Source organism: Neolamprologus brichardi, chromosome 7 (assembly GCF_056152115.1).
Source record: "Neolamprologus brichardi isolate AB-2024 chromosome 7, ASM5615211v1, whole genome shotgun sequence".
In the NCBI taxonomy this organism is placed as follows: domain Eukaryota; kingdom Metazoa; phylum Chordata; class Actinopteri; order Cichliformes; family Cichlidae; genus Neolamprologus; species Neolamprologus brichardi.
This window is the reverse complement of record NC_142110.1, coordinates 856601-915876: the sequence shown is the minus strand read 5'-3', so window position 1 is coordinate 915876 and position 59276 is coordinate 856601. Positions and strand designations below refer to the sequence as shown.

Sequence of the window (59276 nt, the reverse complement as noted above, 5' to 3'; positions counted from 1 at the left end):
GCTGTGGTCAGTGAGGGATAAAAAGGGTGTGTTTTACTGTTATTTTAGCATCAGCATTATTGCTGCATCAGAATCATATAACAAGCATTGCATTGAACATTTATTGAAGCTATTGACATATTAACATTTGTATTACAGTGATTGTTATAACCCCATGTTAATCTTCTATCTACAGGTGTCAAAAGTAGTCAACAAGTTCATGTTGAAGTGAAGTTCATAATAATACAGGTTTTGTTTGTAGACGATTGTGAAGACGCAGGCTCTGGGCGGAGCCAGGTGTTGAACAGATCTAACATGACAATTAAATTGATTTCATTCCCTAACACAGGATAACAAGACTGGAGCAACGATACTGGATAGGAGAAAGTCTGATACTTTCTAAGATATGAGGTCACTAACCTTTTCTTTTAATTTTCTAGCTTCATTGAATGGACACATGTTAGAATTAGAAATGGCTGATTTGTTTTTTATGTCTTTTATTAGAATGAGTGGTTTTAATCATTTTTATACATATCTTGCAAATGTGCTTATAATGAGTTGGCACTCGGTCTTTTGAAGGTCATAAGCTTCGTTCGGCGATAGTCCGGACTGATAAAGTGTAGGAAATGCCTTGAGTGCAGCGGGCTACATGCAAACACGCTTACACACACATACACTAAATTAGGATAAGTCCTTGGGACATTCTGAATATTCTAAACAAATTCTGAACCACCAAAAGATCAGTAGACAGCAACATTAGATTGTTAGAGCTAGGAAGAGAGGTGTTTTGGTTTTCTGTCTCTTACAGAGAAAGGAACAGACACCAGACGAGGTCACAGATATACGAGGATCCTTGGCAGCAGAGACAGACACGGTGACTGCGGAAACATCAACTGGGTTCAAGTGTCATGGCATTTTGGGCTCCAGTTAGTCACCTCAAAAGGATGGATCAAATAAACACAGCAATAACCACGAAGGGGTTGACGGAAATCCAGGAACACCACACCAACGAGGTTCGAGAGGCTCTTGGTCAAAAGGGGGACACGTTCCTGTTCCTTTTCCTGGGGAACACAGCTGTGACCCCAGAATACACAGATCATTGTTTGAAATCGGGGCAGAATAATCCCCTGATCTGTGCAACGACTGAAGGGTTGTCTAACCCCTGAGGTTGAAGGAAACAAGAGCAGAGGATCACCCGACTGGACGACACTGGTGCCTACAGCAATAAAATAAAGGTTAAAAGCTCCTCGGACAGAGGTTCTAGTCTGAGTACGTTTGGAGGGTATAAGGTAGCACCGAAATAAAGCTGTGGGAGAACTGGGGAGTGATGGGAGTATCATCTGTACCTACTATTGTTGTTGTAATAAAAGTTTTTCTTGCATCTGAACTGCGTAAACACAGAGGTCATCTCACATATGGTTCACCCAACAGGGGGACAAAAGGCCTGAGGAGTAAGGAGAAATGAACCCGGCAACACTGGATTGCAGGGTGTAAGTGAGCTCTTTATGTCTAAAGAGCTCAACAGGGGGAATTGTTGGATTATGATATTATTTTATGCCATGTTAGACCCCTAATTAAAGATTGTGAATTATTATGTAGTTTCAGTTTGCATTATGCTCCTGAACTAGAAGAAGGTGATAACTATTACATTTGGTAAACTGATTTGCATTACATTAGACTGTTGATTTATTGTGAATGAATGATATTGTTTTATGATGCATTATACTGCTGAGTTATAAGAAATACTGTTCACAGAAAGTCATCGTCTCATTTGTCTGATTAGAAGAGAACAGAGCATACTGCCCCATCTCATCAGGAGCAGATAAACAGGGAGCCAAGGTCGTAGCTTAGGCGCTGTGTGTGAGAAAGAATGTTTAGGCTCTGATGATTAGGTGGGGGCCACTAGAGGCTATAAGAGTTTGATCAAGGCTCCACCATTTTGAGATCTGATGCTGTCTGTGTATGGTGTCCATCTCCCACGCGTGTGTTCATTAAATCATCGTTTGACTTGACCCGGCCGGACCAGTGTTGTTATTTTGGTTTTCCTCTTGTATCCATTCCCAATATTTGAATCCGTAACACAGAGGAAATACAAGAGAAGGTGAAGATATAAAACGGTATAGAAGGAAAAGTCATCCTGCAGTGCAGCATTCAGACTCCCAACTGCATCTAAAGCTACGTGACCCACTGTTGACAGAATCGTGATGTTTTCTGTACACAGTCCGTGGCTTTGTTGGCCCGGGATGGGAGTGGGTATGTCTACTGTGACCGATCATCTTTGACCAGAGGGCGGGGCTTACGACACCATGTTTATTTATTCATGTTTTTGGAAACTTGCCTGTAAAGCAGACTAAATAATGTTGGAGCATTTGTCTAAACACATCAGTATTTAAAATGTTTACCTCTTTTGATTTGATATAAACGTCTCAAATCCATCTAGAAATGAACCCTCCCTTTATTGGTGCTGTGACAACAATCAGCCAAAAGTTATAAATGTTTAAAATGTAATTTAATAACAATTTTTCCACAAACACAAAGTTACATGTGCACTTTCTGAATACAGTCTACAAAAAGTAAACAAGTTAGACAGTTTTCTTTGGCTACAAATGCCACACGAACACGCAGCAGCTAAGAGCCGAGCGTGGAGGTCCACGCCACCGGTGACTTTACGGTCAGCTGAATGAAACCGGCGCACTCGTTGTCTCAGACCGTCTGCGACAGGTCACCGTGAAATTGGCGTCGTACTCGAGTCCTTCTGTTTGTCTTAACTTCTGACTAAAGTGAGTAAATGGCTGCTCACGCAGGTTAGTGATGCAGGGAAACTCCAGTGCACTCGCTGAAGCCCAATCAGCCCGACTAACGATGACAGTTTTGCACAAAGTCTGAGGTCACCATTATATTTGTGTTGGCTGGATTCCAATTTCAAGAAGCTGTTGCTTAAAACTGAGTCGTGGATTAAGGCCGCTTCAGTGTCTCTGTCTCCTGTTGTTCTTGCTCCAAACGCACTCGCCGGCCTCATTACAGTTATTACACGTGCTGACTGTAAACTCCTCTAGTCCGCTCCCGCGTCCCTCATCCTCCCGCTCTCAGGAGGATGCGGTGCCAGCCCTCATGATCCTGAAAAGCGCGTTGACGTTATTGCTTTTGATGGCGTCTCGACAGGCGGAGATCACTTGGTTCTTGGGCTTACCCACTGCAGAGAAGCACACGCAGAGGCAGATACGCTTAATATATCATCTTCTCCCCTGGTTCAACTGGAGGTAGTTAACAAACAGTGCTGCTATGTTAACTAACAGTGCTTGTCAGACTTACCTCGGAGCCTGCCGGCTCGCTGTATGGCTTGGTTGACAGACTTGAGACAAGCCAGGAGAGCATTGTGGTTGTTTGAGCGGATCTTGTACTCGTTGATTAGATCCCGGTTTAGATCGTACAGCTCTCTGTAGCGCTTCTTCATAGTTGTCCTACGATGGAAACGAACAAAGATGTGAGGAAACGAAGGAAGTCAACAGTTTTTGCAGTTTCATGAATGAAATGATACTGTAACAGGATTTATTCTTCTGCGTTAAATTTGTGCTGCAGGTATGTCAAGACTGCAACCCCCTGTGCAACCCTACGCCGTTATCTGACATGCACGTCCCTGGAAATGTAACGCTGCCTCAGTGCAGCGCTTGACTACCGCCATCGTCTCGCTCAGTGCCACCAGTCCTCTGATCCATTTATGGATTTCTGTTTGCCGCGCTTTTTGAACGCATCGCTGAGAGAATAATAACTATCACCTTAATAAAGGACTCGTATCATCAGTAAATTCCTGAAGCTAGATCACCAAAACTATTAGATATGTTTACCTGTAGGGGAATAAAAACATGAATAAATAATTCAAACTGTTCACAACAAAGAGAGAGAACCCAGGATTTTATTTCTACCACGGCTGGCAGTGAATAAAACACACGCCTTTCAGGGCACATACATCCATTTGCTTCCGCTTATCCTTTTAAGGGTCGCTGGAGCCTATCCCAGCTGTCATAGGGCGAGAAGCGGGGCACATCAAGCTAACATACAGAGACAGACAACCATTCACACTCACATTCACTTAAGTAAGCCGGAGTACCCGGAGAGAACATGCGAACTCCACACAGGTGGTGGAACTGAACTCAGGTGCAACAGTGCGAACCACTGCGCTGCACATACAAGTCCAGATAATTCAACAATAATGTAGCAACATGGCTGCAAGTATCATGAAGTAAAATCCTGAGATAACTCACATGTCACCCATTAGGCGCGCGTCCTCTGCTTGCACCAGCATGTTTCTGATGTAGTTGGAGTGGTCAGCCATAGCTGCAGTTAGTTTCTGGTGGACAGAATGGAACTCGTCCACCTAGCAAACACATTTAAACGTACAGGTCACCTTAACCCTTTAAGACCTACCATAGAACCAAGTCCGCCAGAGCTTATATTATATGTTTACATGCTGTGGAGCCATTTTTGGGAGCATTTCAAGTTGCTATACATCAATACAACCATTACAGCCCAGATTTTAATAATATGTATGAATTAAGTTCATAGTAATTACATAAATTGCAAAAAAGTGCAATAAACTACAAAAAAATTGAAAATCGTTTTTGTTTTTTTTAACATATATTTCTAGTTAGAGAAATTTAAGAGGCTTATCCCTCAAAACTGTAAATACAAAAAAGTTGCACAAAATAGTTTCCCACCACAGGAAATTTATTTTGAGTGTCTTCATAGTTTTATTTTTGAAATACACCAATTTTTATACACTACAGGAAAAACGAAAATAAATATTATGATGCAAATTTGCAAAAAAGCAGCATATGCATCAAAATAAACTATTTCCAGCAGTGCAATATGAGTCCTAAGCATCCCAGAAACCACACAGAAAGTCATAAAGTCAAAGATAACTTTTAAAATCACCAGTATAGGTTCATGAGGCCCTGATGGTAAAAAACTACATTTCCGCGAAAATGACGTCACTTCCGGTTTCGGGCAGGTCATGGCGGACATGCGATAGTTCACTCTGACGTCTATTCCAACATAGGAAGTGCTACAAACAGCTGATCGGATCGGCAAAACGTGTTTCTGGAATATTATGTTTTTGTTGCTGCAAGTGCTTTTTATGCAGTTTTTGCAAAGCTATATGTGGAAGGAAACTGTGACCGAGGACAAGCTGATGGCATAAGATGTAAGTACAACTCCTCCGGTTTCATATGCAAAAAAATTTATTGCGCTAGCTCACGTGGTTGCAGAGCTACCGGGATTTAAAAATAGTTACGCAAAACAGAGCGTGCAGCTCTGACGGTTTTAAAGGGTTAAATTCAGCTGACCTAATTTTGCCCTGTAGTGTATGACTTGCCCAGTTTAGGAGATAGACTACAGGGACTAAAGTTTTGGTCAGACCCAACGTCCTGAACGTTTGACACTGAGAGCAGATGAAACCTGAGCCAAACCTCAGTGAGCGTCGTGTGCAGCTCCTCAAAATATGTGGGGAAGTCTGCTTCTGCTGACAGGTCCTCAATTGCCAGGAAGGAGGCTAATGATTGGATCAGATCTCCTGCTAGGTCAATATCATCAGTTCTTATGGTGATCTGATTGGACACATGAATTATTATTGTTCTTAAAATACGTATAAACTAATGACAGAGCAAGAAACAAATGAGTGCTGTGGATATTTTTGATGTGTACCTGTCCATTGCTGGCCATGCTGAAGGACAACAGCCCCCCACCTCTGAGTGAACTAAAGGTAACATCGGGACTCTCCACTCCCTCTGGAAGCAGGAAATTCTGATTCAGCCACATCACCACCTACACAAGAACACAATGACACAGAGCCGAGGATGAGATTAAACAGAATTAGATTTCATAAATGCCGACGATCGTGTGACAGCCTACCCTCTGCTGTCGATCGTTGATGCTGAAGGCGACCCTCCCTGTGGGCTGTGCAGCCGACGAGTCGACGGCGAGGTCGTACATGGAGAAACGAGGCAGCTGACGAGTGATTTCAAACACGTGGAACTGAGTGCTGACGAGGACGAAAAGAACAGGACGACGTGAGAACGAGAGCGGCGTTGTTAACCGCATCAGAAAAAGACTCATTACTCTGATCTGACCTGGTTCTCCCTCCAACAAAGGCTTTGATGTGCAGATCCACTGGGATGTCCTTCGGGGGCACAATGGGGACTCTGACACAACCAGACAGGTTTTGAGCGCTGGGGTGGACGACGTGACTCTCACCCTCAAAGATGCCTTCTGCAAAGATGAGCACTGCACGGATAACCGTCTCTGTAAAAGATCAAGGAGAGACTCAGCGACTTGTACGCAAACACTCGATAAACGGTGACGCGCTAACCAACGCTACCATTTGGTGTTGAAATGCTGAGCTCCACATGAGCCTTCTGGGTCTCTGCAGCAGCTTTCACTGACAGCGCTGTCTGGAGCTGAGTGTTGGCTGGTATGACTCCCATCCCACTGTGCGTCTCTGACACACCCTGAAATAAGAGCAGAGTTTATGACTCCTCACACAGGCGGAGCCCAGAAATCCTCTCAGAACACACAGTTGTTTTATTAACGTGGATAAATCAATAACAAAAACTCTTTAACACAATCACAAACAGCTGCCTCAAAGGTGCAACTGTGATGGCGCCTGTCTGTAAAGCAGTGTGCTCCAGCTCCAGGGTTTTTATAAAGATCTGTCGTTAACATTTAAGAAGAGCTTTTTAAATTATTGGTATCATAAATGTAAAGCCACTGTGTGCCTGCTGAAATGTAGGACCCACAAACATCACCATCAGTTTATTGTGACTGAATAAATCACCTTGGCATTCTCCTCGTAGTTGCGAAGCTCAAGCAGCAGATTCTGTCTGCGCTGGCTGAGCTCTCGAACAAGGTCCTGCTCGGCGCTCGTGTCCATGAGATTCCCTTTTAGGTCTTTACTGGCTGGCAGATAACCACGAACTACAAACACATTGACAGGTATAGCAACATCCTCTGATGAGCTCACAGTCTTTGAAATGATACCTGGCTTGTCCGTGTTCACAGAAAACACACAAGGAAATGTACAAATGTCCATTTTCAACCAGTTCTCACACACTTACCTTCTCCTTCTGTGGAGGTGCAGATGAGCTGTTTCTGTCCATCCAGCCTGTAGTCTCCCTCCACTACTCCAGCCACAGAAGAAGAGAAGTTGTCTTTGAAGATGACCTCACCAGTGCGGTCGCTGCGAGCGTCAATCTGACATAAAGCACACAGAATCCTCGCCAGTCGTTGTCCCACAAAATCATTTTGAGAAAGTCCCACGTTAAGACAGTAAGAAGTCGTTTGTGGATAACAGCTGTGGACTCACCTTTCCATTGGACCAACCAGTGATGAGCTCCACGACCCCATCGGCATTCAAGTCAAATGCAAAGATGCTCATTGCATGATTCTTGGACTAAGTGAGGAGAAAAGAGCACATTAGAAAACTGAATTATTCACATTTAATCTCAGCCAAGACTGTCTTTACTCATCAGGTTCAAACTGCAGGTGAGCAACGCACGACTGTCCTCTTCATGCTGTGAAAGGTAACACTATCCACCGTCCATGAGCGTCCTACAAATGACTATTAGTCATGTTACAAGTAGTATTTGTTACTACTACACTAATCCCCGTCAGAGACATTTATACTGGCAGACGTGAGCGGAGAGTCAGCATCATCGTGGCGCTCTGGACCCCCCAGTAAAGGCTACAGGTCGATCAGGTCAAAGACAAACAGACTCAATAAAGGTTTTTACCCGCACGCTGTCAAACATGCGCCACCTCCACCCGGACTGAAGGCTAACTGTGCTGCTAACATTTATTTACATTTTCACTGTCGTTATAAATAACATTCCTGCCTCTTACTCAATGTGCACGACCACTGATTCCACCTTACAGCATATAACTTGGATACAACTGTATATATCTATATGTATATATCTGTGCATCTTTTATGCTAAAGTCACTTTAATGTAAAAAATCGACATATTGCTAATGAGAGATGCCAAACTGCCGTCCATTGTTCTTGTAACAGTGACAATAAAGATCTCATCTGAACCACATTCACAGAACAGATTCCGTTTGACATAATCTGGTTATAAATGAATTGAGAAAAAAATACATTTGGATTAATTAAATGTTTATTGCAGAATAATCTCATAGTTTTGAACTTTTAGGAAACATAAAAAGTACAAAAACAAAATGAAAAGAAGGAGAGACACCAAAGAAATGAGGAACGTATGAAGATGATGACGGTACCTTGATTCTCCAGTAGCGGGCAGCGCGGTCGTACACGCCGACGGTGCCATTAGCCAGAGCATAACCAAACCTGCTGCCGTGCATGTGGCACAAAGACGTGACTGTCTGTTGGAGGAAGACACACAGATAAGAAATTGAACAACACATTAGTGCTACAAGTGCAAAGTGTTTTATTATTGCTTCTTGTGCACAAAGCGCATTAAAAACATGTAACACAACATGATCAAGCTAGCAGTTACCAAGCTAGCAGTTACCAAGCTACGCGTTGCACCCTCATTTTACCTCATTCTCCGTCATCTCTGACACAAGTTCGTCCTCTTTGAACACTCTGATGTCAAAATCCTCAGACCCCACCAGGAGCTGTGAGTGCAACAGCAACAACAGCTTTATTTAGATGGCACCAAATGACAACAACAGTCACCTCAAGGCAGTTTGTTAAAGAGTTAAAGACCCTCCAGTCATATTTGCATGAATTAATGTCATACCTATATTTATAACAGAACTGTAAGATGCTCTGTTACTAACATTGTAGTGTGTTAAGTGGAAAGCTCCCCGACTACTGGGCAGTCAAGACTTACCTCGTTTTTTCCATCTCCAGTGAAGTCACAGAGCACCAGAGACCTGACATTATCTCCAGTGACCTAAGAAAATGTAGTTTAAGATCAAGTGGAGCACAATTTCTTTATAAATATGTGAAAAATATGTAAACATTCATGATTTTAGACCAAGAAAACCAGTTTGATGAGATCTGTTACTAGTTAACACATACAAACTAAAAACACTAGATACTGGGGGGGAAAAAATCTTGCTTTTTTCTTACCGTCCAAAAGTGGTCATTGCCCTGATAGTCAAAGCCTTGCAAGGCACAGTTCCCTCCAATGATAGCAAGAGGAGAGGGGATGTCCCCAAGTTTCCCCAACACGATGGCGTTAGCTCCATCTGTCACCTGCACAGAGAAGAAACACGTTTAAATATAAGCCAGCTTCACATCGTTTTGGGCAAAGCATTTATAATCGAGCCACTTTTCATTTTGTGACTTGAGCTATGAAGCAGAGATTTTTACTTGTCTCAACTGTATAATTAGCTGAGTCAGTCAGGTCGTGGCGTCAGCTGGTTAATCAGTAATTCTGTCACTTTTTAAACCAAACTACACATAAAAAAGCTGCAATCAACAGAACTAATTAAGAATTGTTTGAATCCTGATTTAAATATAGAATAACACAAGTCCAATGTGTTGATGCTCAATCATCCAGCAAAGTAAATCTCCAAAAGTTGATTCTGTTCTTCTGGACGTAGCGTTTTGTGGGAGAAACGTTTCGTCATCATCAGGTGACGTCTTCAGTCTCAGCTGACTGCAGGTTTCAATCTTATAAACAGGACATTTGCACCATCACCTGATGATGACGAAACGTTTCTCCCACAAAGCGCTACGTCCAGATGAACAGAATCAACTTTTGGAGACCCAGTTCCAATATTTTTCCTGACTTTACTCACCTCTCTGTAAAATATGTCAGCATTGTCATGGACATCATAAGCCAACAGGTTTGTCTGGGATCCCACCAACAGTGTGTCCCCAGTAGTATTTGGTCCCAGTCTTCCTGCAGCCAAACAGGTGACTGCCTGATTGATGTTGAGCAGAGAAATGTCAGAGTCTTGGGCACTCTGGCTCAGTCGGTGAGCCACAGGTCTCTGGCCACGGGTGTGGGGGTTGTGAATGAAAACCTTTTAATGAGAAAGACAACAAGAGAGTAGGGAACTGCCAAATGCTCCAGAGTCAGCAGTTCTTTTCCACACAGAGCCAGATAAGTTTGGGTAAATGAAATCATCATTTGAAAACTGCATTTTGTATTTACTTTAATTAACTGAGGTTAATTAAAATTAAAATTAGCTATTTTAATTTTAATTTTAGCTAAACAGGTAAATGTGACAAGTACGATCAAAAAAGAAATCAGGAAGAGGGCAAATACTTGGTTGTTTTCACTCTCATCGTGTCACAAAAACATGATAGTAATTTTCCTACAGCATGGATGATATTTACACATAACTGTGAGGATTTTGCAAACATTTATTTCCCTCACCTTTCCAGCCTGCGTGGCGGCAGTAAGGCATGGATGAACCCCATCAAACTGTCCAATAGTCACCATGCGAGGGTTAATCTTGTGGTTCAGCTTCAGAGTGAATATGGGGACCAGCATGATGCTTACTCGGGTCTTAATAGAGATGAGAACTTACTGAGAATCAAATATCTCACACACAAGACGAGAAGGTTGCCTAAAAATAAGCAAAAGGTGATGAGTAACTTTGCCACACTAATGTAATTACAGGCTTTAGCTCAGCCAGCCACAGGCGACTTCCGTTGCCTAGCAACAAGGAGTCGCAAGCTAAAGCTTTTCATCTGGCTAATCTCCCCGTCGTTTGCTCCAGAAGAATGGCTTTTAAACAACCATAAGACACCACACCGACACCTTCACACGTCGCAAGCCCTGCATAAACACCAAGTACGGCATGGTGCTTTCTGCTGAAAGAAATATTGGACTTAAATGCATGGAAAGCTAGCACAACTAGCTGACATTAACGTCGATGTCTTGGAACTCGCAGGAAACAAGTCCAAACTACTGACGGCCCAACAACAAAACACATCACTAATTTGTGACAGACGTACCAGGCCCACACGTTAGCAGCAAAACTTCGATTTTTGTTCCAAAGAATCCAGTCGCAAATGAGCTACCTGGATAAAATGATAACACGGCCACAGGAAGTCGAGTAGCTGCCAACATCCGGTCTGCTGTTTTCAAAATAAATTACACAACTCAGAGTTGCAGTGGGCTAATGTTGCTATACATGGAAGAAAAATGCATTTCTTCTTCTTCTTTCAACAGATCACCTTCCGTCATCTTAACCTCTTCCTAATATTGTGTCACCCCAACCCACTTCATGTCCTTCTTCAATATATCCACAACCAGCTTTGCTATCTTCCTCTATTCCTTCAGCTTGGGAGCTCCATCTTCAATATCCTTGTGCAGAGGCGGGACTGTGGATGTACTGGACCTCTAATATACTCATTTTTAACCTTGTCTTTTCACTCCCACTCAAAATCTTACTATGATGCCAGGTCTTTCTTGGAAATGAGATTTTTAATCTCAATGAGATTTTTTTTACCTGGATAAATAAAGGATTTAAAAAAAAAATTCTGCCACCTCCAACTCATCCGCCTGTCTTTTTTCATATTTCTACTGCCACATATCACAACAAGTCTCACTACCATTTTGCAAACGGTCTATTTCACTACTGTTACCAATCACCCCTGGCGCTCATCTTAACACACTCTACCTGCCTCACACACGTGTGTGTTCTGTTTCGTTTCTACTGACTTTGATTCCAGGGCACACTTCTACCCCTCCAGGCTCTCACTACAGATAACAATGTTGTCTGTGAACATCATGGTCCACAGACTTCTGCCTAACCTCTTCTACCAGCCTGTCAGTCAAAACTATCTCATCACCTGTCCAAATGGGGATCAGATCAGAATTCTGTGCTCCTAAGGACTACCACATAATTGGCCCACGGTGTCTCTACGTTTATTTTATTAGTAGTTTAAAAAATAAAATAAAATCCCACCACCAACAACAACAACAACAACAGGCGTTTTAGTAAATAAATAAATACATTCTGACAACTAAGGATTCAATTCAGTGGGACAATCTCAGATTTTCCATTGAAAAGGTGTAGGTGGAAACTTAAGCTTGTTACATCTGCACTTTTTACTTACATAATATCATAAATGAATTACACTAACACAACACAACCATAAAAAACATCAATAATAACTTTGCCACTTGGCTTTTGAACTTTAAAAATTGAAGAAAAACTTAATAACTCCTCATCAAATTTTCCACTCAAAATTTGTAAGCAATATACATATTTTTTAACCACTTACTTCTAAATTTCTATTTTCTAAATTTCTAATTTAGAAGTACTGATAAGTTCTGTGTGGTTAGAGAGTAATTAAATATGTTAAATAATTCTCTTCACAGTCACAAAAGTCGAGTCCAACTGCATGAGAAAAGTAATGATTTCTGTTGTTGTGTGTTTTCATAAAGTGATTATCAACAGTCTGTCTTTGTAAAAAAGAAAAAGAAAGGAAAAAAAAGCAAGGGCTCGTCCGGGATTTGAACCCGGGACCTCTCGCACCCAAAGCGAGAATCATACCCCTAGACCAACGAGCCAGTTGAGAACCATGCTTGCATCTGGAATTGTTGACCATAAAGACGTGCTGTTGAATACTTCAAAACTTGTGATGTGGCACTTTGGCCTCGTCATTTTAATCCGGTCAAACATCACCCTCTGGTGGTGGACAACAGTCTAGCTTCAACTTGTTCAAATCCCGTCCAACCATCCAGTTGGGGGGGGGGGGGGCACGTGAAACAGTGTCAGAGTCATCCGGTCGTTAAGTCTGACGTCACTAGCCGTGTCTGGGCCGCTGCAGGTCCATATATCAAACATCACTATGGCATTACTGAGAGTTGAAAAACTGTCTAATGTCTTTCATCTTTAATAAAATGATCAGCGTTCTGCTCTACCAGGTGTAACAATTGAGTTTAACATCCAGGCATCCATGAAAATGGAATTTATGACATTTAACGGAGTTAGAAGTTAGCAGGAAGTTAGCTCGAGCTTCTATCTAAATATTGCAGATATTTTATCATAACTCTGGTTTTACGTGGCCGATCAACACAATTTAAAAACTGGTATAAAGTCCACACTTTCTCCGTCAGTTGTTCCGTCTGTCCTGCTCACATCAACGTTGTACACGTTGTCATTAACGTGGCTTCACTAAAACACCGGTGTCGGCACATAAGGACGCAACGTTGATTAGCTGCGTATATACGAATGTGAATCGCATCATTGGCTGGACTATGGGATAAGGCGGCATCGTTCTGATCCCATACGGGAGCAGCCAGTCACTGACTAACACTGCAAAACAGAATTGTTAAAGTTTTAATGTTAATTTCAATTCAGGTTAGATTTATTTTCTGTGCGCAGAGACCGTGCCAGAAGTGCGCAATTGCGCACGCGCAGCTTAGAGGGAACATTGGTTGTAAGGTCTAGTTTCTTTCATCTGAGGCAGCTGACCATAATTAAGCACTTTCTTGCGTGACAGCAATTTGAAACAGTAATCCGTGCCTTTGTAACCGTTCGGCTGGATTACTGTAATTCTCTTTATTTTGGGGTGAGTCAATCTCCTGCTTTTTGACTGCAGCTAGCTCAGAATGCTGCTGCACGTCTTTTAACTGGCACTCGTAGATGCGAGCACATCACCCAGTTTTATATTCACTTCATTGGCCGCCCGTGCATTTTAGGATCATATTAAGCTGCTTTTATTTGTTTTTAAATGTTTGTCCAATGCTGCCCCTCTGTACCTCTCTGAGCTTCTTCATACAGACCAGCTCCTCCTGAGCGTGCCCAGGACTAACCGTGAGCTCAGAGGGGATCGGGCGTTTGCTGTGGCAGCACCAAAACGGTGGAATGCGTTGCCTTTACATGTTAGACAGGACCTTCCTTATCTGTTTTTAAATCACGTCTTAAAACATATTTGGCTTTTAGCACAGCAGGACTTGTTGATGTCTCTTAATATGTTTCTTATTAATTATATTATTTTTCAATTTTAAGATATTCTATATGTAATGTAAACTGCTTTCTCTTTGTTTTATATTTGTAGTACGTTGGCCAACATTGTTGGATGTAAAGTGCCTGATAAATAAAGATGCTATGCTATTCTAAGGAACAAATATGATATTGAAAATGTGATAAATAAAAATGAATAAAAATAAGACTGCAAGTTTTTGACAGCTGCAAAATTCACGGGCAGCAGCCTTTTGTGTGTCCGTGTGTGCCGCATGAAAAGAAATACATTATTCAGTTATCACACAATTAACTTTGACACAAGGGGATATAAAAAGCAAGGGCTCGTCCGGGATTTGAACCCGGGACCTCTCGCACCCTAAGCGAGAATCATACCCCTAGACCAACGAGCCACAGAAAACATCTGCTCACATCTGGACTTCTGACATATACTTGTGTGTGAATCCTGCAAAGTTGTGATGTGGCATTTGGTCCTCACTGCTTCATCCAGTGCAACACCGCCCTCTGCTGGTGGAAAACGTTATAAGTCTTCATCTTGTTAACAGACGCCCCCACTATATGCTAGAGCATTTTTATGGTATCTATGTACCTTTTTCACTAGAGATGTGTAAAAACAACATTTATTTATTCAATTGCACAAACATAATTATACAAAAAACATTAAAAAGCGTTTAAGGGACAGGAATACACCCCTGTGCCTCATCCCCGTGGTCTGCCAGGATGGCGCGCCGCTCCTCCGTGACCCCTGTCCTCCTCCACAATCTGAGGCCGCTGTGTCCCTGTGCCGCTGGGGCTTGTACCTCACCCCGGCTCCTGTCAGGATTGGGCTGGTAAACGCCAGATCGCTGGTGAACAAAAAGGATTTTAAAAAGGATTTTAAATGTAAACAGTGTTTTTTACAGCCCTCGTCTTCCAGTTTTGAGCTTGAACTCTGTGCTCTTTGTTGTTATTTATCGTCACCCTAAATACAATAAGAATTTCATAAATGACTTTTCAGAATTTCTAGCTGGGATTATACCCAACTACGCTCATGTTCTTATTGTGGGAGATTTTAATATCCAATTCTCATGTTTGTTTTTAAATGTTTAAACGGTCTTGCCCCCAATTTACCTCTCTGAGCTTCTTCATCCTTACTCACCCCCCAGGTCTCTCAGGTCAGCTGACAAGCTGCTCCTGGAGGTACCCAGGTCCAAGAGGAAGCTCAGAGGGGGCGGGGCTGCTCCTAATCTGTGGAACAATCACATTAGAGAGGCCCCCTCACTGTCCACTTTTAAAACACGTCTTAAAACCCATTTTTACTCCTTGGCTTATGACACAATCAGCACCTGATTTTATTGTTTTAATCTAATGCCATGATTTTTATTGTTTTAAATGTAATTCTAATTATCATTTTATTCTATTTTATTATTGTTTTTGCTATTTGCGCCAATTTTATTACTTTAAATGTTATTTTAATTGTCATCTTATTTTTTAAAAATATTTCTCTATTTTATATTATTTATTTTTTAAACTTGTGTAATGTATCATGTTTGGCATGTCAAGCAGGGACGTGCGGGGGGGGGGGGGGGGGGGGTAGAGGGGCTTGAGCACCCGCCCCTTTCCTGATGGGTGCCCAAAGTGCCCTTTTGTTGAGGCAACTTTTAAAAAAATATTTATTTATTTATTTTATTTTTGCGGAGTCCTGTCAGTGCTCCTCAACAATAATATTTAACTATTAATCACAGTTTTGCTAAATAAAAGGATCTGGCTTGCATCAGTCACATGATCACATTTAACCAATGATCGCCCTTGACGGCAGAACGCGCTGGTTACGAGCCGGGAACGAGCTCACAAAGAGCACGCGCATTTTTTGCGGTCCGGAGCTGCAGGAGAAACACAAGTTAACTCAGAGACACAGACTGATGCGACAAAACCAGTAAGTAGGTGTACAGCGTACACTGTAGTGTGTAGCACACAGGAGTGTTAGCTTATTACGGACACGTTGGTATGTTGAAACAAACGAGCGTGCTGTGTGTGCAACAGCGTGACAAACATTACCTGTCCTTTTATTAACTGCACATGTAGTGCTGGTCACAGCTGCTGGCTACCTGTGTAAGGCTGTCATGGGTCTGTAGCTCTGTCACCGTTTTAGGGAACATATTTAGTTTTAAAGTAAGTTTCCGGGCTTTTCCTGCCTTTCTGGGGAGATTATATTTCACTAAAAAAACGATCTAATATGCATGTCCACATAATTATGCATTATTATAATTATAATATATTAAAAAACACACGCTGTATTTTAAAGAACATACATTAAGAAGCAGATTATATTAGATTTATATTTTAAATAAGACAAAATTTGGATTTTACAGCAGTAAAATTATTGTATCTCTACAGTTTAAAAATGTAATAAGCTTTGCCCCTGCACAGAGTGGATAGTGAAACAAATGGAATCATCATAAATACATTATTTCATATTTATTACTTCCCCCTCCTCATTGCTTTATTATTGTAGCTCTAGTAATAAATAATAATGTAAGGATTCTGGATCAGCACCATGATGCCCATAGTGTATACAGTATTCTGAAGAAGGTCTAAAACGTCACTGTGTGTGCGTGCATGTGTGTGTTTTATTTAGATGGATTTTTAAAAAAAAATATTACTCATGATATAACATTGTCCAGACATGGCTGGTAAGGACATGAGGAGGAAACAGTAGAGCTGTGTGAGGCTACTAAAGGCAGTGGATCCCTCAGCAGCTGGATTACAAAGAGCACATGTACCAGTTGTACCAGCTATAACATTTTTCTGTCATCATTTTATTATAGATTAAGTGCTGGAGTTGTTAGGTGTGGATAATTAGATTATAGTTTATTGCAATAGCAAGTTGTGCCTTGTTCTCAGATAGACAGCAAGTGGAGAGTGATATATGAAAAGATGGGATGGAAGGAAGAAGAGAAGCAAAGAGTGATTCACAGGCAGAGCCGAGTTTATTTCTCACAGTTTTTGTTGCCTTATGGTTCCAAGCGCTGTCACCAATCTTTGCATTTTGTTATTATCTCATGACACTTGTTTAATCAGCTACCATCTCTCCTATGGACTTTTTACTGTCTACAGATCAACACAGCCCTGCCCTCCAGCACTATCAGCAGCAACCCCTCAACAGCAACATTGTAGCCATCAGGTCAAACATCGGCTACGTTTGCTTTGCCTTGTCGCCACCTTACAACAGTGATATAGTATGATGCAATTCCATATTAGATTCTTGATGAATGTGTGTTGTTGTTATTCAGCCTGGTTCGATGTGCCCCTTTTTAACTTTGAGCACCCGCCCCTTTAAACGACTCTGCTTCTATTCTCAAATAATCCATTTTAACTGAATTGATTAAAACTTTGGGCTCGTCCGGGATTTGAACCCGGGACCTCTCGCACCCTAAGCGAGAATCATACCCCTAGACCAACGAGCCACAGAAAGCAGCTGCTCACATCTGGACTTCTGACATATACTTGTGTGCAAAGTTGTGGCATTTGGTCCTCACTGCTTCATCCAGTACAACACCGCCCTCTGCTGGTGGAAAACGGTATAAGTCTTCATCTCGTTAACAGACGCCCCCACTATATGCTAGAGCATTTTTATGGTATGTACCTTTTTCACTGGAGATGTGTGAAAACAACATTTATTTAAACAAAAACACTTATTTACCGAGTAAAGAGAAATTTCTTGATGCATCTCAATCATCCAGGTAAGTAAATCTCCAAAAGTTGATTCTGTTCATCTGGACGTAGCGTTTTTCAGCAGGAGAAACGTTTTTGTTTGTGCAAATATTCTTGTGTTAAACAAATGTGCAGACTGCACATGCAGTCGCTAAGGTTCCTGCTTGTCTAACTAAATGAAAAGATGCTGATTAATGCACTGTCACAAGACAAGCTGTCAGTTTGATAGTAATTCTTGACTTGACAGTTCATGTGCAAAAGTCTTTGATAGCGTTTGTCTTCAAACATCTCATTTTGAGTACAGCTTTTTACAGGAGTTCAGTTCACATACTCTTGCACTCTTTTGTGTCTTTTGCCATTTGAAAAGTTGCAAGAAAGTCATGTTTCTATTCTCAAATAATCCATTTTAACTGAATTGATTAAAACTTAGGGCTCGTCCGGGATTTGAACCCGGGACCTCTCGCACCCTAAGCGAGAATCATACCCCTAGACCAACGAGCCACAGAAAGCAGCTGCTCACATCTGGACTTCTGACATATACTTGTGTGCAAAGTTGTGCATTTTGTCCTCACTGCTTCATCCAGTGCAGCAGCGCCCTCTGCTGGTGAGAAAATGTGATGTCTTCAACTTGAACTTTTAAACGTTCTTAACAAAAGAAGTCAAAGACTTTATCTTTGATGTGCATGGTATCCATTATTGCAGATCATATATTATATATCCTGTAGTGTTTGTTTTTTACAATAGTACACGTGGAAGTATTAGTAAAACTGACTATGATGTTAACAAAAGGTAGAAAGAATAAACAGGAAGTGGTCGACGTTCCTGCAAGACCATGGTGCTACATATTACATATAGCAGACAATCAAAACAGGACCACATGTGCGAAAAATGCAAAAATTGCATAAACAAAAATGGTGCAGCACCGGACAGAATAGAACGATACAGACACAAGACGGTGCAGGCACAACAGTACAATAGAAATGTGCAAAAGACTGCGTATTGTGCAAAAAGTCACATGTTGTATGAAGGTTTGTGTGTGAGAGAGAGAAGAGTGAAGAGGTGATGTCATGTTCTCGGCTTTTTGGGAAATAAACATTTGTCCCACATGACTTTTCCGGTCATTTGCGCCCCACCAGTGGGGCATGCCACACACTGAGAATTGCTGCCCTAGTCCAACAAGCAAAATGAAACCTTTATGGTGCTGTGACATGAGAATCTATTCCAACAGAATCTTCTGCTGGTAAAGATTTTCTATGTACACATGAAAAAAATCTGAAAATGGAAGCATTCAAAAGCATTAAGGGGTCAGCATTCATGGTCAACAGCCATCCTGTCATGATTGGGAGGGACATTTCAGTGTTGGAGAAAAAACCAACAGAAATATGAATGCACAAAAGTGCCATCAGATTTTGATCCACCATGAAAGAACATCTGGAAACCATTCACTTTCATTTTCCAGTATTAAAATCATCCCAAACGCAGCGGCAATGCAGTAAAAGCGTGCTATTAGCCTAATACTGAAGTCACTGAGCTTCAGTTTCGCAGTTATTACACTTAGATAAGATAAGATAACTCTTTATTGTCATTGCACAGTCATACATAGTACAGTAGTACAATGAAATTGGAAAACTGTCCTACGTCGGCACTACATATAACACAACACAACACGATACGACACATCACAACGCAACACAAACAACACAACACAGTATAATAACTTAGTAATAAAAAAGAAGAATAAGTGTATTTGTATTGCACACTGTTATTATTGCACATTAATCATTATTGCACCTTGTTATAAATAGAAATATTATTATTGTTATTGTTTTAAACATTGTTACCTCCCCCTAAAAAAGTCCAGGGAGGTAGCCAATCAGGTCAGCTGTTAGCATTGATCAGGGCTGTTGCCCTGTTGTAAAAGCTGTCCTTGAGTCTGTTTGTTCAGGACCTCAGCAGCCTGAACCTCCTGCCGGACGGCAGCAGCTTAAACACCCGGTGTCCTGGGTGTGTACCGTCCCGTAGGATGCTGCGTGCCCTCTTGAGACACCGAGTGCTGTACAGGTCCTTCAAGGAGGGAAGAAGATGTCCAATGATTTTTTGACCGTCCCATTTCACAAGCCTCGCACTTCCGGTCTTAGCGGTCTTTGTGTACGCGGTCCTTGTGGACCGTTAAGGCTGCAGACCCTGAATTGGGATACAGCCAGGTGCTGTGTCCCAATTCAGGGTCTGCACGCTTGAAGTACGCATTTCAAGTGCGATTACGTCACCGCCACGCGACGACGGCTGTCCCAATTCGAAGTGTACTTCAAATGCATACTCCAAATGCGCCGTCGATTTCCCCAAATATCAAGCGTGGTCCGGTGCACGCTTCGTGGTCCCATATATCCCACAATTCATAGCGCGGCGGTGGGTGTGGATAATTTTGCCGCAAAATACGGCAGAAGGGAGCGGCCAAAGAGTGAACTGTCAAAAGTAAGTACTGAATATGACGTCACTTATTCATGTGCGAATAATGAAGAACATTAAAACATTGCTGTTGACCACATGTCGGCAAAGTTGTGTGACATTAGTGATGTTTGTACTTTCAGCGTTAACTTGGTTTTAAAGCCTCTACTCCTAAATATATATATAGTCGACCTTAATCTTACAGAGAATCTGATGAGGTTATGGATAATTAAAGTCAGTCATATATCCACAAACACAACAAGCTGAAAGTCAGTGAGATATATGTGATATATATATATATATATATATATATATATATATATATATATATATATATATATATATATATATATATATATATATATATATATCTGACAATACTATAATATTGGCCATATTATATTTACATTACCACAGTGAGATGACTTTAGTCTCATGAACAACATTAACTAATTGTTATTTACTAGCTAATCTTAAATAACTGTTCAGTACAGAAATGAAGCCCTTGAATCATGTTTTACAGTCCTGTGGTCTCAGCCTCAGATACTCAACTAATCAAAGTGATGTCATGACAAAAATGAATGACCAACAAAACATTTTTCTCCTTCATTTCTGTCACACAAAGCTGTATGTAACGTGTCTCACGGTTAGTATCATGGTTGCTAGGCAACCTGAACAGCGCGACGAAGCATATACCGTCCCATTTCACAAGCCTCTCACTTCTCGTACTTATAGTACGCACAGTACGTAGTACGCGTAGTGCGCGTAGTGCGCGTAGTTCAAGCGTGCGGTCTCTTAATTGGGACACAGCCCTTGTGGACCGTTAAGGCTGCAGACCCTGGATTGGGACACAGCCAGGGTCTTTCCGCTTTCTACGAGTCACCGCGTGGGCCAAACTTAACCTGCACATGTTTCACAGTGCGCATGCTCGAGTTAGCTTCGAGTGTACTTCTTCGGGATGGCAGCAAGAGCGAAACGAGCCAAGGTAACAGTTTGATCCGGTTTGTTTTTAAGCAGCAAACACGACGCCGCGTGTTTCTGTGCACGTGTAACATGCTGTGGTGCACACGCTGGGTTTACGTAGCCGATCATGAACTCTGTGATCTGCTACTTAAAACGTGCCGCCATTCAGCTCACTTTATCACTTAGCATTGATGCAAGGAACACAGTTACCTTCTTCTAACTGTAACCACGTGGCTTCGTTTTAGAAGCGCGTGAAACCACGTGCACGATAGCGTTAGATAACACGTGCCTGTTGCTGATGTTTCTGCGCTGACAGGTGGAGGATGGCTCGGAGCTGAGCCCTCTGCAGAGCTTTTTGCAGTGGTGTGACGGAGTAGGCCTGGAGCTCAGCAGTAAGGTTTGTTACGGCGTCGTGCGACTGTATTTACAGCTTATTAGTCAGCACTAAGGTCCGGTTTAGGACTGACGTTTGTACCTGCAGGTGTGTGTGAGTAAAGAGGGGACCGTGGCCGAGTACGGGATGCTGGCCAAGGATGACATAGAGGACGGGGAGGTTTTGTTCACCATCCCCAGATCAGCTCTCCTCCATCAGGGAACAACAAAAGTTTCTACCTTGCTGGAAAAAGGTGACGTGTAACGCTGCAAAGATGCTGCAAAGATGCTGCAAAGATGCTGCAAAGACGCTGCCTGCCTGCATCCCTCAGTTTGTAACTTTCTCCCTTTTCCTTCTCAGAGCGGTCGACTCTGCAGAGCTCGTCGGGTTGGGTTCCCCTGCTGCTGGCTCTGCTGTATGAATACACATCCTCACAGTCCCACTGGAGAGCCTACCTCTCTTTGTGGACAGACTTCAAAACACTGGATCATCCCATGTTCTGGTGAGGAACACGCATCGGCTCCCATCCTATCCAGAGGTGTGGTGTTACTTCCCTGGTACGATGGCGCGTACATCGGCGTGCTCGCTGGAGTCGTGTTAGTTGTTTCCAGACCTGTTTAAACAGCTCACGTAATGAAAGAGCAGAGTCCCTTTCCTTTCTGTTCTAATATTTTGTTGAAACTGAGCAGAACTGAGCTTAGTCGCATTTCTGCACAGAGATCGGTGTAATTAAAACGTCTCAGCGTCAACTGTATCTTTGTTTAGTCTTTCTAGATTATACTACATGAAATAGTCTTAAATTAATATTTTATTTCCTCTCTTAAGAGGAGGAAAACATTTGAGCTGTCATCCTTTCAGGTCTAAAGAGGAGAGAGGCGGGCTCTTGAAGGGAACAGGTGTGCCGGAGGCAGTGGACAGGGACCTGGCTAACATCCAGCGGGAGTACACAGATGTGGTCCTGCCATTCATGAGCAGACATCCTGACCTCTGGAGCCCCGGCACACACACACTGGACTTGTACACACAGCTTGTGGCCTTTGTCATGGCCTACAGGTTAGCATAAATACAGACAGTTACAGCAGTGCACGAGTATGTGTTTGTTTCTTCTTCCCATCCATCTCTCCATTCGTCTGCAGTTTCCAAGAGCCACAAGATGAGGAGGATGACGATGAGGAGGAGGAGGAGGAGGAGAAGCCTCCCAACCCACCAATGATGGTTCCCATGGCTGACATGCTTAACCATGTGTCCAATCACAATGCTAATCTGGAGTTCACACAAGTGAGGAGACACATCTCAAGGCTCGCAAAATTTCAAAATCTCTGGTAGCCTTTTGGGCAGGCATTCTTCAGTTTTTGGTGGCCCAAAATAAATTTAAGTAGCCCGAATAAAAAAGAAAGTTATTTTTTTAATTGTTTCGTTTACAATATTATACATTAAAGTATAATATTGTAACGGAAACAAAAATTAATTAAAAAAATTACAACCATCAACTCAAATACTTGGTTCAAATTGAACAGAAATTTCTATGAACTTGTTAGAACTGTGTAGTTATAGTTATAGTCTGATTTGTCATAACTTTTCCGTTTTGCGGTAGGCTTTTCTTTGGCTGCCCCTTCTTCACCCTGGCCTGTCTTATTTGGCTGAACTAAAATACCAGCTTAAATCCTGCTGCTTTCACACACGCACTCACATAACGCTCAGCGATTCTCTGCGCGATCAACCTCTCACGTTTAAGCTGCGAGAGATTCACTTGTCGCGTTTGCATAGTAAGCTAACGATTGATAAGACGACGTCAGAGGAATTGGTGCGCAATTAATCGTCACTCACCAATCAGTGCTGTCGCTCTCTACACACCGTTCGTGCGATCGCAAAGTGAAAGTGAAAGCAAAAAACAAGCGCAAATTCAAACGCGATTTCAATATGTCACATATTGACAGTGGCTCATCGATGCCAATGACATAATTACTCAGCTACATTGGCGAAAGAATGCAAAAGCACTGACATATATTTTCCTTCCTACGATAGCCCGACGGGCAGGGCTGAGTTAGATTTTGGTAGCCTGACTGGAAAAATCGCTAGCCCCGGGACGTCGGGCTAGCGATTTTGCGAACCCTGTATCTGTTATGGCAGCTTTGCACCTTTGAAAATCATCTACTGTAGATAAAAGATGGGAGAAGCCAGCGTGATGCTGATGATTAGTTTTTGATGTCCAAGACAAGCAAGAGGTGGCGAAACACTCGTACAGCACCCGTCTGTGTATGCTTGGACAGTAATGTGGCCATGATGTATAAAATTAGCTTGACACGAGGGATTGTGGTCATGAACTCATCAAGTGTAGAATAGAGTCGCTGTGTTTCCACATTTTAGTTTTGAACAATGAGTTTGTGCAACATTTTTTCAGGATAGCTTGAAGATGGTCTGCGTGCGCCGTATTCCTAAAGGCCAGGAGGTGTTTAACACGTACGGGCAGATGGCCAACTGGCAGCTGCTTCACATGTACGGCTTCACCGAGCCGTGTTCCAGCAACAGCAACGACACCGCCGACATCCCCGTCGCTAAATTCTACGAAGCTGCCGCACGAGGTGAACGATGACAGCCGCGTTTGTTTCAAAGCGTTGTGACGGCGTGAACGACATCCCTCATTTTCCCTCCCAGGTGCTCAGTCGGATCTGGACCGGCAGCTGGTTGAGGAGCAGTGGGGGGTGTTGCGTCAGATGACGGAGGAGAAAGCAGCCTTCGTCTTTGATAAACAAGGCTGCCTTACAGACACAGAGCTCCATACGGCGCTCAAGGTGAGGGAGCACGTAAAAACAGCGCTCGTTATCGTCTGTTTTTACTTATCGGGACAAACACTTGAAGCAGCGCCCTGTTTGAGATACGAGTGTTTGCTGACTTTGTTTTCAGGTGCTGTGCATGTCAAAGGAAGAGCTTTCAGAGTTTAAAGACAACGAAGGATGGGAAGAAGATGACGAGGATGAGGAGAAGATATCCCTGGCGCTTTCCAACGAGGGTCTTTCCGAGTTAAAGGCTTCATGGAAACGGCTGATTTATGAGGCGGCCCATCTGACATTGAGGTCCTACGGAGACGGAGAGGACGAGGAAAACGTCATGGATGTCGACCGGGCGTTAATGGAGGATAAGGCGGCGCTCGCGGGACTGAGCTGCAGGCAGTGGAAGGCGCTGCAAGTACGCTATGGACAGAAGAGCATCCTGCATGGACTCATGGAGCTAACCAAGTCATGAGTCCGGCTCTGACGGGAACAGCAGCCGAGGTTTTTAATCGTACGTGTGCACCATCGTTTTTAGATGGTTAATAAAACAAATGTCTTACAAGATGGTTTTTGGACTGTTTTCTTCACTATTAATATTGAAATTTCACATTTCATCAGAACATCTTGCAAAAACAAAATCAAGTATTAATATACAGAACGTGAGCCGCTTTAACTCGGACTCTGACTTCACTGTCCAGTGAAGGCAAATGTAGTAAAACGATTACACTGAGAACTGACCATGAATGTGGTGTCATAGTACAGCATACATCTGGAATTAGTTTTTAAAAGTTATTTTGGATTTTCTCCAAACCACTGAGGCTCAAATGTCTTATCCTCATCAGAAAAATCTAAGAAACAGCCGGTCCTGGTATACCCTCCAGCCACCCGCAGGTCTGTTTCTGTTTGGTCATTTCTCCTCTCACCCTTCAGATGGTGCTGTGAGACACAGCAAACCTTCTGGCAACAGCATGTATTGATGTGCTGTCTTGGGTCCAGATGTCTCCTGTTAGTCATACTGATCTGAGCCAAATGTTGAACTAGTCAAAAAATAAATGTCAGAGGCCTCGACCTGTAAAATCAGTGGTGACGAACTCCAGGCATCGAGGGCCGGTGTCCTGGATCCAACAGCTGATTTAAACATCAACATGACGTTCTCCAGAGGCCTGGGAATGAACTCATCATGTGATTCAGGTGTGTTGACCCAGGCTGAGATCTAAAACCTGCAGGACACCGACCCCGAGGCCTGGAGTTCCCCACCGTTGTGTAAAATCATTCCTGTTTTGGGCGTTGGCTCATTGTTACCTCTGGACTAAGGGCTGTTCGATATAACGATATAAAAACATCTATCGTTTCCTATTACGCTATCGTTTGTTTCGTGGTGTCGTAAAATAAACTGTTTACGGCAATAGTTTTTCATGGTTTTGATGGTCACTGTAGTGCAGGGGTGGGCAACACCAGGCCTCGAGGGTCGGTGTCCTGCAGGTTTTAGATCTCACCCTGGGTCAACACACCTGAATCACCACACCTGAATCACATGATTAGTTCATTACCAGGCCTCTGGAGAACTTCAGGACATGTTGAGGAGCTAATTTATCCATTTAAATCAGCTGTGATGGATTAAGGACACATCTAAAACCTGCAGGGACACCAGCCCTCGAGGCCTGGAGTTCCCCACCCCTGGTCCACACTACGGACGGACAAGCGCCTGTTTTTACGTGTTGTCGTTAGCAACAACAACGGTAAAACCATCGCGTGGCTCCGCTGTTTTTGACGTAAACCTTTCACAATAAAGCTCAAGATCCTGTTGAGACTTCAAAATAAACTGAATCAGGTGAAAGAGTATGCAGAGAGTTTACGGATGAGAAGCAAAAAAGTCGTCAGGTGCTTAAAAAAAATAAACCTTAGACTCAAACTTTGAAAGAAAATGTCAGCCGTTACAACTTATGTCTAAAAATGTATCAGTTAAAACACTCGACTCCTGCTACACGACGCCCAGCTGGAAACACTTCACGCAAGTCGAGCTGCCTGAGATTCACAGAATTTACAGAAAATGTTACATTGTTGTGATTTATATCGTTGTCAGGACGATACATGTCTTACATCAGGATATGAGATTTTGGTCATATCGCACAGCCCTATGTGAACCTGTTGTTAACTTCGAGACTAAAGCAGCTGAAACTGATTTTCAACCCCGTTTGATAACTTAACTTCCCAGAAGTTTTGACTTGATGCTTAAGTGTTTGATCTTTTGAGCAGTGTTCATATACTTAAATCTGTTCAAGTGGTGCTGTCTTAACGTGACACAGCCAAGCCTCATCAACAATCATGATCGTCTACAACTGGTAGTTTCTCTTTGGCAGCATATACAGGATTTGACATCAGATTGTCCAAGTCCAAGGACCTTCTCCAACTGAGAAGTTCTCTTTAAACCATCACCTAAACATCTGCAGATCCCTACATGATCAGTTCAAACCCAACCCAACCGGTTGCCCTCAGATGTGAGGAAACCGGTTATGATGTTTAGAAACAATCCCAAAGACTCAACTATAAACTGCTGCTGCACCAGCATCACCGTCTACAGTGAAGTATTTGGACTGAGTGCGCCAACCAAGCAGCCCGGCTACAAAGCAAAGACCTTTATGCTTAACTGAAATCACTAACTGCCCATATGGATAAGCCAAATGTTTTCTGGAGAACAGTTCAAATTTAAATGAACTCTTTAGCAAACAGACGGCCAGAAACTCGCTGACTACAAAAAGCATTTGGCTCAAAGAGTCCATTTTTCTGGCTTCCTAATATTTAAAAACTAACATGCTTGAAAACGTATTACTGCTAATACAGTTAGTCCCACTTTGCTAATCTTAGTCATGCAGTCCTGAAAGAAGACAGATGAAATAGCAGTTTGAATGCTTTATTTACTGTATGTATGCATACTGCAGTTAAGTAGCAAGAACTAAAGGCAAACTAGAAAGGACTACAAAATACAACACATGGACCAATACATTTACAAAACATTCAAAATGTTACAAAATGGGCTGTATTGGTCCTTCTATTGTTGTTCTTCAATTTGGATCTTTATACAAATTTGTCAAGATACAAGGTTTCCATCACTGCATAATTTTACACGTGCCAGGGAGAGACTTCCAGAGCCAGTTTCAAATGGACAAACCATCAGCAAACGTTCTCCACCAACACACCAGGAGTAGACCCCCACCCCACATGGGAGAACTACATCTTTCTGTCCCACTTGGAGATAAAAGGAATCAAATGAAAGTAGGCAGCTTTTCTCGTCACTCTACCGTTCAGCCGCTGAAGAAAAACAACAACAAAAAAGCCAGGAAAAAAAGGATGTGTGGGAGGGAAGCAAACCGAGGACTTTGGTAGTGAGTGAAAATATGTTTACATGTCTTTACATGTCAAGGTACATTTTATTTGACATGTGCATTGCTTTCCACTTGTCTACTCCCCTATTCTCCCCTTTTTTTTTCCAATATTTACATCAAAAAAAGTATATTAAACAGCATGTCCCGATCCATCTCATCAACTCCAAAGGGATATGACAAAAAAGGGGGAGGGAAAAAAAACCTAACTAGATCCATGAGCAGTAGTCCTTTCATCCACAGTCCAAATGACTGTGGTTGCCAGTTTATCCAGTGCCAACAGTAAAGAGGGAGGTGTGTATGTGTGGGGTGGTGAGGGGGGTGGATCAAGGCCACAGCATCTCTCCGGAGGGCTACGAGCTGGCTGGTACACAGGCTAGCTGGCACCGGTGCCCTCCATCACCTGCTGGGCCTGCTTCTGTCCCATGCAGCACTGGGCGACGGACTGAAACAGCCTGAGGAGAGACGGGAGGAAAAGACATCAGCGTCGGTTTAAGGCGCAACAACAGCTGCTCCCCGACATCGCATATCAAACAGGAAACGTACTTTTCAATCTCAGGGGCACAGTGCACAAAGTCGTGGCTCCAGAACTTGAAGGCAGGATTCTTGATCAGCTCGATGAAGGTGATGAGGAGACCCCACGGGTGAGGCCTGTTCACTATCAGCCTCTCCAACAGAACCCTAAAGAACGAGGAGGAAACGTTAACCAAGTATTCGTAGACGACGCTTGACGACATCGTCCGGACCTCGGATCGGTCTCACCTGGTGATCTGCTCCTGGATGGCCTCGGTGTTGGCCTCGGCAAACAGATAGAGCATCGTGCAGCTGAAGTAGTGAGTGTGACTGTTGGGGTAACGCAGCTGATTGGCGATCGCATTCAAGAACAGGTAACGCCCTGGAAAAAGAAAATCAGAAGCCTGATGAGAGCTTTGATTTGCTTAAGGTCAGATGCTCAACCCCTAACAATCCAGCTGCGTCTGCACTACCAAGATCCAAAGACATTCGTTATTTGGGTGAAAAGAGCTTTAAACACAGTTGGTTTCTAAGGAGTGTCTAAATATCTATGAAAAGACCTTAATTTAATGCTGCTAGCCTACCCTCAGTGTCCAGGTCCACAGCCAGATTCTGGAAGATGTCCATGTGAGCAGAGTGGGTGATGGTGCTCATGGAGGGGGTGCTGCCCTTATTGTGGATGTGAGCGATTGCCTGCGTCCCCACATACAACACTAGAGCATTGATCAGCTGGATGTTGTAGCGGTTTCCTGGTTCATTGGACACCTGGGAGACAAAAGACCGCCACAAGCTCGTCACACCTTTGTGCTTCTCTTACTCCTGATTTAACCCTTTAAGACCTACCATAGAACCAAGTCCGCCAGAGCTTATATTATATGTTTACATGCTGTGGAGACATTTTTGGGAGCATTTCAAGTTGCTATACATCAATACAACCATTACAGCCTAGATTGTAATAATATGTCTGCATTAAGTGCATAGTAATTACATAAATTGCAAAAAAGTGCAATAAACTACAAAAAAATTGAAAATCGTTTTTGTTTTTTAACATATATTTCTAGTTAGAGAAATTTAAGAGGCTTATCCCTCAAAACTGTAAATACAAAAAAGTTGCACAAAATAGTTTCCCACCACAGGAAATTTATTTTGAGTGTCTTCATAGTTTTATATTTGAAATACACCAATTTTTATACACTGCAGGAAAAACGAAAATAAATATTATAATGCAAATTTGCAAAAAAGCAGCATATGCATCAAAATAAACTATTTCCAGCAGTGCAATATGAGTCCTAAGCATCCCAGAAACCACACAGAAAGTCAGAAAGTCAAACATAACTTTTAAAAACACCAGTATAGGCTCATGAGGCCCTGATGGTAAAAAACTATAATCCGCAAAATGACGTCACTTCCGGTTTCAGGCAGGTCATGGAGGACATGCGATACTTCGCGCTGACGTCTATTCCAACGTAGGAAGTGTTACAAACAGCTGATCGGATCGGCAAAGCGTGTTTCTGGAATATTATGTTTTTGTTGCTGCAAGTGCTTTTTATGCAGTTTTTGCAAAGCTATATGTGGAAGGAAACTGTGACCGAGGACAAGCTGATGGCATAAGATGGAAGTACAACTCCTCCGGTTTCATATGCAAAAAAAATTATTGCTCTAGCTCACGTGGTTGCAGAGCTACCAGGATTTAAAAATAGTTACGCAAAAGAGAGCGTGCCCGCTCCGACTGGTTTTAAAGGGTTAAAGTAAACGCACACCAAGCCTACCTGCAGGTTGCTACGGAGCTCAGACAGGAAGGTCACAGGTGAGCGCGTCTTCAGATACGAGTCCAGATCCTTCTTGAACTGTGACGGCATCACACCTGTGAAGTTTGTGAGAATCCGTGGAGCGATGTTGATCTCGCTCAGCATGTCCACCTGCGGCAGGAATCGATAAAGGACAGGCCTGTTACATCTTTCTGTCTCAAACCAACTCGGCTCATATCCACGACTCACACCAAAGCGCTAATCGAACCTTCAGGTTGGGCGTGAAAGGGTCAGGAAGCCTCATATTGCGTGGAAAGGCACTGAGGATGAGGTTGCGGAGCTGGATGCAGTTGGGTGGGATGACGTCACAGAAGCCATAATGGTAATCGCACAGAAACTCTGGGAAGTCGTGAAGCAGGACCAGGAGCACTCGCAGCGTGCCCTGAATGGATCAGAACAGTTTCTACACATCACTCAAAACACTCCTTGCTTCAAGAGCAACATTGACACTTAAAAGCCAGGATATTGATTAAAATGACCCTGAAAGATCACCTTGTAGAGGATTTGCATAGGTTTGTTGAGCTCTACGTTCCTCAGGAAAGGGGCGAGGTACTTGAAAAGATCAATCAACAGTTGTGCGTACATGGGCCAACCCTAGAGGATCGGTTTAGAACAAATATTCAAACACGATTCAAACAAAAACAGCCATGTGATGTTATTCATGTAAGATTTCTCCTTAAAGACCTTCTGCTGCGGGGTGTGTGCAAGCATCCTGGCAATGAAGATGCGATGAGAAATCAGTTCCAGCCAGGCGTACACGAAACCAGGTGCTTTGGTGGGTCTCAGGATGTGGAAGGTGTTGCTGCAGATAAAGCAAACGTTGGACGACCACATGGACCGAAGAAAACATCACAAGAACTCGCCGAACTACAGTTTCTCTGAGAGCCTTCAGAAAAAGCGACTACTTACCAGAAGGCAGTGAGTGTCTGGAAGTTGATGGTTTCCAGGACGTGTTCAGGGGCGTTGAGCTCCAGCAGCAGCATGATGAAAATGCGGTGATACGGCAGCTGCTGGAATTCAGTCTGACGAACATCGTGGTCCTGGATCAACACGCCAACGACAATACCGAGCACCTGTGGAGATATTAAGGTTATACCATAATGAAAATGAGTGAAACGGGGCTATAAATGATACATCAGAATAATATTCAGCGTTACGCGGGTGCACCTTGTTGAGGAGGTTGATTTTTGTCACTGTGTTGGTGGCCTCTCCAGAGTGTTTCACCAGCAGGGCTATGAGCCTCACAAAGGCATCCAGGTTGTGGTAACACTTGGCTCTGATGATGGCTGCACTGGCTGCTGGGTTGTGCTGTTGTTCAGCTTGCGCCCGATAGCTGATCTCCACACACATTTCTGTGCACAGCCGGAAGAAGCGAGTGATCAGGTCATCCGTCTTCAGAATTCCCTGCTGGTGCATCTAGGAAAAAGAAAACGGGGATGCAAACATGAGTAACAGTACTACTTGTTAATCATTCCCATTAACGAATAAATGCTGATAAAAACCTGGCCAACAAAGGCAGAGAAAGCTTTGGTGCTATCCCTGCCAGCAGCAGCTGAGTGATACAGGTTGACCCATTCCCTCAGGAGGTACTCCGCCTTCTCCCTCAAGCCTGGAGGATCATCGTATTCTGACGCCTGTGAAATCCCAGAGTGCATCATGAAGTTGGGTCCGCCGTGGGCCCGGTCAATCATGGCTTCATAGTTGGAGCGAACCACATCCATCAACTGGGGAAGCCTGGAAACGAGGTGGTAGAGGGCGTAGGAATCAGGTCTCAGCACACTACACCTCCAGAACTATTCATGCCATCAGAGCAAAGGTCAAGCTAGAGTCTGCCACCTCAGACGTTCAGATCACTGAACATCAAACACATGTAAGCGCAGTGAACAAAAGCTATCACAGAGCAAAGGGAAACACGATTTTGCACTAGCGTCATAAAACTGGCCAATGGAGCTGTAAAGCAGCCCTGAAGGTTAATCTCCAGCCTCAGATTGTAGCTACAATCATTCCACTTCTAATGAACTGCTGTGGTTCATTACCCCTCAGGTGCATTAGCTCTGGAGTGCGCACAGGTCCTCATCAAAGTCTCAATTGTGTGGAAGAGGTCAGCTTCTGTGACGTGGCTCACACTGCGTTCATCCACCAGCAGCAGCTTCACCAACTGCATGGCAAATGCAACTGCCATGTAGTGCAGTCCGTTTTCCATTGACTGGAGGGAGGAGGGGAAACATTAATTTAAAAACATCAACAGAGCAACCAACAGCAAAGGAAACTGATTCAATCAGAAAAAGCATGTTTATGCCTCCAGAAGTTTTATTTCACCAACTTACAAAACAGATGTGATGACCAGTTAATGGCAGTGAACAAAGACGGCTACCCGCAGAAGCAGAAGTGTGTGTGTACCTGTGCCAGGTGCAGGTCGTACTGCTGCATATTTACAAGATGGTTCCTGATCAGAAGCTCCACCGCCTCCACGTTGTACTTGTATTCGTCACGGCATTCAATCAGACACCTGCGAACATGAAGCCAGAGACACTAAATTTAACAGATTCATGGAAAATGTTACAATAACTTTCAGGATATCCACTCTGTACAAAAACTGCTCCAACATAGACGCACCTGGTGATCTGCTTATTGCACCACTGCGGGCCATAGGCACGTCCATCCTGCAGGGCTTTAAGCACCAACAGGTGGCACTCCCTGTAGCGAAGCAGCAAGTCGGCATCGGCGCCACTCGTAGCATCCAGAAGACCTTCAACAGCCTGGAGGATGGAATGAGCATTAAGACCTGACCCGACTAACAGCGATTGTTGAAGACAAAACTATGCACAAAAGGAGAAGCTACTGTGTGGAAGACATCTACGAGCCAAAACTAAACCAGCAACATTTAGTTATCCCACCTTCTGCAGCAAGCCAAGCGCTGCAATGCCATCCCTGGAGTTTCTAGCCAGAGCCACAGCTTCCAGCAAGCTCCGCAGGGCCTGGGTCAGAGGGTTCATGGCAAGCGCTGGAGGGATGGCATGAAGATGCTGCTCCAGGTCTGCTATGCACTTATCATAGATCTGAGCAACATCGTCCGTCGCCCATGCCTGTTGCTGAGATATTAACATGGGAAACAAAGGTTGAGTTAAATACGGCAACACAAGAAGTATTTAGTTAAATGTTGCTTTCTGAGCAACTCATCCACTGAACATTCATAAATGATGACAGAATAATAAATGATAATCTCTCCATGCTACTCTAACCAGCGGCACATAAACTTCTAAACATGTGATCAGTTCTGTAACACTGTGGGACTTTTCAGCATTCAGGGATGAGTGCGTGGGTCCCTGAAAATAAACGTACCTTCATGGGCTGAGCCAAGAAGCCAGTTGGTTGGGAAAGGTCATTACTTGGCAGGAAACCTGGAACGTTTCTAGCAAACTCCTCATACACAGCCAGCTGCTTAGGGTCCACTCCTCCCACCTGCAGCACAGGCACACCGTTACTCAGAGACTGTTTCCACAGATTATCAGTTCTTCTTGTTGCATCTCTTCAAATTAATACAAATTCGGGCAGGTTTCCATTGTTAATCGTGCGTTTTAAGATAAAACATGTTACAGTGACCTCACCTTTAGCCTGATCTGCTCTGGCATACGTTCAGCCTGGTAAGTCAGAACAACGGGATCACAATAGCGACGTCCCTCTTGGCGTGCGTGCTTCCTCAGCTCAAACTCCTGGAAGAGTAAAAAGGAAACGATGTCAAGAAATTTGACTTAAACATTTCTACACAGTAACAAAGCGACCGTGTTTTCGCGACTATAAGGCGCACATAAAAGTCTTAGATTTTCTTCAAAAAGTGCGGCGCGGCCCATAGTGCAGTGCACCCGGTGTGTGTTGTAAGGAGGACGTAGTAGAGAAGACCATGAGAACGCTTAAGGGTGAAGTGTGGGCGTTGATTGTATATAAAAGAACAGGTATGTGCGTTATGCAGAACATCGTTGTTTTAACAACCCTGAAAATAGCAAAGAGACACGCTTATGAAGCACAGTTTAAACTGAAGGCCATCAGCTACGCGGAGGAACACGGAAATCGAGCAGCCGCGAGAGAATTTAAGATTAATGAATCGACGGTTCGCAAGTGGAGGAAGCTGGAAAACGAGCTTCGACAAGTCAAGAAGACGCAGCTGAGTTTCCGCGGACATAAGGCGAGGTGGCCCGAGTTGGAGGAAAGACTCGAGCAGTGGATCATCGAGCAAAGATCGAGTGGGAGAAGCGTTTCGACAGCACAAGAAATAAAAAATTGAACATTTCGAAGGAGGTCCGTCTTGGTGCTTTCGTTTCATGAAACGGTGCCATTTTTCCATCCGGACCAGGACTACGGTAGCGCAGCAACGTCCAGCGGATTATAATGAAAAGCTGGCCATCTCCCGCTCCTACTGCAGCAAACACATCGCCGACAAACACATCCAGCCACATCACTGACATGGAAGAGGTGCTGCTCACTTTCGACATCCCGGTGAGTCACACTGTGAAGGGGACCAGCACGGTAGCGATCTGCACAACGGGGCACGAAAAGCCTTCTTTTACTGTTGTGCTTGGCTGCCATGCTAATGGACAGAAACTGCCGCCTATGGTGATTTTTAAGAGAAAGACTTTGCCTAAAGAGAAGTTTGCAGCAGGAATCATCATTAATGAAAAGGGTTGGATGGATGAGGAAATGATGAAAGAGTGGCTGAGGCAGGTGTATGTAAGGAGACCAGGTGGTTTTTTCCACGCATCACCATCGCTGTTGATCTGTGACTCTATGCATCTCACAGCCGATGTGAAAAAACAAGTGAAGCAAATGAACTGTGAGCTTGCTGTGATTCAGGAGGCCTGACAAAGGAACTCCAACCGCTGGACATCGGTGTGAACCGGCCGTTCAAAGTAAGGCTGCGAGCGGCGTGGGAGCGATGGATGACCGATGGAGACCACAGTTTCACTAAGAGTGGAAGGCAGCGCCGGGCGAGTTACGCCACAATTTGCGAATGGATTGTAGATGCTTGGGCTAACATGTCTGCTGGCACTGTTGTTCGAGCTTTCGCAAAAGCCGGCATCATTTCCGAGGAGCCGCACGGAAAGTGAACCTGACGGTGAAGAAAGTGACCCTGGCATGTTTGATGGGGATTTAGTGCAGCTGTTCAATTCAGACAGAGGATGAGGACTTCGATGGGTTTGATTGATGACGATTACGGTAATAAAAATGTGAATACCAAACTCAGTTTTGCTCCCGCTCTAATTTTAAATACGCACACTTGTATGCGCTCTATAATCAGGTGCGCCTTGTGTGTGTGTTAATACAGTAATAGCACACATAACGGAGACTGCGCCTTTTAGTACGGTGCGTCTTATGGTCGTGAAAATACGGTACATGTATTCACCTCTCCAACGTGGGCATTAGGCCAATGATTTGTATTTGTGCTTTTGTGTTAATCCCCTTCAAAGTCTTACTGTGGCTAGTCTCTTGTCCATTTCAGGGCCGGCCTTCTCCACTGCTGTTTTCTGAATGAAACAGCAAGCAAGTTCACAGTTGTCTTGAGCAATTCTGGCTGCAGCCTCTTCCATCATGTCCCTCTGTTGGGGTGTTGGTGCCTAAAAGGAAAACAAGTTTGTTATTTGACGCTTTTCCTCTTTCTTCTGTAAGCTAGCCATTTAAAGACACACCCTCGTGGAGGCCTTACCCTCAGAGCTGCAGCAAAGCTATTCTTAAGGTTGGTGGCGATGCTCATGAGCAGAGGCTCACGGCAGGTGATCATGGCCATGCCGGCAGTCAGGTTTCTCATCATATGGTGCGCGGCCACACGCATGCGGGACTCTTCAGAATCCAGAGCGAAGTCCTTCCTGATGATCTGCTCACAGGTCGTCATTGCGATTTTGATAGAGCGATCGACCACAGGGTGCACCAGCTCCTGGACGGCACGCTCCACTGACTGACGCACACATTGCTTTAGCTGAGGATGAGCCTGCAGCAGAGGGATCTAAGAAAACAAAAGAGCAGCCCAAGAATGAGAAACGACTCAGAAGAGATCCAAACACATGAAATATTACTCAGTTAGTTTAATGATTACTCTCGGTGTCATCAGGTCCCTGAGGGCTTCATGTGCGCGCAGCTGAAGTGTATAGACTCCTGTGAAAGTCTACAACTCTGCTCAGACGTGAAAATCATGACGCAGTCTTTATACTTACGTTGACATTTATATTGATGTGGGGAGCCAGGCCTGCCAACGCATACACATTGATGTCATGGTAACTAAACTGCGGGGTGGGCGGTCCGGTCGTTGTACAGGTGGTGGTGGTTGCAGCTGGGGTGGAGGGAGGAGCTGCAAATGGAACAAAGTCTCCTGTTGGTTGAAAATGTTAAGTTGGTTAAAAAACTCACAAGAAAAGGCAAAACAAACAGCAAGCACACAAAAACCAACGAGCTTCTTAAAGTGTTCTCACAGGACAAGTGATGTCCCCAACATGACAGAAGTAATGCATTTTGTTTCTACATGACAAAAACAAACATTTGATATGTTTAAACTACAAAGACAATTAAAGAGGAATAACATGATCACCTGCAGTAGAGACTGGCAGCATCTCCTCTGGAGGTTTTGCCTCCTTCTTTGGTGCCGATAGCTGCTCCTCGAGGTTCTTTAGCTTCTCCTTGTCCTTCAGCAGGGTTCCTGGCTTCAGCTCGTTGATGTCCAAAGATAAGTTCTTACACAGAACTTCAATCTCAAACTTCAAATTCAACTGTAGTAAACAAAAGCATGGAAGCAATGAACTTCTGATACCGTCATTCACTTGAACTGTAATTTTACTCATGACGTTAAGTGATAATGACGGTTTAGACAAGTGCAGTTTTCAGTGATATGCATCATTGTGCATTTAATCTTAATTGTTAAATATCACTCAGTGCGTCCAATCAAAAACAGGAATTATGGGATGCAGCTCCACTGTTGTTACTGTAAAACAACCTGACTGGAGTTTGACACTACGGTACAAATCCAGATGTGTTTTCTAAATAGCAACACACAAGGCTAACTTATTACCTTGAGGTCATGTTCCTGATGCAGCTCAGCGAGAACATTCATGATGGCCATAGTCCAAGGATTCTGGGGTCTGAAAACCTGTGGATTCAAAAATATAATCACGCTGAGTGGTTTGGACATTTTCCCTCCACTGTATATATAGAAAGGTTGGTATATGGGCCATACTGCTTAGTGTCTACTGAGAAGTGCACCTATATTTCTCACCATGCTTCGCACGCTGGATTCCAAAACTTTGGCCACAAAGGGAACCACATAGAGCAGCTCCTGCTGGCCTTTCACATAAGCTTCCAGTAGCAAAGACTTTACTTCTAGATCCTAGAAGAGGGGAAAATAAACATTAGGCCACTCTGAAGCACAAAAACCAGCAGATAATTTTACGGAGCAAGTAATAAAATGCTCTTACTGTATAAAGGATAGGCTTGTTTTTGGCCAGTGTAATCATGCCTAACCAGTGGCCAAGGTTCTTCAGCAGGGAGCGATCAGAGAAGTTGGCAGCTGCCTTGTCTGAGGTCAGAAGCACCTGAAAGACGCAGGGAAAAGTATTTTACAAAGGATGACAGTTTAGCCAACATAATAATGTGACGTGTGAGAAACGTAACTACAAGCGCATCACACTAAAGTTTTTGGCAATAAGACACCAGAGCTCAATCCAACTTTTGGTAGAGGTGTCAAACATTGCACTGAACTAAATATCCAGTCTTTAAGTACCTTGATGTTCCTGTAGGTTTCATTAAGAACCATCTTCACAAACTCGGGGTTTTTGAGTGTGTCCAAAAAGTTCGAGTAGAGGCTGTGAAAGTTGGGCTCGATGCTGACTCGCTTCATCACCAGGTACTGAGACACCCAGGGCATAAACTCCTCTTTCACCGTCTCTTTCAACTCCTCGACCTGACAGAAGAAATGTTCTGCTTTTAAAAAACAGCATCTTTGATTGTTAAGGTTGTTCTAATGCAGTAATGTTTTGTTTTTTGTCTTTACCTTCTGAGTCATGTTGGATTGAGAAAGGTTGTTGAAAATAAAAGCGATCTTCTCCTGGACATTCTCCGGAGGTTCTACGATCCTTTCCGTTTGGTCAGTAGCCACCAGCAGGGTGTCGATGTTGGTAGTGTTTATGGAGGGCTGTAGGTAGGAACGGAGACTATTTATTATTATTGTGTGTGTGTGTGTGTGTATCTATCTATATCTAGATATATCTCTATATCTCTCTCTCTATGCTGCCGCATGGTGTCCGGTCAAAACTGAACTCACAGGCACATCCTTCTTGAAGTTAGTGGCTGTCGGCCTTGCGATCGTGGACGTCTTAGAGGCTGTGGTTGTAGTCGTGGTGGTTGTGACGAGGGTGCTGGGCTGGCCTGGCTGCGGGGCTTTAAGGCCGGCAGGTTGCTGCGACTGTGCCTGGGCTTGTACTAGAGCCAGGCTCCCAGGTGTGGTGATGGACCCCTGCATCTTCACTGGAGGGTCCCGTGACTGTTGTCCATACTCAATATACTGCACACACAGGATATTTGAAGATGCAGAGCGACAGATTTAATTTAGCTGAATCAAAGGCGCGCTTCTCTCTCCAGACAGAGAGAGGACTCAGTAAAACTTAATGAATGCTGATAACAGAAAAAGAATGACCACAAATAAATTAAGGAAACCTGATTACCTCTTGTAAATGGTGGGGGAATTGCAAGAAGTGACCAATTGAAGCCAGGTGCTGACAGTACTGAGGGTAGTCCTTTAGTCTAGGAAAAAAAAAAAAAGATGTCAGCTGTAACGTAACGCCTTATACTTACACGTGTTTTGCAAAAGAAGAAGCTAGTACCTGTTTTTGAACCGATCTAGGGCAGCAATTCCAAAGTAATACATTTTGGATCCGTACGGTTTTCGTAAGGCTTCAAGAACATATCGGAGGGCCAAACCCAGGGCCATGTAAGTGACGAGACCTTTCTCGATTATTCCACCAAAGAGACAGGCAGTGATATGCAGCTCCTTGTCTGGGTATTGGGGGAAGAATCTGTACTCCTCAAACAGGTTTCGAAGCATGCAGTTGAACACCTCTCGCTCCCGCTTGATGGTAGAATCCTTAAACCTTTGCAGCATTTCCAAGACCTGCATGAGTCCAATGACATCACATACGAATTGTTTGACAAGTGTGGAAAGGATTCGATTTGAAGAGGAATGATATTCGCAGAAAAACTACTCACTTCATCCACAGACATGGTTGGGTGAGGTGGGTGGTTGTAAATGCGCTGGAAGTAACTGTTGGCTTCGTCATCTATTTCCTTACTAAAGTGCTGGTTTGCTTCGGGCCACACCTGAGAAAGGTCGGCTGGGAACAGAAAACCATAAGTGATCATTTTAAGTCCAACAATGAATAAGACTGCACTCATTTTCACTATAATAAACACAAAAGTGTCTTGGTTTATCTACAACACTCATGTCACATTGTTTGTGTTGTTTAAAATTTCTTCACACACAAGAAAAATTAAATAAAAATTCCCATAGGGGCCCTTTTGAAATGTTACAGAGGCGAGCAAACACAACAACAGCTGAAAGTGAAAGACCTGATTCAGCCCAAAGTACAGGCGAGAGCTGGAGGTCAATAACAGCTGAGACAACTTCTTTCACCGTTAAACTTAAAACACCAACATCTAGGGCTGTGCGGTATGACCAAAATCTCATCTCCCGATATAAAACATCTATCGTCCGATAACGATATAAATCACAAAAATGTAACATTTTCTGTAAAGTCTGTGAATCTCGGGCAGCTCGTCTTGCGTGAAGTGTTTCCAGCTGCGCGTCATGTAGCTGGAGTCGAGTGTTTTAACCGATGCATGAAACGATACATTTTTAGACATAAGTTGTAACGGCGCCGTTTTCTTTGTGAGTATTTATTACACGGCGTGCTGCGGGGAAAAGCCTGTTCTAACGTTTGAGTCTAAGGTTTATTTTTTAGCACCTGGCTTCTCTTTTTTAATTCTCATCCATAAATACTCTGTATCTTTCATGTGATTCAGTTTATTTTGAAAAGTCTCAACAGGATCTTGAGCTTTATTGTGAAAGGTTTGTGGAAAATAAACAAGCGGACACGCGGTGGTTTTACCGTCGTTGTTGCTAACGACAACGCATAAAAATAGGCGCTTGTCTGTCTGTAGTGTGGTTATATTAAATATAAGAGAAAGAGAGAACTTTAAGACATTAATAATAACTACAGTGACATCAAAACATGAAAAAATATCGCCGTAAACAGTTTATTTTGCGACACCACAAAACAAACGATAGCGTAAAATGAAACGATAGACGTTTTTATATTGTCATCCGATTATATCGTTATATCGAACAGCCCTACCAACATCAATCATTCATGTTCATCTTTATAGACTGGGTGAAAGAAAACAATAGTCTCTTCATCTTAGAGGCCTCTAACACTTCAGTACTGTAGACAATTACGTCATGTTGAAGAAGCTGAAAAATATTAAAGTGGGGCTGTCAGCAAAAGCAGACAAGGAATGGAAGACTGATCTGTATTTCCTCTCACACTGAAGTCTACAATCATTTTATGTAAAACAAATCACCAATTAACTTGTTTCAGGAATAAAGTCTCACGTTAAGGAAACTGTTTTGGTGCGGCAGACAAAGTGCCCTGAAAGCCAATTTCTTTAGTAAGTGATTTTTGTCAAAAGCAGAGGAAATACAGTGCTGAGCAGCGCGGGGCGGGGCTCTCAGTCACACCACTACCACCACCACTTACAGGCCTTCATCTTACTCTGCTGAAAGGTTGGTGGGTTCAGGCCCGGTGTGCTCATCTTCCTGGGACCAAAAGGATCAGTGCTTCCTGCTGGCATCCCTAGACCAGGACCGATGCCCGTGCCCAGTGGACCTGAGAACAAGAGTGTCACTTTACTTTTTGAACTACTCTGCTTCACACTTGTTAGCATGTTTGGATTGAAAGACAAAAACCTGAGGTCATACCAGGGAGTTGTGAGGGCAGGCCGGAAATGCTCCCAAAAGGTGTGCTGGGATTAGGATTGGGAAGTGGTGGAAAGGCTTTTGCTGGAGACTGGGGATTATTGAAAGGTGTATTCACTGGGGTTGGGAAACTTATGCTTGGATTGAGGGAAGTAGCTGAGGGCCCCAAATTCAAACCGCCAATGCCACTCAGAGGGTCCATCTAAACAAAGGGACATAAGAAAGTTAAGCAGGCAGGAAAGGAACAGAGCTACTAACGTCAGCTTCTTACAGAAACCCAAAACATTTATTGTACACTTTATAAAAGTGTTAATATCAAAATTAGCCAATTAACCAATCATGAAAATGTATTTCAAAAGACATGATATGCAAGATACCTGTACAGGTGAGATGGCATCTAGGGTGCTGGTGCTCGGGGCACGTCCCTTTGGCATTACACCTGGTGGTGGCTGTCGGGCTTTATTCATTACATTGCTGCAATTAGCCACCATCGTCAGGATAGTCTCCGACAACTCCTGGGATACACTGCTAAGGATTCAAAACAAAAACAACAGACACGTAAGACGGATGTTACACAGCATCGAACCAACGTTGGGCTCCACTCGAAGCTCCAAAAGTCCAAGAGCCATCAAACAAAAGCCCCTTTTCCTTTAGCACCTGCTCGGATCAACTCGCCACAGTCTCTGGTACTAAAATAGTACCCGCTTGGCCGAGGCTCAAGTGATCCAAGCAGGTACTGAAATGTGATGTCACCAGAGTGCATGTTACTGATTGAGAGATGAGTCGTGAAAGCAGCACGTTGACGAAAATCACAATCACCATTTTCATAACCTGGCATCGAGGGAAATGGCTTCAACTAAGAAAAAGCCGCGGCCCGAGTACGATCACCTCTGCTTGTACCTTTGTTGTAGTGTGTGTGTCGCATACGCATTACATCACAGGACGCTCGCTCGTGTTGCTATGATGATGACCACAAAAGGTGGTGCTCAATTGCAATGGAAAAGCAGTGGATCCGAATAGGGGATAAATACCAGGCTTTAAAGTTCCTCACCCAGCACATGACTGCAAGCAGGCTAGCATGGTGGCTAGAGTCTCTGGAGGCAACTGGGCACTTTTGGGCTGGTCCTTGTCAGGAGCCAAACCCCCCATAATGGATGGACAGCGCCTCTTCAAGAACGTCACACAAGCTTGGATGAAGGGTTCCTGTCACAAGAACGAGAAATATAATTAACACAAAACAAGACTTTTCATGAAATACGTTTAATGTTACACTAGCATAAACAGGAAACCATCTAAAAAGACATATCGATTAGCAATCATTAGTTTAAAGACCTACCCCGTGCTCTCTAATTTTGTCAGTAAGCCATTTATCGAGTTTGAGGTATTCACGACGCGAGGCAAGTGCAGCGAGATCAATAACAAAGGCAAACGGAGTACCATTCAGCAGCATTGATAGAGACTGTAGAGAGGAAAAACACATTCATGTTCACATAATAATTTGTCTCCATTTATTACATGAAACATTTAATAATCCACCTTTACAACTATAGACACGGACTCTTTAAATCCAATAATCAGATTATATACAGAGGTCTGTTATTGCAGCAAATACAATGTTTTTAAATATTAAATCAAAAGTTTCTAAGGAGAGAACTAACATGCTATACAGCATGTACCTTTACCCTCTACCTTAAATTCAGATACGATGTTACAAGAGTACAAAAACTTCAATGGTCAAGGAGAACGCAGTATTCTAACCAACCTTTAAGTCTTGGGCCACATCCAGGATGCGAGATAACTTTGCTTGGTCATACTGCTCCCCTCTCATGTACCATTCAGCCATCGAATGCATAATTAGCTGACGTATGGAAGGAGACTGTCCCTGCAAGACAGACACACAGTTTTGTTTGCAAGCAGGATTTTTTTAGTATTTTCTTTTTGAACGACGCACCAAACTAGTAGAAAACTTAACACTTAACTGAAGACATGACTTCAAACAACATGTTACCCAGCAACACTGAGATCTAATAACAAACACCAACCTGTCCATGCCAGGCATAGTGCAGGATAATGGCGGAGTTGGGGTGATTTCCCAAAAAGATGGGCATCAGGGTGGAGATGAGCTCGTGGCGCAGTGTGTGCCACGAGGTGGTAATCTGCAGTAACGCCAGCACCAACATGTCGGGGCAGTGTTTGATCGGGAAGCTGAACAGCTGCTTCACCTGCTCGTACTGGCCCACCTCAGACAGTCGAAGCAGACTCTCCACCAGATCCAGACTTTTCCTGTGAACAATTACAAAAACATGAGCGCGTTGGCCGAGATTTAAAGTGTCGTGGTAAACTTGATTTTTTTATTCATTCATTTTTAACGTGAACACTTCAGTACACACAGAGGTCCAACTTTGCCTCCAGTTTAAGAGACCATCAAGGACACCTCAATTACATTTTTACTGCTTTAAAGCAAAATCTGAAGCCACAGTAAGAAAAATCCGTTCTGCAGAGGCAAGGTGATATTCAATTTCCATACCATGTGGCAATCTCTCTATTGTCATCCTCTGGTGGGGCCTTGAGGATGTCAATGGCCACAGTGTGACAAGGGTAGTCAGCAAAGCAAAACACTTCTGGGTTCATCAGGGAGTGTTGAATGAATGACAACTGGAAAAATACAGAAAAGATGCATTAAACTACACAAATCTATTCCAACTTGACAACAATTCCTCTCATAATTTTCCCCAAACACAACTGAATTTTTACCCTCTCGGTGCACATAAGTTACCTGTCCCTCAGCATGTTTCCAAGGCCGATAGATGAGATCCACAGGGAAACTTTCAATGCCCAGCCCTCTCTGGATCCCATACACCACGACCTGCAGGCCTTTGCTGTCTCGGATTATAAAGCCCGGGTGGTCCAATTCATATGTCACCTCTTTGAAGTTGAGATTGGGATTCTAGAGTATAGGTTAAAAAAAAAATAAGCAGTGAAAATTCAGTCATTAAAAAGGATTTTTTATTTTTGTGAAGTTTTCCATTTCAGTGTTTCCTGGAAAATTTCTGGTTTTCAGATGAACTGACAGTTCACTTACCACTTCTTTGACAATGTCGATGAGGACCTCGACGTTCCACGTATGTGTCTGCGAACCATCGTTCTTATCTTTCCCATCGCTCCAGATACCGCTTCCTGGAGCAGAGATGGACTGCAGAAAGAGGAAAGCCATCAAAATCTGTGTTTGAGCCACTGTCTCCACCTTTGTCCAGTACCACGGGACAGAGTGCACTCACATTTAAAAACAAGAGAATAAAGAGCAAAGCAGGTACGCCTGGGTTTTGATAGTGTTTCTTTTTAACATTAAGCCCACAGTGTGAAGGCTTAACTAAGAGGGACAGAAAGAGCAGAGTGTCGAAGGTGAACCGCTGCATGCTTACACAGCATCAGACAGAAGGGCTGCTCGGCCTTGTGTGATAACAGGGAACTCTATTCGACTTCATTCTGTCAGTTAAGGCCGACTGAAAATAAAACGTGCACACGGAGAAGCTGCCTGACATTGAGAAGTCCACAGCTGTGCTAGCCAAATCTTTAACTGGTTGATAATAAAACAGTGTGAACTGCTAGACGGTCTCCTGCACTCAGCAAAAACAGCAGTTTGAATCTTCATGTTTGCACTTTTCATGGCAAGTCTGTGTGAAGAGAAACTATGAAGCAAACCAAACAGCGTTCTTACAGTTTCCTGTCCCCTCCGTCAAATAAAGTGTCTCACCTGTAGTGGGATGCCGTCAGTTAGACCAGAGTGGGTACGAGCCATCATGCCCAGGACTCTGGCTACCTGGCTGGCCGTCACCTCTCTCACCCCATATTGGACGATTATGTTTCTGCACTCGTCCAGACTGAAGAGAGGAAAGAAAAGGTCAAGGTTGCCAACAATCCGTCATTACTGAGCACTCGCATGTAATTTCAGAACAGAACTTATATTAGGACAGGATTAAGTAATAACTCACTTTGAGGTTTGTGATAAAGCGTGTTCAAACAATAAAAAGACTTCATATTTATTTAACACAGTTTACCAAACACGCAAGAGCTTCTTGGTGCCAACACACGGTCGTTCAAATGATTACTTAGAATTTAGATACAAGACAAATAACTGTAGTCACAGGTTTATTTCTTTTAAATCACTTTGTTCACACAGTTTCAAACAAGCCGCACTCACCTAGCACAGAAACCATAACCAACTTCTTGAATGAATTCTGCAAGAGAACTCTCCATCCTGGTCTTAGCTAACTCCCCCGAGTCAGGTAGGATCCTGTCCATGAGAATGTCCCGTTTTTCAGGGTACAGCAGTGGTGCGAGCACCACAGGACAGCGCTCCTGGGGGAAATCTGACAACAACACACAGAAAGCGTGGCAGAGTCAGATTGGGAAAACAAAACTGGACGTTTCACCATATCGAGTCAGTCTGCGTGCATATTTAAGATTTACAATCAGCCCCCCCAACTGATCCTGCATACCTCGGCAAAGTGTTTTGAGGAAGGCGTCAATCTGCTCTTGCCCTACCCCACTGGCTCCCTTCTGTCCAAACAGTAGATGGGAGAGCAGTAGGTGCAGCACCTCTATGGCAATGTCTTGGAAGCCACCTTCTTGGTTTCCTCCAAGATCTGCGTCAACGTATGACCGCAGGAGGTCTGGAAGTTTCTGCTTGATGAACTGAGCAGCTGAGAAACAAAAACAGTTTGTTATCATGTGATTTCCTGTGTACTATGTTGAAAAAAAAAAAACAAACATTAGGTGCAGCTAATGTGAAACATTTAAGTGATTAAATGTTCAGAAGAATGATAGGGACAATACGCCATGCCTTCCAGAAATGACTACAATCAAAGCACACAGTGCTCCTTAATGCATCTCCGCAAGAAGCGTGTTTGTGTGCAAAAGAGATGAACTCAAATCTTGAAACAAAGTCAAGCATTGATTTCAGGATTTCTCTGCATTGCTAAGTGTGTGTGTGACACGTAGGGCTGCCAGGATTAGTCGACTAGTCACGATTACGTCGACTATCAAAATCGTCGACGACTGATTTAATAGTCGACTCGTTTGAAGCTTTGTAAGATCATAAAAGACGCAGGAATAAGTAGTAGGATTTAAGAGTGTAATAACGGACTGAAACAGAAGATGGCAGCACTGCATGTACAAGGATGCCAGCTGCCGTTAAACCCTGAAGAAGAAGAAGCTGTGTCCCAGAATTCATAGCGCAGCCCAGCTCAGTTTCCAACAATGGCGGCAGCTAGTTAGTTTTAATATTACTCTTATTATTCTTTCTGGGTCACAAAATAAACGATTAACATGTTTTCAGGCGAGAATGTAGCTGTGTAAACCTCAAATATCTGCTCAGTTTATCAAGACACCACATATTTTCAAAAGCGCTCCGACGTTTTCGGAGACGTCTGTTAGCCACTAGCTCGATAGCTAGCCGGGGGCTAGGCTAACTAGAGCCGTGAGAACACCGGACTCCCGGCTAATCGTTTTCAAACCCACCGCCGTCTTTCGCTACTCAGGTTAAACATGATATATAAGTCACTTAGATAACTTAAAAATGTTCTTGTTCGGCTTTTTTAGTGTTTTATTTGTTCCTGAGTAAATCGGTTTGGCTGAGATTAAAGTTATAGTTTTTACACAGCTGAATAAACGTCAAGCAGACAGCTGATTATCAGAAGTGTGAGACGCTCGAGAATTTACTCCGGTGTCCTGTTATATTTTAGATAGCAAGGAGTTTATTAAACTTCACTGAAACAATCTGCAAATTTCATTAAAATTTAATAAACTATCATCTTGTCTTTATTTTTAGTTAGCACATACCTTAAACACTTAAAGCTGTAAGCTAATGATAGTTATATAAGAGCAGATGCTGCTGGTGCAATAAGCTGTAGTTTTACGTCCAATGGATGATGATCTGATTAGTCGACTAATCGCAAAATTAATCGGTGACTAGTCGACTATCAAAATAATCGTTTGTGGCAGCCCTAGTGACAGGCCAGCAGTGGAGTGGGGAGAAACAGCACTGCGCTTGGATGTAATACAGAACAACTGTGACTAGTGGGAGCACAAATCACCTGTATCAAAAGTTTTAAAGACAAGAATTACTTTAGTTTCAAGTGAAATGCACTATCAGCTGTGCATTGGCCAGTGACTTAGCTTACAGCTGAAACTACATTTTCTGTACTAAGCACAAGAAAAATCATCACTAATTACAGACTTCATTAAGTTTAACTTTTCAGAATTTTAAAGTCAAGCTTTGCTTGTAGTTTGTTTCAAATGCAGAGTGCAACACTGTAAAGTCAAACTACTTCTGACACATTGTGACATCAGTGTTTTCTCAAGTCTGACAATTCCTGCTGCCGAGGTTAGAGGTTATATCCATGACCCAGGGAAACTGAGTTAATGACAAAAACCCTGAAAACCGTGTATTTCACACCTGAGGCTCAACTCTCGCGGCCCGATACCAAACGACTAACAGACCGGTATCGGTCGCTGGCATAAAGAATGCAAACTGCATACCAGCAGCAGACTAACCAGGCTCATTTCAGCCAAGATTTTAAGACAATTCAGGAAGAACAAGCATGAAATGTATTAGTTCATCTTTAGAAATACAAGATTTGTTGGAAATATAACAGTTTGTTCACTTTACTGACAAATACTGCTAGAAAAACATTGTTTATTCACTGGGTTTAAATAAATGACGGTGTGCTAGAAAAACTTACCAAAGCCACGAAGGTCTGTGTTGCTGGAGTTGAGCAGAGCAAGGCCAAATATAACCTGAGGGGTAAAAAAAACAAAACACTTAAAAGGAGAGCCGAATGTTTCCTTGATTTCATACAGAGAATCTTTAGATCAAAAGTTAACTTTATGTTCATACAAGTGCCAAAGCTACTATTTTGCATTTACATTGTTTCCACTTGATCCTTTACCACCTCGTGTCATAGAGGCCACTTGCCCTTAATTTGTCATTTTTCGCTGAAAAGTTACAAAATAAATTCTTATCTTTCAGGAACTACTTAAATTTTCTGTTTAGCCCAGAATGGTGGGAGCTACAGTAAAGTAAATCAATGCAAAGCTGACTTCTGTCTGTTCAGACATCAGCATATGTGAAAGCTTTGAAGCTCGTCTTCTCTTCTTTCCAAAACAGTTTGAATTTTGTTTAAGGGAAAAACTGTCATGGAGTTACAGTCATTTAAAGAGTGCTTGTAAAATGGGCTCGCTGATGGGCCGATGGTTCAAAATAAAGAAAGAAATAAAGTTAATAGAGCGGGCTTACCTCTTGGACTTTGCTGAGCTTAAGAACTTTGCTCAATTGAGTGAATAAGTGAGCAGATGGCTTCAAACTCTGAAAGACAATTTAAATCAACTGTTATCTCGTGTTTCACCTGAAGGTTGAAATACAATTCATTGTTATTATTCGTAAACACCTTTAACATGTCGGTACAAACATGGGCGTCTCGAGTTTGTCTCTGAGCTACTTAACCCTTTAAGACCATAGAACCAAGACCGCCAGAGCTTCTCTTTATATTTTTCATGCTGTAGTGCCAATTTTGGGAGCACTTCAAGTTGCTATGCATCAACACAACCGTTATAGCCCAAATTTTAATAATATGTCTGCATTAAATCCATAGGAACTACATAAATTGCAAAAAAGTGCAATAAACTACAAAAAAATTGAATTTTTTTTTTACATATATTTCTAGTTAGAGAAATTTAATAGCTTCATCCCCCAAAACTGTAAATACAAAAAAGTTGCACAAAATAGTTTCCACAGGAAATTTATTTTGAGTGTCTTCATAGTTTTATTTTTGAGATGCACCAATTTTTATGGACTGCAGGAAAAACAAAAATATTGTAATGCAAATTTGCAAAAAACCTAAAAAAAAAAAAACCTTAAAAAAAAAAAAAAACCTAAAAAAAAAAAAAACAAAACAAAAAAAAGAAAACCACACACACACACACACAACACCAGTATAGGCTTATAAGGCCCTGAAGGGTTAAATAAAAAAAAACAAAAAAAAAACAAAAAACTGCTTTCTGCAAAAAATGACGTCACTTCCGGTTTCGGGCAGGTAATGGCGGATATGTGATAGTTCGCGCTGACGTCTAATCCAATGTAGGAAGTGTTACAAACAGCCGATCGGATCGGCAAAGCGTGTTTCTGGAATATTATGTTTTTGTTGCTGCAAGTGCTTTTTATGCAGTTTTTGCAAAGCTATATGTGGAAGGAAACTGACTTGGTACAAGCTGATGGCATAAGATGCAAGTAAAAAATAACTATAAAATATTGCACTAGCTCACGTGGTTGCAGAGCTACAGGGATTTAAAAATAGTTACGCAAAACGGAGCGTGCCCCCTCCGACCGGTCTTAAAGGGTTAAAGCCCAACATGTAAAAAAATGGTTTAATAGATCAAGAGCTTATCTTACTAATACGCTGACATTTCAGCATCTTTCCTTACCTTCTGGTAGTGCAGGGGATTGTCGATGGCGTAGCACAGAGTAGAGATAAAATTTGGTTTTGATATCAGCGACACACACTCCTGGATCAGAAACTGTGTCTTTGACAGGTTGGAGGAAAAAAATAAAAATAAGTATAGGGTGAAGAACAAAATCAGAAAACTCATGAAAACAATAACCAGACTAAGCCATTTTAATTAATGTAACTTTCCTAACAGAGTTACCAGTGACTTATGAAGGATAGGTTTCCCCACTTACAGGGGCACAAACACAGCTGCACAGAGACCGCGGTGACAAACACAAACAACGTGCATTTCAGGGATTTAAGCTAATTTTCTGATTGTAATAGCAGTGTCCTAAGCTTTCTTCTGCAAGTTTTGTTTGCCCAACTCCACTATTACCAAATATGAAATGTATGAGATTGTCATTAAACATAAAGTGTGAAGGAGTTGATGACGGATGCTTGTGTCTTACAGCTTACAACACCAGAGCTCAGTTAATAAGTTACTGTCAAAGTGAAAAGAAGGTACTTGTACTCTTGGACACCCACAGTGAACTCGCACTTTGCTGCTGGAAGCTGATTTTATTACAATAGTTGCTCCAACAGTTTAAAGGTAATTTCAAAGGAAGCTGTATTTTCATGTTTTCATGGCCAACAGCTTTCAGAAAATGACAGATTTAATAACAAACACTAAATTCACAAAAGAAGAAGAAAAATAAATATGATACTAAACAGGAATTGATTACATCAGCCTTCTACGTATTACTGGGGCTCCAAGAAGCAACAGCAGTCCGACTCTCAAGAAGAGATGTGAAACTAAACCAGAGGTTAAAACGGTTCTTACCAAGTGAAACCATTTTACATTTTAGTTTCCATATTGCAACCCCCTAACCCTAATGTTTTGTTTACACCATTTTTATTCTTTCCAAATAGAGTCTAGTTGAAATTCGAGCAGGATAAATTTGACATTTTTTTCTTTATTTCTGCCAAATTACGGCTGTAAACACAAACAATAATAAGTTAAAGGAAAGTTTCAGGCAACTTTAAAAGACTGATTATTTTCTGAAGTTGTTTGGAGCGAGAACAGAGTTTCTGGTCATCCACTGCTAAAAGCTTACGTGTCTGTTTGATGTTACTTATCAAGTAAGTAGATGGCAGTGCGAGGGTCAGAGTCTGTAACTACTGTATTTCTGACACGTCAAACGCCTATATCCTTATACATTACATTAACTGGTGTTCAAAATGGAGAAATTGCAGCCAGCGGTTGTATATTTACAGTTATTATCACTACAACAAAAACAAAAGACCCCCAATGTTGCAAAGGCAGTCTAAGGAGCAAGCACAGACAATTAGTATCAGCCCCATCTCCATCACTAAGGTCTAATCTCTCAACTCTCACAGAGTTCACTGATGCCACATGTGTTCACAGCTGTATAGAGTAGAATGCCTTTTACTGTCACGATTCTCACGTACAGTGTGATACAGAGCATCTCCTACCCAATGCAAACATGTGGGAAAAGAAAGGGGTGTGAGGTGCAGTTCTGCAGAACTATATACACATGAACAGTAGTCAGAAAAATATAAAAAGTAAAAAATACAAATCTGCAATAAAATAAATAGAGTTCTAAATTTACGTGCAATAAGCCACACTGTAAATAAAGTAACGCATAGTAGTGATGGTAGTCTGTTTAAAGTCGTTGGATTGGGGGGGTGAAGTGTGTTGTCAGTGCATGTGTGAGTTCAGGGTGGTTATGGCTTTTCTGTAGTGCTTGAGTGAGTCATGCTCAAAATACTATAAAAGGAATGGGACATTTTGCTTGGAAACAACATCCCCACTGAAATTTAAAAGAAAAGAGGTGCTGTTACTTTGTTATTGGTCCTTGTTTCTGTCATTCTAGTGGTAATAAATGTCAAAGACAAATGCCAAATTCAAAGAAAGCAATGAACATATCCTGTGTAAACATTTAAATTTTAAAAACACCATGCTGCCTTTAGCAGCCAATTTCTTATCTACATGCTCCGTGTAGATCGAGTGCACGGCACGCTCCAGTCTTTATGGATCCAACAATTTTTCAGGATCAGGCCTTAAAAAAAAAAAAACTTGCAGAAACTGAGGTATTCTTCCTAAACAAAGTGTGTGTATGCTGTGAACAAACCGCCACCTTGGATGATGTCAGTGAAAACATATCAAAGGGTAACAACAAACAAATTTAAAAACATTAAAATGCCACACCGCACCTCCTTAGATCCCCCATCAAAATTTTTTCCAAGTACGAAGAAGTTGAGATAAGCAATGTTTGAGCAAACTGAAAAACAAACACGCACACTGGGCCACCGTGTTAAAGCTAAGTGTGTTTTCCACCTAATGGCTCTGCGCACATCCCTTCCAGTAAGACGAAAACCTGTCAAAACCCACTCAAGAGTTTTGTTTTGCTCCCCTGCCAATATTTAGCTGCAGCCTTATATGACAACAGCAGATATGAAAATCCAGAATTCAAACGTCTCAAATTTAAAGTTACCTGGTGAAAGTCCTTGCCACTGCTTTTACCATCGCCACTGAAATCCACATGGGAGAAGAGACAGCGTAGTAGATGCCTGTCTGCCTCAGGACCGTGACGATTTACAATCTGGGAGAGCACATGAAACACACCAAAATGTCAGAACATGTCACACAGACCACCACAGACACACTAAGCCATATAAAGTTCAAGTTTTCATAACAATGTGGCCACAAGTGAAACATCAAAACACCTTTCACTGAGGGAAAAAGAGCAATGCCCAGCTGATCCAATAGTATCTTTAAAGTGAGCCAACGTAAACTTCTCTGATGCGCAGACCCTGATCAACATTGGGCAGGCTTAGCATATTAGCATTATAAAATTTACAAACACACACACACACACACACACACAAAGCTCTCTAAAACAGAAGAAAGATGCAATTTTTGGTTTAATTAAGGTTTTAAACATCTACAACTTTAAGTGAATAGAATATCTTGTGATGTTTAAGTATTCCAAGATATCCGTTTGCAAATTTAAAATTAAATAAATAACGGTAAAGACTTTTCGCTACCACTCACATGCTGTATTTCCTGCTGGCTGGCTCGGTAGTTTTTCTTTGTTAAATTGTCCACCAGATAGCTGATTTGAGACAAAGCCAGCGAGAGCGAGTCAAGATTCATTGCTGGTTGGGGCGGAAGCAGGCGGCCGAGCACGGCGCAAAATCACCATTATTCCCCTTTAGTCACTTCAGTGATAAGTTACTTCTGCTCCCCCCCCCCAAAAGGTGTGAATAATGTTGACTTCCAAGGTAATGGTGGATGGGTGGCTCCCGGTGCTAAGTAGGTAGAGTCTTTCAGTTTAAAATCAAGTTCAGCATCTGAAATAAGAAAAACAAACACAAAAATCACTTTGAAATATAAGAGAGAAACTTACTTTTGAGCTGCACTAAACTTTATGTGCAGCTTAGGTGCGACTAATGTCCACTATCAACACAAACTATGGCAGCCTATGAGGCCTACTTGAATGACAGACCCAACAATGCAGTGAATAGCTGCATGGCTACTTATCTGCTAATAAATTCAGAAACAACAGTAAAAGAAGTTACTGCCACACAGTTTGGTACAACATATGCACCAAGATTGTATAGGGTTGCATAAACTACACTAGGCCTTAAAAGCACCGTAATGTTTGGAACAGAGTCACTGCGGTTTGGTCACTTAATGAAATGCCCCCCAAAAAAGTACGTGGCGTTAAGAGCAACCAACCCTGAGTTTACAATGAGAAAAGGACAAGTGTGGAAATCACACACTGAAACAAAGAGCAGGCTAACGTAACTTACCAAATCCTGGAGAGTACCTATGCGCAAGCATGAGACATTTTTATGAGCGTTAACAGATTCATAATTTACCCAAACGTCTTAATATGCGAATAAAGACAACGTTTAAAAAAATGTCAAGATTCAGGGACTCGGTTCATGTAGCAAGTAGTGAAACATGCCAAATACTCGAGCTAACTATCACCATGACGCTGATAAACACTTGCTACGGAGCAGTTAGCCCTTGTGTTCACCGAATATTAGCTTCGTATTAACATAAAACATAAGATGTATTATTGTTTACTCAGCCAAGTCTAAACGGGAATTTAAATCGGATCGATATCATTCGTCGCAGGTTAAATACCAACTTTAACCCATTACCAGCCCCGGGTGCGAGAGTACAGGCTAATGCTATCTCATTAGCAATGTGAAGCTAACAGCAACGTGAGTCCCGTTTCATGTTGGTTATTGTTATACAGCAGAATCGAATAAAATGGCATTCCTTTTACACATTCAGATATAAGTTGTTTATGTAAGCAACTACTAAGGTTTGGAACGCCACATTTGGCCGGAAACCTGAAGGCCGCGAGCGCAATACTCGGACGGGTTTTGCGCGATCATGTCAGCTAACGTTAGCCTCGCTCTCTCTTCGGGCTCCGACTAGTTTATGGAATCGCTAACACTTTACTTAAAACTGCTGTCTTCAGACATAACGTAAATCTCACGTGTTACCTGAACAAATACACGTATACAGCGGTACCTTCGCTACACGAAAAACTTTGCTAAATTATAGAATTTTTACTTTTTTGCGTTCACCAATATGACAGCTGTTTCTCAGCAAGTAGACCTCCCCCGCTCCGGGAGCTAACGGCTATTCTCCGTATTAATATCGCTGCTTTTGTGCCAATTTCTCAACCTAAAGCAATCCACGATCATTTGTTAAATACATCACAAGCCTCACCGTGCTCTCAATAAAGTAATTCAGATCCTCATCTCTTTTTGTTTCTCGGAACAAACTTGACGAAATGGAAGGGTTGCCGTGCCTTCAATTCAGTTTGATTTTCAAAATAAAATGGCGACTGTCACCGCCGCGGCGCGCTCACGGTTCGAGAGAGACGAGTGCGTGAACTTATTCGCGCGACACACACCTGAAACCGCCACATATTCAGTCAGTATTTTATTCATTTAAAACGATAAAAGAGAAGAAATTATATAAGACAAACAATGAAACTGGCGATATTAAAAAATCTAAATAAATAGGTTTGCTGTACAGATTTTTTTCCCCCTTAACTAGGAAGGAATACGTTTTAAAGGGACCTCCGCAAATTTCACACGTGAAGGTGAGCAGGCTCGTGCTCTGCAGCCTGTGCTTTCTGTTTCTTTTGTAATGATGAAATGATGTCACTGGGGTTGTAGATTCAGGGACATGGCAGACGATTTGGGTTTCATTAGGTTGTAAATAAAAAAGGATCCCACCTATAGCCTGCAGGGTTGGCCAGATACCTACAAGGTTGGTCTGACTACAAGCAGGCGGAAAGGCAGTTTGGTGTCAGCGTCAATGTCAAGAAAATAAACGAGATATAGATTTCAGGAGGCACAGAAAGTGGGGAAGCAGGTGTGAAAATGGTCTCCAGCAAGGATTTTACCTGGAGCCAAAACACTTCCTTCCTTCTGCAGATGTGTGGTTCGTGCATCACCGTGTGGTGTGGCGGCTGCTCTGTGACAGGGAAGAAGACTCTACTGAGGGTGAGAAAGCTGCACATTTGTTGCCAGCAGCTTCACCACCACCACGGACATCTACATCAGCAGATGCAGGAAAAGGACCTGCTGTATCTTGATAGAGCCTAGTCACCCAGGACACACACTATTATTGTCCCCCTCCCCTCAGGCAGGAGCATCAAGAGTAGAGTTCCCAGACTAAGAGACTGTTAACACGGTTGAACTTTGGTGGTGCTTTCTATCATCTGCTACTCCCAACCAAAAGTAACAGATATGAGCAATCGCCTGTCTTTGTGCTATTTGCTGCACATGTTTACAACATGTGCAGTTCCTTGTTCTGCATATATTCCTCTTGTGTTCACGTTGTTGTTGATCAGTACAGGTGTTGGAATAACAATAGAAATCCTTGAATCAATTCTCAAAGTTTGGATAGCGTTAGTTATCTAACTATCCAATAACATAAATAGAATTATATTGAAAATATTAAACAAGATAAAATATGTTTTTATTCATAGCTTGGTATTCTTAAGGTGAAATCTTACGAGTCTTGACATAATACAACATGTTAGCTGTATAGTTGTCCAGAAACATCTTTGCGTGCTCCCATCTTGACTGACAGTTTGTTTCCTTCATCAAAACCAACATTCGCGTTGTTCGACTGCCAAGTCGAGTCCTTGTTTTTTTGTCTAGAGTTTCACATTTTGTTGAACACAATGAATTTGAATTCATGTTTTGAAACACACTTGCTCAGGGACTGAGGGACAGATGCTTTCTTTCTATCAGATAAAGGAGGACAATAAATCCCTTAATGAGCAGTTTTAAGGTCAACAGGAGGGAAGAAGGGGGGAAAAAAGCTTGAAGAAAAACACAAGCTTCTAATAAATCATCAGTAAATATAGGGCTTCATACTAAAGCTCATGTGGTAACCCTGGAAGTCCTTCTGAAAAAGAAAATGGTTGAAAAAGAGGGGGCAATAAGGACAAAAGCTTCAAACTGGAGATGCAGTGGAAATTAAGAAGACTCTGCTCTGTGACAAACAGTTTAACAGGAGGAGTGCCAGGAAAAGAAAAACACGGGTGAACTCTGAGTCAAGTCACGACAGCACACTTAAAATAATAGTTGATTCTCATTCCATCATGAAGACATATCTTGATTAAGGTAACTAAAACATATGTATGTATGTTATTAGAAAAGGTCATAGACTTTTCCTCGTGCTGAATAACAGCAAATTTGAAAACAAAATTGGCCAAGAGACACGTGCCAAGGACTGATGGACTTGGATACAATTGCCAAGGGTCATTTTTAAAATGTTGAACCTCACTGAACCATCAGTTACTGATGATATGTCCTCAAATCGAGATTTGGAGATGAACGGAATATAATGTGATCATTGTACTGACGTGTGCAGCTGTCTCAAGGTATCTTGAGGGCTGCATTGTCAGTCGTAACCTATATTAACCTTTCCAGAAACAGGCAACGTGGGACTATACACACCCAAGTCAGCTGCACAACTCAGTGCAGCTGACTTGGAGTCTCCTGGGACGGTACTGTCAGATACAGCCTGGATAATAGTTTTAGGATATGGAAACAGAAGAATATGGAGATCCAACCTGGTTCAGTTCAATTCACTTTTATTTACACAGCGCCAAATCACACCAACAGTCGCCTCAATGGGTTTTTTATTGTAAGGTAGACCCTACAATTAGATATACAGAGAAAAACCCAACAATCATATGACCCCCTATGAGCAGCACTTTGGCGACAGTGGGAAGGAAAAACTCCCTTTTAACAGGAAGAAACCTCCGGCAGAACCAGGCTCAGGGAGGGGCGGCCATCTGCTGCGACCGGTTGGGGTGAGAGAAGGAAGACAGGATAAAGACATGCTGTGGAAGAGAGACAGAGGTTAATAACAGATATGATTCAATACAGAGAGGTCTGTTAACACATAGTGAGTGAGAAAGGTGACTGGAAAGGAAAAACTCAATGCATCATGGGAATCCCCGGCAGCCTACATCTATTGCAGCATAACTAAGGGAGGATTCAGGGTCACCTGGTCCAGCCCTAACTATATGCTTTAGCAAAAAGGAAAGTTTGAAGCCTAATCTTGAAAGTAGAGATAGTGTCTGTCTCCTGAATCCAAACTGGAAGCTGGTTCCACAGAAGAGGGGCCTGAAAACTGAAGGCTCTGCCTCCCATTCTACTTTTAAATACTCTAGGAACAACAAGTAGGCCTGCAGAGCGAGAGCGAAGTGCTCTAATAGGGTGATATGGTACTACAAGGTCATTAAGATAAGATGGGGCCTGATTATTTAAGACCTTGTATGTGAGGAGCAGGATTTTGATTTTACAAAGGATGGCGAATACGGAGCTGACAGGCAGGAAGAAAGGAGGAAGACCACAAAGAAAGGAGGACTTGCTGTGAGTTGGTGTGACAGAGATGCATGCTAGTGAGATGGAGGGAGATTATTAATGTGAAGGAGCAGAAGAAAGAAGAAAAACAATCTGATATGACAATAAACAACAGTGTACAAATGTAAATGCTGTACTGAAATCTGTATTTTTAATTCAACTAATTAATGGAGTCACATATTTATTTACTAATATATGTGTTTCACGATTATTATCACTTTGTATTTCATTTTTTTACATCCTTAGTTATTAATTATTTGTCAAGTTTTTAATTTAACACCTACATTTAGTTAATTTGTAGTTTCGTTTCTGCCTATTTGTTTACAAATCACTTTTAATGTGTAAACAAAGAGCTAGAAGCTGCTAGGAGTTTCAAAGGCGCAACCATTAATGTTATTAGAGGGTCGTCCAGCAGGGGGCGATGGTGCACCTACACACTGTGAGAGCAGTAATGCCAGAAGAAGAGCTCTTCCCCTCCTCCTCGTTCATCACCACAGGCTGGTATCTGGTAACATTGGCGGAATAACACCAGGAGAGCGTCTTTTTCTGGGTGTTTTTGAAGCTGCCTTTTGCTGAGGTGAAGTTTAAAGGCAGGCAAAATGTCGTCTTGGGTGAAATCACCTGCGGGTGGTCGGCGGCCATCCGGTAACCCGAACGGAAGGTGAGTTTCCAGGCTAGCGAGGTTAGCATTAGCTGCTAGCTCTCAATAATATATAAACGTGAAACGCTGTCAATTAGCGGCCCTATAAACCGCCACCTGTGCTGTGTAGTGCTCCACAGCCGCGTGTGTTTCGGAGGGCAGCTCCATACCCAACCAGAGAGGAGAGGACCGAAGAGCTCAAGGATGCCCTGGACAGGTACCAGCCTCGGGCAGCCTTTTTGTTGTCGGCAATGGTTTAAAGTGACCAAAGCTTTATTATGAGTGATTTACCGTGCACCTTCACTTCTGTGTGTAGTGCTACACGTCATTCATGGTTTTGTTTTAGATGAAAGAATGCACCGTCTTAGTAAATAAAAACTGCATTTAAAGCCTCCAAGTTGCCCCAAGTCATATTTAATAGTTCCTTATAGCTGCCCTACTCTGGGGAACATCTTACTTCCCTCCCTTCCAGACTTTTCTTTCCTCCCTGAAGGTAAATCATGAAACAAATAATTCTAGGATCTTGTTTACAGGTTTAACTGGTTAGACCAAACTTTGAATGCAGCTCTCCAGTCTCAGTACACTTACAGTTTCAGCTGCCTAGTGAGGTTGTAGACTCATCTTTAACACAGAAATCACTTTTATTTGGGCACGTTCATAATTGCATGTGCAGCAGGCAAAGCAGGTACTGATAGAAGCTTGGTAGTTTGGAATCAGATGTAAAATGAACTAAAGTTACCTGAACAATCGTTTTTAGTGTGTGTTGTAAAACAGTTAGTGCTTAGTTAGAGTATATAAGCTAAAAGCAGCTGCTCTGAGTTCTGTGCAAACTGCACTGACTTTATTGCGGCCATATCACCAGACTAGTATAGAAGTAACGTGTTACTGCTGCTTCCTAATGAGAAAAATATTGCACACTGTTCACTGTAGAGCATGTGCTATATGGATGGAAGAATTGGGGCCCACCTTTTATCTTTGAGTGAGGTGTCACAGGTGTGTGCACCTGGCTGTGGCGTTCCAATGTTTGTGACGGATCATTCAAACGAGTACGCTGAGTTTGAGCGTCGTACTATAACAGGATACCGTCACTGCAACAGTTTCTTCTCTCCTACATATTCCACAGTCGACTGTAAGATGTGTTTTTGTAAAGTTTAGCAACCAGCCACTCGGTCACGAACGTAAAGTTAGAGAGTGGGGTCACCGACTGCGCTCTGCTGACTCACCAACTCCAGATTTCCAAACTTCTCAATGAACATCTGTGCTGACATGCAACTGGAGTTTCAGTGTTTGGGTTCCGGCAGCTGAGCAGCTCCCGTGGGTCTAACGTGTGGGTGATCCCATACTTTAGTCTCT

At 42.7% G+C, this 59276-nt stretch overlaps 4 protein-coding genes and 4 non-coding genes across 13 annotated transcripts in view; 2 read left to right on the top strand and 6 right to left on the bottom strand.

The window, feature by feature from the left end:
- Window positions 1-2466: 2466 nt before the first annotated feature.
- Window positions 2467-11070, bottom strand: bbs2 (Bardet-Biedl syndrome 2). 2 transcript variants are annotated; one of them, XM_087842763.1, is made up of 18 exons: window positions 10928-11070; window positions 10344-10536; window positions 9760-9987; window positions 9086-9211; window positions 8844-8906; window positions 8548-8625; window positions 8266-8370; window positions 7337-7423; window positions 7089-7224; window positions 6809-6948; window positions 6353-6482; window positions 6105-6276; window positions 5887-6016; window positions 5680-5799; window positions 5445-5582; window positions 4242-4354; window positions 3292-3440; window positions 2467-3172 (listed from the first exon to the last, which is right to left on the bottom strand). In XM_087842763.1, exons 2-18 carry the CDS (start codon window positions 10458-10460, stop codon window positions 3066-3068), a joined length of 2139 nt encoding a protein of 712 aa, XP_087698889.1. In that variant the 5' UTR covers window positions 10461-10536; window positions 10928-11070; the 3' UTR covers window positions 2467-3065. The 2 variants fall into 2 exon arrangements, with proteins under 2 accessions (XP_087698889.1, XP_087698888.1); XM_087842762.1 differs by having other exon boundaries at window positions 10344-10475.
- A 1349-nt stretch (window positions 11071-12419) lies between these two features.
- trnap-ugg (transfer RNA proline (anticodon UGG)) lies at window positions 12420-12491 on the bottom strand. The gene has a single exon. It is a non-coding gene; the product is annotated as a tRNA-Pro (tRNA).
- Window positions 12492-14228: 1737 nt separating this feature from the next.
- On the bottom strand, window positions 14229-14300 carry trnap-agg (transfer RNA proline (anticodon AGG)). Its single transcript has one exon. It is a non-coding gene; the product is annotated as a tRNA-Pro (tRNA).
- A 2982-nt stretch (window positions 14301-17282) lies between these two features.
- On the bottom strand, window positions 17283-17354 carry trnap-agg (transfer RNA proline (anticodon AGG)). The gene has a single exon. It is a non-coding gene; the product is annotated as a tRNA-Pro (tRNA).
- Window positions 17355-18030: 676 nt separating this feature from the next.
- Window positions 18031-18102, bottom strand: trnap-agg (transfer RNA proline (anticodon AGG)). The gene has a single exon. It is a non-coding gene; the product is annotated as a tRNA-Pro (tRNA).
- Window positions 18103-20948: 2846 nt separating this feature from the next.
- Window positions 20949-24696, top strand: setd6 (SET domain containing 6, protein lysine methyltransferase). Its single transcript, XM_087842761.1, has 9 exons — window positions 20949-21031; window positions 21326-21406; window positions 21491-21635; window positions 21743-21884; window positions 22241-22435; window positions 22519-22660; window positions 23784-23964; window positions 24038-24174; window positions 24287-24696. The coding sequence occupies exons 1-9, from the start codon at window positions 21005-21007 to the stop codon at window positions 24623-24625; spliced, it is 1389 nt and encodes a 462-aa protein (XP_087698887.1). The 5' UTR covers window positions 20949-21004; the 3' UTR covers window positions 24626-24696.
- Window positions 24697-27048: 2352 nt separating this feature from the next.
- On the bottom strand, window positions 27049-54256 carry cnot1 (CCR4-NOT transcription complex, subunit 1). 5 transcript variants are annotated; one of them, XM_087842758.1, is made up of 49 exons: window positions 54117-54256; window positions 52419-52717; window positions 51859-51966; window positions 49341-49439; window positions 48157-48225; window positions 47603-47657; window positions 45359-45562; window positions 45061-45229; window positions 44614-44740; window positions 43942-44052; window positions 43636-43806; window positions 43387-43514; window positions 42902-43142; window positions 42622-42741; window positions 42196-42318; window positions 41911-42062; window positions 41237-41387; window positions 40863-41061; window positions 40642-40770; window positions 39095-39219; window positions 38713-38999; window positions 38554-38632; window positions 38154-38393; window positions 37884-38024; window positions 37614-37793; window positions 37309-37425; window positions 37110-37220; window positions 36906-36983; window positions 36429-36606; window positions 36058-36212; window positions 35553-35849; window positions 35323-35463; window positions 33463-33567; window positions 33197-33316; window positions 32752-32946; window positions 32471-32613; window positions 32255-32363; window positions 31891-32060; window positions 31357-31588; window positions 31022-31270; window positions 30764-30927; window positions 30539-30656; window positions 30347-30448; window positions 30063-30236; window positions 29816-29965; window positions 28631-28811; window positions 28296-28428; window positions 28080-28214; window positions 27049-27988 (listed from the first exon to the last, which is right to left on the bottom strand). In XM_087842758.1, the coding sequence occupies exons 2-49, from the start codon at window positions 52518-52520 to the stop codon at window positions 27910-27912; spliced, it is 7146 nt and encodes a 2381-aa protein (XP_087698884.1). In that variant the 5' UTR covers window positions 52521-52717; window positions 54117-54256; the 3' UTR covers window positions 27049-27909. The 5 variants fall into 5 exon arrangements, with proteins under 5 accessions (XP_087698884.1, XP_087698882.1, XP_087698886.1 ...); XM_087842756.1 differs by having other exon boundaries at window positions 38154-38403; window positions 38555-38632; XM_087842760.1 differs by having other exon boundaries at window positions 40657-40770.
- A 3496-nt stretch (window positions 54257-57752) lies between these two features.
- The window catches only part of si:ch211-216l23.2 (uncharacterized), a 10115-nt gene continuing 8591 nt past the window's right edge, over window positions 57753-59276 (top strand). Inside the window, exons 1-2 of the mRNA XM_006795809.3 lie at window positions 57753-57944; window positions 58054-58140. Of these exons, the coding sequence (XP_006795872.1) occupies window positions 57883-57944; window positions 58054-58140 (149 nt within the window). The 5' untranslated portion in view covers window positions 57753-57882. The remainder of the gene's footprint in view (window positions 57945-58053; window positions 58141-59276) is intronic.

Coding starts and splice junctions, on each gene's coding strand:
- setd6 (XM_087842761.1), top strand. CDS start 21,005: ATGGCAGCAAGAGCGAAACGAGCCAAG. Junction 21,885..22,240: donor CTGGATCATCCCATGTTCTG/GTGAGGAACACG, acceptor TCATCCTTTCAG/GTCTAAAGAGGAGAGAGGCG. Junction 23,965..24,037: donor CTACGAAGCTGCCGCACGAG/GTGAACGATGAC, acceptor TTTCCCTCCCAG/GTGCTCAGTCGGATCTGGAC.
- bbs2 (XM_087842763.1), bottom strand. CDS start 10,460: ATGCTGGTCCCCATATTCACTCTGAAGCTGAACCACAAGATTAACCCT. Junction 9,212..9,759: donor CTGACATATTTTACAGAGAG/GTGAGTAAAGTC, acceptor TTCTCTGTGCAG/GTGACAGATGGAGCTAACGC. Junction 8,371..8,547: donor CAGAGATGACGGAGAATGAG/GTAAAATGAGGG, acceptor TTCCTCCAACAG/ACAGTCACGTCTTTGTGCCA.
- cnot1 (XM_087842756.1), bottom strand. CDS start 52,520: ATGAATCTTGACTCGCTCTCGCTGGCTTTGTCTCAAATCAGCTATCTG. Junction 45,563..47,602: donor CACAGACCTTCGTGGCTTTG/GTAAGTTTTTCT, acceptor TTTGTTTCTCAG/CTGCTCAGTTCATCAAGCAG. Junction 33,568..35,322: donor TGGACAAGAGACTAGCCACA/GTAAGACTTTGA, acceptor TTACTCTTCCAG/GAGTTTGAGCTGAGGAAGCA.